This window comes from Nicotiana tabacum, chromosome 1 (genome assembly GCF_000715075.1).
Source record: "Nicotiana tabacum cultivar K326 chromosome 1, ASM71507v2, whole genome shotgun sequence".
Lineage (NCBI taxonomy): Eukaryota > Viridiplantae > Streptophyta > Magnoliopsida > Solanales > Solanaceae > Nicotiana > Nicotiana tabacum.
The window spans coordinates 30,966,082-31,038,170 of record NC_134080.1 but is presented as its reverse complement, the minus strand read 5'-3'; the positions used below and the strand labels follow the sequence as shown (position 1 = coordinate 31,038,170).

General features: G+C 38.1%; 2 protein-coding genes and 1 long non-coding RNA gene across 4 annotated transcripts; 1 reads left to right on the top strand and 2 right to left on the bottom strand.

The window, feature by feature from the left end:
- The first annotated feature begins 18,287 nt into the window (after positions 1 to 18,287).
- On the top strand, positions 18,288 to 26,866 carry LOC142179440 (uncharacterized). Its single transcript, XR_012707561.1, has 3 exons — positions 18,288 to 18,425; positions 19,830 to 19,961; positions 26,609 to 26,866. It is a non-coding gene; the product is annotated as an uncharacterized LOC142179440 (long non-coding RNA).
- Positions 26,867 to 29,460: 2,594 nt separating this feature from the next.
- LOC107826404 (putative methyltransferase PMT14) lies at positions 29,461 to 36,002 on the bottom strand. The gene is made up of 7 exons (XM_016653380.2): positions 35,676 to 36,002; positions 33,385 to 34,064; positions 32,377 to 32,587; positions 31,130 to 31,415; positions 30,590 to 30,976; positions 30,192 to 30,269; positions 29,461 to 30,025 (listed from the first exon to the last, which is right to left on the bottom strand). Exons 2-7 carry the CDS (start codon positions 34,033 to 34,035, stop codon positions 29,785 to 29,787), a joined length of 1,854 nt encoding a protein of 617 aa, XP_016508866.1. The 5' UTR covers positions 34,036 to 34,064; positions 35,676 to 36,002; the 3' UTR covers positions 29,461 to 29,784.
- A 1,745-nt stretch (positions 36,003 to 37,747) lies between these two features.
- Positions 37,748 to 45,824, bottom strand: LOC107826403 (uncharacterized). 2 transcript variants are annotated; one of them, XM_075249434.1, is made up of 9 exons: positions 45,459 to 45,824; positions 41,535 to 41,662; positions 41,363 to 41,434; positions 40,168 to 40,313; positions 39,954 to 40,068; positions 39,795 to 39,875; positions 39,559 to 39,696; positions 39,295 to 39,382; positions 37,748 to 38,127 (listed from the first exon to the last, which is right to left on the bottom strand). In XM_075249434.1, exons 1-9 carry the CDS (start codon positions 45,754 to 45,756, stop codon positions 37,994 to 37,996), a joined length of 1,200 nt encoding a protein of 399 aa, XP_075105535.1. In that variant the 5' UTR covers positions 45,757 to 45,824; the 3' UTR covers positions 37,748 to 37,993. The 2 variants fall into 2 exon arrangements, with proteins under 2 accessions (XP_075105535.1, XP_075105543.1); XM_075249442.1 differs by lacking the exon at positions 45,459 to 45,824 and adding an exon at positions 41,769 to 44,945.
- Between the last annotated feature and the right edge of the window lie 26,265 nt (positions 45,825 to 72,089).

Genomic DNA, 72,089 nt, shown 5'->3' with positions numbered 1-72,089 from the left:
GCTGAGTCATCTGACGCAGTTATCACAGGTATGGTTTCAGTTTGCAGTAGATATGCCTCAGTTTTATTTTATCTGGGTTCTACTTATTCATATGTGTCATCCTATTTTGCTTCATATTTGGTTGTGCCTCGTGATTTTTGAGTGTTCCTATGTATGTGTCCACACCCGTGGGTGATGCTATTGTCGTAGATCATGTTTATCATTCGTGTGTGGTTACCATTGGGAGTCTTGAGACTCTTATAGATCTCCTACTTCTCGATATGGTCGACTTTGATGTCATTTTGGGTATGGATTGGCTGTAACTTTATCATGCTATATTTGATTATCATGCCAAGACGGTGACCTTAGCCTTGATGGGGTTGCCTCGATTAGAGTGGAGAGGGACTCCTGGATATTCTACCAGCAGGGTTATCTCTTATGTGAAGGCTCCACATATGGTCGAGAAAGGGTGTCTAACTTATTTGGCTTACGTCCGTGATTCTAGTGCAGAGGTTCCTTCTATGGATTCTGTGCCCATTGTTTGTGAGTTTCCTAAGGTGTTTCCTGTAGATCTGTCAGGGATGCCATCCCACATATATATTGACTTGTGTATCGATTTGGCTCTAGGCACTCAGACCATTTCTGTTCTGTCATACCATATGACCCTGACAGAGTTGAAAGAATTGAAGGAGCAGTTGTAAGATTTGCTTGATAAGGGCTTTATTAGACCAAGTGTGTCACCCTAGGGTACACCAGTGTTTTTGTGAAGAAGAAGGATGAATCAATAAGGATGTGCATATATTATTGGCAATTGAACAAGGTCACCATCAAGAACTAATTTCCATAGCCAAGGATTGATGACTTATTTGATCAACTTCGGGGTGCCAAGGTGTTTTCAAAGATTGATTTGAGGTCTGGCTACCATCAGTTAGGGATTAGGGTATCTGATGTCCCTAAGATGGCTTTTTGGACTCGGTATGGGCATTATGAGTTTCTAGTGATGTCATTTGGGCTGAAAAATGCCTCAGCAGCATTTATGGATTTGATGAACCGAGTGTTCAAACCCTACTTAGATTCTTTTATGATTGTGTTTACTGATGATATCTTGATCTACTCCCATAGTCGAGAGGAACATGAGCAGCATCTTCGGATCGTTCTTCAGACTCTGAGAGACAGCTAGTTATATGCTAAGTTTTCAAAATGTGAGTTTTGGTTGAGTCTCAGTCGCTTTCTTGGGGCACGTTGTGTCGACAAAGGGTATTCAGATGGATCCTAAGAATATTGAAGCAGTCAAGAACTAGCCTAGACCCATATCAGTTATAGAGATCCAGAGTTTCTTGGGATTGGCAAAATATTACCGTCAGTTTGTGGATGGGTTTTCATCTATAGCAGCCCCGTTGACCAGTTTAACCCAGAAGGGTGCCCCCGTTCAGATGGTCAGACGAGTGTGAGGCGAGCTTTCAGAAGCTCAAGATTGCTTTGACTATGACGCCGGTATTGGTGTTTCCCATAGTTTCAGGGCCCGATATAGTATATTGTGATGCATCTCATATTGGACTTGGTGCGGTATTGATGCAGGGTGGCAAGGTAATTGCATATGCTTCACGGCAGCTGAAGATCCACGAGAAGAATTACCTTGTTCATGATCTAGAGTTGGCAGCCATTGTTCATGCGCTGAAGATATGGAGGCACTATCTTTATAGAATATAGTGTGAGGTATTCACAGATCATCAGAGTTTGTAGTATTTGTTCAAGCAAAAGGAGCTCAATTTGAGGCAGAGGAGGTGGTTAGAGCTATTGAAAGACTATAATATCACCATCTTGTATCATCCTAGGAAGGCCAATGTGGTGGCCGATGCTTTGAGTAGGAAGTCAATTAGTATGGGCAGCCTACATTCTAGTCGGTGAGAGACTACTTTCCTTAGATGTTCAGGCCTTGGTCAATCAGTTCGTAAGGTTGGATATTTCTGAGCCCAGTCATGTTCTAGCTTGTACGGTGGCTCGGTCTTCATTGTTTGAGCGCATTAGGGAGCGACAATATGATGACCCTTATTTACTTGTCCTTAGGGATACAATGCGGCACGATGATGCCATGCAGGTTATGGTTAGAGATGATGGAGTTTTGAGGATGCAAGGTCGTGTTTGTGTGCCTAATGTGGATTAACTTTGTGAGTTGATTCTAGAGGAGGCCCACAGTTCCCGGTGCTCTATTCATCCGGGAGTCGCCAAGATGTATCAGGACTTGTGGCAGCATCATTGGTGGAGGAGAATGAAGAAAGATATGGTGGCACAGGTAACTCGGTGTCTAAATTGTCAGCAAGTAATTTACAAGCATCAGAAACCTAGTGGTTTGCTTCAGAAGTTAGAGATTCCTAAGTGGAAGTAGGAGCGTATCACCATGGATTTCATTGTTGGACTCCCACGGACTCAGAGGAAGTTCGATGTAGTTTGGATCATTATAGATAGACTGACCAAGTCATCGCATTTCATTCCTATGGCAATTACCTATTCTTCAGAGCGGTTGGCATAGATTTATATCTACGAGATCATTCGTCTTCACGGTGTGCCCGTGTCTATCATTTCTGATCAAGGTACACAGTTTACCTCGCATTTCTGGAGGGCAGTTTTACGTGAGTTCGGAGGGCGGGTTGAGCTGAGCATAGCATTTCATCCTCAGACGGATCAGTTCTTGCCACTAGCGTAGTTTGCCTACAACAACAACTATCAGGCGAGCATCCAGATGGCCCCCTATAAGGCATTATATGGTAGACGGTGTCGATCGCCGAATGGATGGTTTGAGCCGGGGAGACTTAATTATTGGGTACAGATTTGGTACATGATGCCTTGGATAAGGCTAAGCTCATTCAGGAGAGACTTCGCACAGCTCAGTCTAGGCAGAAGAGTTATGCCTACCGTAAGGTCCGTGATGGTGCATTCATGTTCGGAGAGAGAGTATTGCTTTGCGTGTCACCCATTAAGGGTGTAATGAGGTTTGGAAAGAAGGGAAAGTTGAGCCCTAGGTACATCAGGCCTTTTCAGATTCTTGATCGAGTGGGAGAGATGGCTTACAGACTTGTTTTGCCACCTAGTTTATCAGCGGTACATCCAGTGTTTCATGTGTCCATGCTTCAGAAGTATCACGACGATCCGTCGCATATGTTAGATTTCAGCTCTATCCAGTTGGACCAAGATTTGACCTATGAGGAGAGCAGGTGGCTATTCTAGACCGGCAGGTTCGTCAGTTGATATCGAAGAGTTATCCTTCAGTACGAGTGTGGTGGAGGTGTCAGCCTGTTGAGGCAGCTACCTGGGAGTCCCAGTCCAATATATGGAGTAGATATCCCCACCTTTTCACCAGTCTAGGTACTTTTCTATGTCCGTTCGAGGACGAACGGTTGTTTTAGAGGTGGAGAATGTGATGACCCGATAGGCCATCTTATAAATTAAAACCAAATTCTATGTTCTGAGGCCTTAAAACCTTATTTTATAACTCCTCGATTTGCGTGCATAGTTCGGACATGTTTCCAGAAGGCTTTTATGTTGAAAGTTGATAAAAATAAGGAATTTTGCTTAAAACCCTCATTTGAGTTGACTTCGGTTAATATTTTTGGTAAACAGATTCGGACTCGTATTTTGACAGTTCCAGTGGGTCCATATCAAAATATGGGACCTGGGCGTATGCCCGAAATCAAATTAGGAGGTCCCTAGCCTGAGTTATGAATTTTTGTTAAAAATTGAAAGTCTAAAAATTTATTTGTTTTTAAGAAATTATTGATGTTTGATATCGTTGGTATCAAGTCCGTATTTTGGTTTTGGAGCCCAGTATAGGTCCAATATAATATATTTGACTTATCTGTGAAATTTGATGGGAAACAGAGTCGGTTTGACGTGATTCAGACGACCGGTGGTAAAAATAGAGATTTTAAAGTTTTTTTGAAAATTTCATTTGAGTTGGTGTTCAATTCGTAGTTCTAGGTGTTATTTTGGCAATTTGATCGCGCGAGCAAGTTCGTATACTATTTTTAGACTGGTGTGCACTTTTGGTTTGGATTCCCGAGGGGCTTAGGTATATTTTTGGATCTTTGGTTAAGAGACTAGTAAAGTTAAGAAATTTGGGAGTTTGACCATGGTCAATATCGGGTTAAGATGACCTCTTTTTAGTATTTTTAGTGTGCGAGCAGGTCCATAGTGTGTTTTATGATTGAAATTATATATGTTTTGTATCCGAGAGGTTCCGGATGAGTTTCAGGGTAGTTTCGGATCATTTTGGAGAAGTATGGGCTTTGCTGGTTTCTGGTGCGACACAATTCATTCGCAATTGCGAACCTTTTATGGCAATTGCGAAAACATTGTTCATTCGCAATTGCGAACCATTTATGGTAATTTCAAAAACACTGTTCATTTGCAAATGTGAAGTTTTGTTCGCAAATGTTATACCTGCAACTGAACAAAAGATGACTTAGATGGGATTTTTGATTCATTTTCCAAATTTTCAAAACCTAAACCACAAGAGGCGATTTTCCAAAGAACTTTTCTTCCCTAAATCATTGGTAAGTGATCTTAAACTAATTTCTTTCAATGTTTCACTACTTTTTCATAAGATTCAACCAAAAATCTAAGTTTTTCATGGTGAAATTGGGGGGTTTTGGGTAGAAACTAGGGATTTCGAAATTTTGGGATTTAGACCTCAAATTGAGGTCGGATTCCAAAATCAATTATGTATCCGAGTTCGAGGGTGAATGGGCAATCGGGTTTTGGTCCGAGTTTTGGGTTTGGACCAAGCGGGCACGGGTGTTGACTTTTTCAAAAATGGCATAAATTTAATTTTTGCAATCGAGGGTAGATCCTAAGGCTTTATTTGAATCGTTTGGTTGGTAAATTGCTAGATTCCATTGGCCCAGAGGCTTGTGTGAAAGGAAAAGCTGTGATTGAGCTTGAGTTTGGTCGTTGGAGCAAGGTAAGTGTTGTGGTTAACTTTGGCTTGAGGGATTAGGTATTATTTGCCTATTTGCTACGTGTTTGGATGTTGAGTACAACGTATAGGTGAGGTGACGAGCACCTATGCATTGTTGTCGAGTCATCGTATGCGAGTGAGTCTTATTCTTGTAACTGTTGTGTTCTTTGATCATATTGTTCATGCTTAGCCTAGCTATTCGTTATGTTGAGAAACTCTTATCATGTTTTACAAAATTTGGTATTGATTGAGTATTGACTCAAAGTTGAGATTGGTATTATGGAACTAAATGTTGAAGTAAGACTGGTTCTTGATATTTCTATCTCTTTGTTGTTATTGTTCATTGTTTTGGTGAGGAAGAGTGTTAAAGCACAAAGGGTGATGTCGTGCAATGTTTTGTGAGTGAGAGTTAATGTATGAAGGGTGATGCCGTGCCATGATATATGAGTGTTAATGCCCGAAGGGTGATGCCGTTCCGTTTCTTTTGTTTATGGTGAGGAAAAGAGTTAATGCAACTAAAGGTGATGTCGTGCCATTTCTGTTAATTATTATGGTGAGGTTGAGAGTAAAAGCATGAAAGGTGATGTCGTGCACTTGTGTTTACTATGTTTAATACTTTCATTGGTGCAAAGCATATTGTCTATTGTGGTTTCTTTACTGTTACAGTTTTCTTTATTTTCTACTCCCCTCAGCATGTTCCCCTCCCGTTATTATCTGTTTAGCTTCTATTAGTTGTTATTGTGCTCGTATATTGTTTAACTGTACATGTTTATGAATGTGTCTTGTCTTAGCCTCGTCACTACTTCGCTGAGGTTAGACTCGACACTTACTAGTACATGGCGTCGGTTGTACTTATACTGCACTCTGCACTTTCTGTGTAAATTTTGGTACCAGACCGAGTTGACCTTGAGTCTAGCCGCTGGCTTGATCTGTTTGGAGACCCAAGGTAGTCATGTTGGTGTCTGCAGGCCCTGGCGTCCCTTTCTATGCATTTCCTTTACTATTTCATTTGTATCGAAAACAGATATATTTCCTTCAGACACCTTACTTGTAGCTAAATCTTAGTAGTTCGTGGATTGTGACACCAGATTCGGGGTAGCTGTGTATAAGTATTAAAGTTGTTATGGATTTCAGCGCTTTTCTTTTTACCTTGTTGTGGCTTATTGATGTTTTTCACTGAAAAACTTAAGAATGTGGCTTAACGATCTCTAACGTTGGCTTGCCTAGCAAGTGACATGTTAGGTGTCATCACAATCCTGAGGTGTAAATTCCGGGTCGTAACACCTGCTTCATGCCTTACTTGACTCTTAGATACTAAGAACATAATATTAAATTATTGAAATAAAGGGTTTAGCTTATTATAACTTGATCAAACTTGAAGGAAATTCTGAAGATACATTGATGTGTCTAATTCGATTATCTCTATGCGAAATCATTACCACATTTACTACGGCCGATATGCTTGAGATCCTAGACTATATACTTGTGTTGTGGATCATTTGTGAGATTCTTGGAAGTATTTGAATAATACGGTTCGTGAGGGTTGTTAAATCATTATTGACTTGGAAAGTTGTAATTGCGATTTATTTGTAATTGATGTCGTGCCATATCATTTGAGAGTAAAAGTACGAAGGGTGATGTCGTGCCATTTCATTTATATTGTTATACTTGTATGTTATCGTGAGTTCATGGCACGAGAGGTGTTTTCGTACAGGCGAGGATGAGGGACATGCATTATGTTTGATATCAGTCTTTTGTGTATACGTTCATGTCTTTACCTTGAACTGCTATTGTCATAATTATAGATCTGATGTAACTTCTTGTTGTTGTTCTGTCATTGATTTCTATCTCAATTGTTGTTGTGTTGCTCATACCTTCTACTTGCTTAACTTGCAAATACAATGCTTATTTCCTGCTTTTATAATTATACTCATGTCGTATCTATTTTGTTGCACTTTAGTATAAGCCTTCCACCATGTTAGTCGTTCATGCCCTTACTTGTTAATTTGTAAAGCTCATGTGTTTCCTTTTTATTATTATATTTGTACTTAGGCCTCCATTATGCTAGTTAAATGAAGTTGATATTCCTTGTTTTCCAATTATTGTTATTACTCACGTGCTTTCCGCTTGGTCTTTTACTATTGCCCACATGTATATCTTTGTCCGTTGTTGCTACTTACGTATTTCCCACTTTGTAATTCCTGCTATTGGTATTTCTGTCATCTGGTTGGTTCTGTTATATGTACATTTGGAAGGATGAGTTGAACGCGCGAAGGGTGTTGTCGTGCTAATTGATTAGACACATAAATTATTTATATATGGTGAGGAAGAGATAGAAGCACGAACGGTGTTACCGTGCCATTTGACATGATATCTTGGATATACTTCTCATACCTGGAAAGATTGTAAATCTTCTACTGTAATTCCTTCTAGTAATTGTTGACTATCTCGCAGAGTTGATATGGTACTCTTATCTGTTATGTTTTGAACTACCTATACTGTTAGTCTAATGTACAGGTTATAACAATAAGCATCTTTTAACTAAAAGCCTCGTTATTACTTCGACGAGGTTAGACAAAATACTTATCAGTACATAGGATCGGTTGTACTGATACTACACTTCTGTACATTGCGTACAGATTTTTTGAGCGGAGCTACTGGTGATGTCGGGTGCTGACTCTGAAGATGTTCGTGCGTTACGGATTTAGCTGCCACTTGTCCTTGGTAGCTTAGATTTTACTATTCTGTTTATGTACCTTTCAAACATAATGTGTATTTAATTGTATCAGTTTTGCAAATTCTAAGTCATAGACGCTCATGAGTTGTACTACCAGTTCTTGGTTAAATTTGTACATGTTCAGATAATTCTTTACTGCTTTTCTTTAATTTGTTTTGGATTGTATTTTCTGTTAATTGGTTTACCTAGCGAATCGAGTTAGATGTCGTGACATTAAGTTTTATGCACATCATTGGCAGAGCATAGATTTCTATAATTACTAGAGTAGTAAATAGTTTATCATAATAAACTTGTTATGGTAACCTTAAACATAAAACATAATATGTTACATAATCAATTCAATTGAATTAATTGTTTAGAAGTTTTTCACATTATTAAAGTTTAAATCCATCTCACTGGTGAAGTGTCAATTCCCTTTTGGAAAGTTGTTAGGATCCAAAAAAACTACTCCTACAAAAGTAGTACTAATAAATGGACAGACAAAGACAAAGACAAAGACAAAGCAATGTATAGCCTTTATTGGTTTTGACATTGTACATTTTCCAGTTGTAGTGATCAGCACCAAGATTGTAGCGTATGGGGTTTTCGGTAGACACTGTTACCAATACATATTTGATGAATCATTGAATCATGAGAGTACACATTTTTGCTCCTATTGGTGTCTAATCAATAATGGAAAGTGTGTACCCAACTTCTCCATTATTGGTAAGAAGAGCACATGATTTCTAAAGTTAGGCTAGACAATTGGAAAGGTTAAAGTTTTTGGACGAAAGGGGGTCTTCTTTTTTTCCTATTTGGGTTATGAAAATGATGTAACATAGTATTGAATAAATTGGATCATTTATAGTATCTATCTACTAGATTAAGAAATTTATAATCAGTTTTTGTTTTTCTTGATGTCATCTTTATCTCTAAACAAGAAGGTACAAGAGAGCTCATAGAGTAAAGGTCATACACTTCTCTACAAGCTGCACTAAAGCATTTCATTATAAGTTTCAAATACTCGAAATTAAGGGCGAAATCAAATCAAATACAAGACGTTCAAGATCGAAGTTACTTGTTTCTGGCACCGTTAAGGCATTCGTTAAGATAGTCAAATTCATATTCAAGATCAAGCTTTCATACCTTTAAATTTAAATACAAATCCATTGACTCAAGAATAAGCTATCAAACTCCTTTAGCCAACAATTGAAGAGAAGAATCAAATGATACTTTCTCGAGATTTAAAGAAAATCTAGAAATTCAAATATTTATATTATTTGGAAGTAAATATTGTTATTTATTACATTATATCTTGTCTTAGATTCATTTCAAAATAATTCTCTACAGCAATAACATGAGAAATTGTAGCAATAGCCGTTCACGTGCGAGTTTGTTTTATCATGAATTTCATGACAATTATCATCACAATTGCTGTCGATAAAACACCATCCAAATTCCTTATCAATATTTCTATCATCATATTCACAGGAAAGACCATCCACTCCTTTCATATCTGCATCCAAAAACAAAGAAAACTAACAAACTAAAAATAAAAAATAATTTTTTCTTACTTCAGAATTTTAAATATATTTTGCATGATGAATTTAATTATAACCACTACTTATTGGGCAAAGAAATCAATATCATCATAGATTTAAACAGAAGAATCACCTAGTGATGTAATTAAGGCGAAGATCAAACAGCACAAAAGGAAAAAAAGTCGTGATGTAGTCATTAATTATTTCTTCTTCTGGTCCTGTTTGCACTTTACTGTTTCTAAATGTATTTACATATAAGACGTTTTAAGCTTTCTCCCAGAAACCAATACTTGCAAAATTAATTTCTAATTAATTCATCTAATCTTCAGTTTCATTTTATTTAATGCGACTTTACTTTTCATTAATTTTCCAACAATTAAGACATGATGTAATTAAGCTTTACTTTTCATCAATTTTCCAACAATTAAGACATGATATAATTAAGCTTGCAAGTCGCATATGTAAGAATGTAAAAGATTAATACTCCGTCTGTCTCATATTATCAGTCATGGTTAATAAAAATAGTTATCTCAAATTATGTTATTTTAGAAGTTCAGGACAAAATTGATTATTTTTTTCCTTTTTACACTTAGTAATAATTGTTTTTGAAGATGAAGATAACACATAAATAGAATAAATATTCAATGAAGAGAGATTATATCTTAAGACATAAATAAGGTTAAAATAATGCAATTCATTTCCTAATTAATATTTCTTAAGGGGCGTGTGAAAGAGAAACACAACACATAATATGAAAGAGAGGGAGTATTACTACAAGAATGTAGAAGCAGTGCCATTTACATCCGTGAATCCTCATAGTTCATATAGTTGCCTTTGCTAAGAGCAAAAAAAAAAAAAAAAAAAAAATTGGCCAAACACATAGCGCCCCTAAATAAGAATGTAGAAGCAGTACCATTATTATTTACTTACTTACTTTGTCCTGTGCCTATACGAGGAGAGGTATAGGACGGCCCAAGAAGTATTGGGGAGAGGTGATCAGACAGGACATGGCACGACTTAGGATTATTGAGGACATGACCCTTAATAGGGAATTGTGGAGGTCGAGCATTAAAGTTGTAGGTTAGGAGGTAGTTGTGAATATTTCTTTGAAGCATCAGAGTTAGACTTACCAGTTAGGTTCTAATTTTAGAATGTTAGTGGTTTCTACTGATGTCGGTCTTTACCTACTGGTTATTGTGTACTTTCCATCTATTTTGTGTTTTTTTTTATATTGCTGTTATTTTATTATGATTCTATTGATAATACTAATATATCGTCTCTTGTCGTCTTCTTGAGCTGAGGGTCTCCTGGAAACAGCCTCTCTAGCCCTCAGGGTAGAGGTAAGGTCTGCGTACATACTACCCTCCCCAGACCCCACTAGTGGGATTACACTGGGTCGTTGTTGTTGTTGTTGTTGTTGTTGTTGTTGTTGTTGTTGTTGTTTACTTTGTGCTACTCTTGAATCAATTCAAAGTATAAATATTCTCACAATATTTTTACCCTTTCTTTTTATATTTTTTTTCTACCATGACATTTATATATAAAAAATTCCCATTTAATATTTTATTTATAATCAAAATAGTGTAATATTATTTAATACTAAATTGTAATTTAATTTGAATTCGTCAAATTATAAATAGAGTATTTCTTTTATTATTTTGTTATAAAATATGCCGATATTTTTAGTAATTGTTATTTTTGTACTATATGCAATAACAAATTATATTTTCTTCTCTTTTGTATGATATGCAATAAGCAAAATATTTTGTTACTCATTCCGTCCCAATTTATGTGATACTCTTTCTTTTTCAGTCATCCCTAAAAAGAATGATACATTTTTCATATTTAGTAACAATTCAACTTTAAATTTTTTTTTACACTTAATAATATTATTTCTAGTCACACAAATCTCTATGGTATGTTTTAGACTAAAGTTTTAAAAGTCTTCCTTTATTTTTAATTTCATGATCGATCAGTCAAACACTTTCACATAAATTGAGATGGAAGGAGTATAAAATATGCCAATATTTTAGTTTTCTATTCTTTGAATATTGATAATAATGTCTAAGTGTTGATTGAAAGTGCGCTTTGAAGTTAAAGGTTGAGATAGCTAAGAAATATGACTTGCGTTTAAAAGTGTGGGAAGTTATGTTTCAATTTTAGTAGAAAATATTTTTTTTCATTAAAAAATATTTTTTTGATAATCAAACACTATCAAATCTCCCTCTCTTTTTTTTCCAAAAAAATCATTTGTAGATAATTTCCTTTGTACCAAACACATATAATCAGAGATAGAGCCGGAATTTTAAGCTTGTGGGTTCGAAATTCTAATCGTTTTAAGTTACTGGATTCTAAATTAATAATTTATATGTATTCAATAGATTTTTAAAGATAAATATTGGGTTCGGACCAAAGTTACTGGGTTCGGCCGAACCTGCTACCGCCTACCGGCATTGTAGCTCCGCCCATGCATATAACCCCCAAAAAATTGAACATAGTATTAATTGCGACACAGAAATGAAACATAAGCTACCCTAATTGAATGTAACCACTCGAGACTGGTAGAGCTAGACTTAAAAAGGATTTCAATAAAACCATCGTGATAGCACACAGGAAAATAGAAAACGAAGCAAATAATAGGTACAATCTAATTATAAGTGGAAAGAAATCCATAGACATGAAAACTGATGGTCTAACTTTCAATATCCTTACTATCACCCAGACTAACCATTATCTTGTCGTACTGAGATATTAGCATTTCTATTTTTATAGTTTTCTCTTTCCAACTTGTCTAGGTGGTTAATTGTCTCTGATGTTGAAAATACAAATGAAAATAATTTATGGTAGGATATGAACCCTTCATCTAACAATGCCGAGTGAAAATTACAATTATTAAACTATACCAAAATCACGTCATTGTGCTTTGGGCGTGATTCGGGCTAGGGGTGCGCATAATACCGACCGAACCGAAAAAATCGGCCGAACCGAAAATTTCGGTTTGTTCGGTTTCGGTTTTTCAGTTTATTCGGTCGGCTTGCGGTTTATAGTTTAAAAAAGTTCGGTATTCGGTGTTAATGGTTCGGTTTTCGGTTAAACCGAATTATTGCTGCACTACGTATTACTACTGGAGCAACTTGGTTTTGGTTTGTTTATTTTTTTGTCGTCAACATATATAGCTTCTGTCACTTGGTATAATCTTGGAAAATGATTCTGAAATGATGTTGCATTCCGAAATGCCCACATTAAGAGACAGTGATGCTGAAATAGGCAACATATTTATCCCATATGATTCTTCTATACAAGAGAAGGTGCATGCTCTTTCCAAAAGAGAGTCTGCATATACTGCATATTCAAGCATTCTAACGAGGTTGCATTTAGACAATCAAACAACACTAGCCTAGATAAACAAACAATAAACCAAAGGAAATTGATAAACATATCACTCAAACTAACTAGGGCAAAACGGTTCCCCCAAAGTTTTATCTCAAACAACTAGGTTACGATTCTCCAGTTACATATCAACATATTTCAGAGTAAGGAGATATGGTGATGAAAGGACAAGAAAAAAATAGGCTAACGAAGGAGGGGAGATATTGACAGGCGCATACAAAATATTTGCTCCTCTCCTCCTGAAATTTATTCCTCGATAGAAACTGCCATTGGCTTGAAACCGAAAAACCGAACCAATTATATCGAACCGAACATGCATAAACCGAACCGAACCGAAATTATTATGATTCGATTTTGGTTATTAAAATCACAAACCGAAAACCGAATAAACCAAACCGAACCGATCGATGCCCACTCTTAATTCGGGCGCTCATCGCACGCTAGACGTCTTATACTACGGGCGTGCGCCGAGTCACATCAGCAGAGGTGGACTTATGCTATAGATAGAGGGGTCACCGATATACGAAAAGTTGTTAGAAAAATCTATATATATATATATATATATATATATATATATATATATATATATATATATATACTTTAAAAAATAGTGATATATTACTAGTGGCACACTATATTCAAAGCAGATTTTTGTTGCATGCAAAAGTGCTCATGACCTTCAAACCGTAGGTCCACTTCTACACAGGAGAGTACATATATAAACAAGTTTAGGGTTACCTCACCAATGGGCTATAAGCAAACTTTTTATCACATGGGCTATAAGCAAACTTTTTATCACATGGGCTATAAGGCTATGGTAACTAGTGAATTGAAGTTATTCTTTTTTCAAATGATAGCACGAGCTGAAAAAAAAAGGTAAATGTCCTAATAAAGATTTAGGTGGGGAAAGTTATCTTGTTGTCTACCACTTACATTTAGAGTAGAAAGGATGAATCCATTTTGCTGGCCAACATATGAGCATTAATTCTTAGCATAAGGTACAACATTTAGGTCTTTCAAAAGGTATCCTTTTAATTGATGATCTACTGATTTCTGTTACAGCTTTTGGTGGAGTTTGTTGGGTAGTTACATGTACATAGATTTTAATAGCACATAGTTTTGAACTGTGATAATTGACGTACTAGCTGAATTTACTCCACAAATTCTTACACAAAAAAGTCACCAATTCTTCAACGGAAAAGATTTTCTTTCCGATTTTATCATCAGGTATTTAATGTTTACTGACTCGATTAATCTGGTTTCGTATTGAGTAGGCCACTAAAGGAAGTAAAAGTTCCCCTTGCCAAAACGTTCTCTATTTCCGTCTCGAACTCGAAAATTATAGTTGAGAGTGAAGGAAGTTCAATGACATGATCACAATTAAAGAACTTGCATCTCAAGGAGAAAGTTAAATTCATTTTCTTTTCATTTTAACTGAGCTTGCAACCAGCTTTAATTAGATTATCTTATTAAGTCAATTTGGACAACAATAGTACTCTCCGCCTCCAAAAATGATTTTATTTTTTGTTCTAATTTTATTTTGCTTATAATTTTATATTTATTTTTTCAAAGTTAACTCTTTTTCTACTTTTTTTTCCGATACCTATTTACTTTTACAAAAACCATTTTTACGCTATGGAAATTTTAATATTGTAATGGTTCTAGTTCTGCGTGTCAAATCAATTTCGAGTTAAGTGTATAGGCTCTCTTCTCTTCTCGTTCATATATTGGCAAACCAGACCAGAATTTCCGCTAATATTTTTCCTTTCACTACAGAGGTTAGTCGAATCCGGAACCAAAAGGATGGCTTTTTGGACTCAAAGCACAACACTCCCTCCGTTTCATATTATATGAGGCAGTTTGACTCGGCACGGAGTTTAAGAAAAAAGAAGAAGACTTTTGAAACTTGTGGTCTTAAAAGCTTAAGGAGTAAAATGTTTGTGGGGCCATGGCATTTGTGTGGCTATAAAAGCTTCTCATTAAGGGTAAATGGGTAAAATGAAAGAGTTTAAAGTTGAATTATTTTCAAATTTAGAAATGTGTCATTTGTTTTGGAACAGACTAAAAAGGAAAGTACCCCATTTAATATAAAACGGAGGGAGTAATTGACAGCCTTTTTATATATAGCGTATGAAATTCATGCGCTATACATTAACATCACGTTTGTCCGTTAAGGTATAGCGCACGAATTACATGCGCTATATATGTTAATTTTCTGACCTACAATAATTGGTGGGTATAGCGCACGTACAGTGCATTTAATACATGCGCCAACCAATTATTGTACTCCTCGCACTGAATATTTGCTTACTTAAGGACCAGGATTCCTTCTTTAAAAATTCATTCCGAAAAATTCATTCTTCAACATCCTTTGTATTTTATTTACTCATTCCGAAATATTTGCTTCCTCAATTTTTTCTGCATTTTGTCATAATGTCTGAAGAGCGAAAAATTAGGGTTGCATTATATTGGGGGGTGAGGTTGTCGTGGAGAATAACTCAGTACACTATAGTTGTTCTTCATAGTCTATCGTTAAGTTATCACTCATATTGGATTGATATATTGGTATCTTTGATTTGTAAATTAAGAATGAGTGAGTAAATGTTCGGTTAATATTAAGGAAACCTAAAGATATTCATATTCGCTTACTCCGTAAGGGGTTGCTTGTTATGCTGAATTTAACATCGAAGACGATGAAACTCTAAAGATTTTTTGAGGACTCCGGATGAACACCGGGAACTTCTTGTGATAAAAAAGCTTAAAATGTATGTCAAGTCTGAAGACGTCCGCATTATTGAGGTTTCACAAAATAGGAATAACCCTCAAGCATCTAGTAGTGTTTTTGGAGCAGTTCTATCCGAACAAGTTCCGTTTGAAAGAGTCTGGCCAGATTTAAACTCATCTTCACGGACGAATGAGGAGCGAGGACATAATTTCTCCCCAAATTTACATAATTCACATATCGAGTAGTAAATTTCAATTTTTCTTGTAGTATGATTATTTTTATGTATCATATTTGTACTAGTACTTATATTTTTCAAAGGGGGCACCGGCCAAATATGAATTTTACAAGTTATGAACCAACCAACAGTTGGAATATACCCAATTTTGGTGGTTTGGATCATGTTGGTCCATCCACGAGTGATCAACCCGATAATGTGCATCATGGGCTATCAACAGATTAAGAATTGTAAGTTAAGAGATAAATTTAATATATTATGTTGGGATGACTTTGAGAAACTCATTATTGTATTGGTTGTGCAGTGAAAACGAGCAACATGATGGTCATGTCTTTACTCAGTTGCCCGAAGACGATATATTTAATCAGGATTTGGCAGATGCATAGAGTCAGGAAGATGATAGTGATTATGACAATAATGCTGATAAGCCTAAAGATCATACACCCTTTCTTGATGAGGGCGACGATAATGAGGAAACGAGCTTTGCTGATGAAAATGAGAATGAGCAACCTGATTTGACGAGGGAGCATAATGCCACTAATGAGCATGCTCCATATATGCAGACTCCACCTATCATTAGACGCAGAGTGTGCGAGTCTCATGTGCCCTTTCATTCACAGGATATTCCCTACCTTGATCAGTTGCTTAGTATGCCGGATGTGGATGCCCTCACAAGGGATCTTGTTGATAAAGAGCGCCTAAGCAGGACGGTGCGAATTTATAGCATAAAACACTATCGTGAGATCAAGGTTCATGAGTCATCTATGCAAGTATATGAGGTTATTTGTCGTAGATGGTTTCAAGGTTGTAAGTTAATGCTGTGTGCAAGAAAGTTGAAAACAAATATGTGGATGACGGGGAAATACATTGGCACCCACACTTGTGATATGGACACATTCAATGGAAATTATTTTAACTTGAATAATGTTGACTTGATTTACCTTGTCTTGATTCCACACATTGAATCGTCCATAAAGTGCAAGATTAAAGAGTGTATAACATCTATTGTGCAGGTACATGACTATACCATTCCCAAAAAAAGGCATTTTCGGGGTCAACTATGAAGTCCCTGGTGACAGCTGAAGGCTGAATGACGGCATATAGTGACGAGCATCGTGTGGCTCAGGGTAGTAACTGGGCTGATCATCTCCAATATCCTCCACAGGTACCTCAACGCCCCCTTGCTGGGGACCCCGTCCTCGCCGACCACCACGACCACGTGGGCAACCCCTTCCTCTCTAGGCACACCTGCCACGTCTACCACGTGTTAGGGCCATTGGTGGCCCATGATGGTAATCCTCAGGCGGCATGTACGCAGCCTCATAACCTAACCGGGCATCCTTTCGGGCAGCTCTCAATGTGTAAGCAGCAAGATCAGCAACCCGACGACCAAACCCGTGCACAACTGACTCTCCGTCGCTAGCATACTGTAGCATCTCCAGTCCCATCTGGTATAAATAGGGTAAGCCAATAGCCTACATAGCATATAACATATTAATTAAGGAAGGATGTTAAAGTAATGTAATATGATAAGTAATTATATCAAATAACATACTAGTGCCTCATGCCTCCCAGCGTATGGAACGTAGCGACCACCATCGCGATAAACGAGATTCCCGATCAGAAGGCAAGTAACACGGCAATACCAACCCATATACTTATGCTCCCCGTCAACACGATTATGTGAAAGGTATGGAGGAATCAGGCCATATCTCTGATCCCAATCCTCTATCTGGGCCTCTAGCCAGGCCAAGTATGTCTGGTCGACCTTAAACGATTATCCCGCACGTAATGTGTGGAATGCCAACTGGGAGGAATAGGTATAAGTTGGCATCGACCAAACTGTTGCAAGACTCGTCCAGTGGCATGATGATTGACTATATCGAGACATATAAGTGGGACTGAAGACATCCACATAACGCAATCGTGGGAGCAATAATCTAGCAATCCAGCGATGAGCTCGTCGATGTATGGCCTCTATATGAACTATTTATTAAACGCAAGAATCATGAGTAAATGCAAGACAAATCAAGCATTATCAAACAAACTTAGTCATATATTTACCTGAGCGTCTTCAAGTAAATCCAAAAGATCCATGTAATAAGGGATCTACCCACCTCCTAGCAAGTGGTATAAACGGTGGAGGTGGTGCATCTGGAGCTATCGGTGGGAGAGGGGGCTGGATCTGCAAGAACCGCTCCCAAGCCCAAACCTAATATTGAATGTGGACGAAAATTTGAGTAATTTTGTAGTATCCATGTTATAATCATAAAAAGAATTGATAATGTTATCACCTAAAGTGGCAGAATAAAATCGGTAATGTCTCTCACGGTGCCCATAGATGCCTTGCACAACTGCCTAAAAAGGTAGGCTAGAACAGCTCAACCCTAGTTGTACGTAGGTAACTTATTGTAACACTCCTCAAATTTATAAAAGTTTCAAGATACGCTAATTATAGAACTAAATTATTATTATTACTATTATTTTTATCTTGCCTATAGTGAAATATATATATATATATATATATATATATATATATATATATATATATATATATATATATACACACACACACACACACACACAATTGGATATATAATCAGGAAAATATTAATAATTTTAATATTATTAATTATTAAAAGTGAATATCATTAATTACTAATTAAGTCAAAACAAAAAAAAAAACAAAAAAAGAAGAAAGTAAAAGAAAAAGGGCGTGCAAGCCAAGCCCATAAAGGGCTCTTGGCAGGAAAAAGGCATAAGCCTTAGGAACGAAAAGGAACAGAACTTCACGTTCTGCTTGCCAAGAAACAGCAGCGGCTTTACAGCAAAAAACTCACGGAAGATTCTAGGTTTCATTAGGAATCATTAATTCTTGAACTCAGGTATATAAAATTCCTTATTGTGCAATACCCTACAATAGTATTAGGTAAGAATTGAGTAGTTAATTCCCTTTTTTTCTATATCAACAGTAAAGTTCTGTGTTTAGGTGCGAAAATTTGAAATTAATTAAAATACACTTGTTATTGTTGAATCGATTGTTTGACTGGTGTCAATTAGACTGGGGTTACGTATTGCCTTGAGAAGTTTTGAGGTGAGTTGATATAACCCTTTACCAAAGTGGTTTAACTCACTAGAGCATGCATACAAGGTGTTTGATGAATTGCATGAAAGAGTTACTATGTACTTAATTGAAGCGAGTATAGTTGCTCGTTTCTCTCTTCAATGCTTCTAACAAAAAGATAGTTAAATACTTTAGTAACAAACATTACTGGACAAGTTACCTCTTGATTTGGCTAGCAATTGAATTATAATATAAATAATCTTAACGAGCAAATTTTGCTACTGTCATTAGATAGGACTAGCTCCAGTTACTTTACAAAGCATAATCTAATAGTTCGTTCAATGTTATTAAGAAGTTTCGTGGTTAAGATCCAAACTGTCATTGACACTCATAATAGTCTTAAAAAGTTAGTTATCTCTATTTTTGACCTTACCATTTAAGTACAAATAATTTTTAAGCTCCTGTCATAATCCATGTGCACTTGAGATTTGAAAATATATTAACTTAGAAGTCTAGCTAAAGTTTAGATGATTTATTATGATATATGTGCATAAATTTTCAGATTTTGTGTTATTCTTATATGCCATTTTCATGTTAAAAAATTATGAAGAAGCAAGAATCTCCAGAAATACTTTTGAATATTTATTTCATTCTTACGCCATGTTTTATATTTAAGGATAACGATAGAGTATGTATTGGATGTTCCAGAAAAGATTTAGACCTGAAAAGTCACAAGAAGAAGTTTTAGAAAGAAAAAAATTTCGGGAGTATCCTTTATTCTGAGAAGGGGTCATCGTCCAGGCCGAGGGTCCTAACCAAGACGTTGACTTCCTGAAACTACTTGTGCCAAAGTAGGGAGCACACGAGCCGAGAGTCTTGTTGCTGAGAATTTACTTAGCTAAGCTAAGGTATGATACATGAGCGCTGAGAACCATGAAGCGAGTGGCATCTCGTGGATTGGGCCTATTCGATCAGGTTGGGATCGAACCCGTGCTGATCACACGGTGACTGAGACAGAATTAAGTTAGGATAGTTGGAACTCCCAAAGTATAAAGTGAAGTATTTTTTTATAAGAAAGAAAAAGAAAAAAATTTCTTTTAGAATATTCATAAACTGCTATTATGCAATTATTTTAGAATTATTCTTATAAGCTTTATGTTTTACATGCATTTAGAACATTTGCTCGTAATGTATATGTTATTAAAGTTTTCCCCCTGTTGTTGAGACTCACTGAGTACAATGGATGGTACTGACGTTCTCTTTTGGGAACCTACGGTGGTCTGCGGTACAACATACGAACCGGTTTTGCAGGCGAGCAGGCTACTGGTTAGGACTTCTTTATCTTCTAGTGCTATAGGTGAGCTCCGCTTTTGTTTGTGAGTATTCCTTAGAGTTATCTTTATTTAGTTATTTCTTTGTTTACTTAGATAACTGGCCAGGAAATCTCATATCCTGAGCAGTGCGTCAGTTTATTAGTAGAGGCTTCATAGACATAGTCGTTGGGTTAAGATTCGGATGTTTTTTATAATAACTTAACCGTAATTCAGTACTTACTAGAATAAAGTTTTGGAGTTGATTTGGTTAAATATTTAAATTAATCAAAAGTATTTGGTTAGAGTATTGCATTGTTGCATAAAAGTTTGGAGTTATAATAAATTTGATAAGCAGAGATGGTTCTCTCGGTCATGTTTAGTGATCGAGTGTTGGTCTCGGCTTGTTCAGAAAATGGGTCGTGTCAAACTTGGTATTAGAGCCACTCTTGTGTCAGCCTTGCCGATGGTGGGTCAGAGTTCAACTGAGTTTAGGCAAATCCTGGTTAGGCGGGGCAAACCTCAATGCTGAGTCTAGGCAAATCCTATGCGGTGGGGCAAACCTCAGCGAGGACGCTGTGTCCATAAGAGGGGGTGTATGTAACACCCCAGACTATAGACAAAATCCCACATCGGCAAACATAAGAGGGATGCTGGGTATATAAGTTAACAAGCCTTAGACCTTAGTGACGCATTTTAAACCCGTGAGGGCCTAGGCCTAGAGCAGACAATATCACTAGCGGGCTGGGCTATTAAAGATGGTATCAAAGCCACTCTTGTGTCATCCTTGCCGATGGTGGGTCAGAGTTTAACTGAGTTTAGGTAAATCCCGGTTAGGCGGGGCAAACCTCAGTGTTGAGTGTAGGCAAATCCCATGCGGTGGGGCAAACCTCAGCGAGGATGCTGAGTCCATAAGAGTTCATATGTGACTCCATACTTTGCAATTAACCTCAGACTAGAACCTGAACAACATAGTGAGCCATTCCTAGTATCTACTCCAGTTGGCGAGTCAGTGAAATTCACCAGAGTCTATAGAGGTTATATAGTTTTAGTCCAAGGTCGCAACACCAAAGTCGATCTCATAGAGTTAGAAATGGTGGATTTTGATATGATCATAGGTATGGACTAGTTGTCTTCCTGCTATGCCATGTTAGATTGTCATGCCAAGATATTTAGGTTCCAATTTCCAAATAAAGAATTCTTAGAGTGGAAGGGTAGTTCAGTATCGCTTGTAGGTAAGTTTATTTCTTATCTTAAGGCACAGCGAATGATCGGTAAGGGGTGTCTCGTCTATTGGCTCACATTATTAATCCAGAATCAGAACCACCAGCTCTTCAGTCAGTGCCAGTTATTCGAGAATTTCCAGAAGTTTTCCCAGATAACCTTCCCGGACTTCCTCCCCACAGAATCATAGACTTCGGCATTGATCTCATGCCAGGCACTCAGCCCATATCTATACCTCCTTATAGGATGGCTTCAGCAGAACTTAATGAATTGAGAGAACAGTTGAAAGACCTTCTTGACAAGGGTTTCATCAGACCGAATGTTTCACCGTAGGGTGACCCGGTCCTGTTTGTCAAGACGAAAGATGGGTCTCTCAGAATGTGTGTCGACTATCGGCAGTTGAATAAAGTTACCATTAAGAACAAGTACCCACTGCCAAGAATTGATGATTTATTTGATCAACTCCAGGGTGCAAAGTACTTTTCAAAAATAGACTTGAGGTTGGGGTACCATCAGTTGAGAATCAGAAAAGAGGATATATCTAAAACAACCTTTAGAACTTGCTACATGCACTATGAATTTCTAGTAATGTCCTTCGGGTTGAAAAATGCTCCAGCTGCATTCATGGACCTCATGAATAGAGTTTTCAATCCATTCCTAGATACCTTTATTATTGTGTTTATAGACGATATTTTGGTGTACTCTAAGAGCAAGGAAGATCATGCAGAACACCTCAGAATGGCCTTGCAGACCTTGAAGGTAAATGAGCTTTATGCCAAGTTTTCAAAATATGAGTTTTGGTTGCAGTCAGTGGCATTCTTAGGCTACGTAGTATCTAGTGAAGGAATAAAAGTAGACCCTCAAAAGACAAAAGCAGTCAAGAACTGGCCTAGGCCGACAATGCCAACTGAAATCAGGAGTTTCTTGGGGTTAGCTGGCTATTATAGAAGGTTTGTAGAGGGGTTTTCCTCACTTGCAGCTCCATTAACTAAGTTGACTCAAGAAGCAGTTAAGTTCCAATGGTCAGATGCTTGTGAGCAGAGTTTTCAAGAGTTAAAAAAGAGGTTGACCACTGCACCTGTGTTAACCTTGCCGACAGGTTCGGGTGGGTTCACAGTGTATTGTGATGCCTCCAGAGTGGGCCTTGGTTGTGTTCTTATGCAAAATGGAAAAGTTATTGCTTATGCTTCCAGGCAGTTAAAGAATCATGAAAAGAACTACCCACACACGACTTGGAGCTTGCAGCAATGGTGTTTGCATTAAAAATATGGCGAGCATTCTAAAGTGTTTACGGATCACAAAAGCCTCTAGTACATTTTCAAGCAAAAAAAATTAAATTTGAGACAGAGAAGGTGGCTCGAGCTATTGAAAGATTATGACATCAATATCCTTTATCACCCGGGCAAAGCTAATGTGGTAGCAGATGCACTTAGTAGGAAGTCAATGAGTGTCTTGGCCCATCTTGCAGTACAAAGGCGATCTTTGGGTCGAGAAATTCAAAAACTAGCAAATGATGGAATTAGATTGGATGAGACAGAAGAAGGAGATATAAATACTTATGCCTTAGCGCAATTCTCCCTTGTTGCGCATGTTAAGGCTAAACAAGACGAAGATCCGTACTTAGTGAAATTAAAAGAAGGAGTCAGAAACAAAGAAATCACTGCTTTCACTCTGGAAAGTGACGGAGTTTTGAAGTTGAATGATCGGTTATGTGTGCCTGATGTAGATGGTCTTAGGAAGGCCATAATGGAGGAAGCTCACAGTTCAAGGTACTCTATCCACCCAGGTGCTACCAAAATGTATCTAGATTTGAAAGAGTTGTATTGGTGGAAAGGCATGAAGAAACAAGTAGCAGATCATGTGGCTAAATGTTTAAATTGCCAGCAAGTCAAAGCCGAGCATCAGAGGCCTGGTGGCCTAGCTCAAGATATAAAAATACCATAGTGGAAGTGGGAGATGATTAATATGGAGTTCGTAGTAGGTCTACCTCGCATATACCGTAAACATGATTCAATTTGGGTTATTGTAGACCGACTAACAAAGTCCACGCATTTCCTACTAGTAAAGATGACAGATTCCGCAGAGCAGTATACGCAGTTATACATAAAAGAAATAGTCTGATTGCATGGTACTCCAGTTTCAATCATATTTGACAGAGGCCCTCAGTTCACGGCGCATTTTTGGCAGGCATTTCAGAAAAGATTAGGTACCAAGATCAATTTAAGCACCGCTTTTCATCCACAGACCGATGGCCAGGCAGAGAAGACCATTCAAACTCTCGAAGATATGTTGCGTGCGTGTGTTATAGATTTTGGAGGTAATTGGGATGATCACTTGCCACTTATAGAATTTGCTTACAATAACAATTATCAGGCCACCATTGGTATGGCTCCGTATGAAGTGTTGTATGGACGGAGATGTAGGTCTCCAGCGGGTTGGTTTGAACCAGTAGAGGTGTCGTTGATTGGTCCAGAGTTTGTTTGTGAGGCCTTGGAGAAAGTTCAGCTAATTAGAGAAAGACTTAAAGCGGCTCAGAGTCGTCAAAAGTCTTATTCTGACAAGAGGCATCGTGAGTTAGAGTTCATGGTTGGTGATAAGATGTTTTTGAAAGTTTCACCAATGAAAGGAGTTATGAGGTTTGGTAAGAAAGGGAAACTTAGCCCTAGATTTATCGGACCTTATGAAATTCTAGAAAAGAAAGGAATCGTGGCTTATAAGCTAGCGCTACCCGTTGAGTTATCCTCTGTTCATCCTGTCTTTCATGTGTCCATGCTTAGAAAGTACGTTCATGATGAGTCGCATATAATACCTGCCAATACCATAAAAATTAAAGAAGGTTTGACTTATGAAGAGGTACCTATAGAAATTCTCGATAGACAAGTAAGAAAGTTGAGAACAAAAGATATAGCATCGGTAAAAGTTTTGTGGAGTAATCATGATTCAAAAGAAGCTACGTGGGAGGTCGAGGAAGATATGAGGAAGAAGTATCCTTATTTATTTGAGTAACAAGGTATGTGAACCTAGGTTTGGCTTGACATTTATATTTCATTTATTAAATACAAGTTAGCAAGTGTTTATGTCCTTCCTAGATTATATTTAGTTATTGTAGTGATTTAGTTTATGCCAGAGTATATTTAGTTCATTAAAGTGATTTACTTTTGCTAAAGTGTTGTGCTTTAGATTCTTGTTAGTTATTGTGGTACCTCCTTGCCGGAGTGTGAGTAATTAATTTATGAGCTGTGTGTGGTGCCTATATATGGCATGTTATGGTATATTTGGTTATTGTTGGTGTAGTTATGGTATTTGTGATAGGGATACTTTTTGGATAGTCCAATTTACAAGGGAAACTCTACCGAAATTTTTGAAAATTTAGGGAGTTAGCCAAAATTTTGAGTCTCTTGGAAAAGTGAGTAGTGCTAAGAAACTTAAGATGTTCAAGGACCTAAGGAATGATTGTTAGCTTAAGAATAAGGCCCTAGCAACATTCGAGGACGAATGTTTTTAAGGAGGGAAGATTGTAACACTCCTCAAATTTATAAAAGTTTCAAGATACGCTAATTATAGAACTAAATTATTATTATTATTACTATTATTTTTATCTTGCCTATAGTGAAATATATATATATATATATATATATATATATATATATATATATACGTAAATAATTGGATATATAATCAGGAAAATATTAATATACGTAAATAATTGGATATATAATCAGGAAAATATTAATAATTTTAATAAAATTAATTATTAAAAGTGGATATCATTAATTACTAATTAAGTCAAAACAAAAACAAAAAAAGTAAAAGAAAAAGAGCGTGCAAGCCAAGCCCATAAAGGGCTCTTGGCAGGAAAAAGGCATAAGCCTTAGGAACGAAAAGGAACAGAACTTCACGTTCTGCTTGCCAAGAAACAGCAGCGGCTTTACAACAAAAAACTCACGGAAGATTCTAGGTTTCATTACGAATCATTAATTCTTGAACTCATGTATATAAAATCCCTTATTGTGCAATACCCTACAATAGTATTAGGTAAAAATTGAGTAGTTAATTCCCTTTTTTTCTATATCAACAGTAAAGTTCCGTGTTTAGGTGCGAAAATTTGAAATTAATTAAAATGCACTTGTTATTATAGAATCGATTGTTTGACTGGTGTCAATTGAACTGGGGCTACGTATTGCCTTGAGAAGTTTTGAGGTGAGTTGATATAACCCTTTACCCAAGTGGTTTAACTCACTAGAGCATGCATACAAGGTGTTTGATGAATTGCCCGAAAGAGTTAATATGTACTTAATTGGAGCGAGTACAGTTGCTCGTTTCTCTCTTCAATGCTTCTAACAAAAAGATAGTTAAATACTTTAGTAACAAACATTACTGGACAAGTTACCTCTTGATTTGGATAGCAATTGAATTATAATATAAATAAGCTAAACGAGCAAATTTTGTTACTGTCAGTAGATAGGACTAGCTCCAGTTACTTCACAAAGCATAATCTAATAGTTCATTCAATGCTATTAAGAAGTTTCGTGGTTAAGATCCAAATTGCCGTTGACACTCATATAGTCTTAAAAAGTTAGTTATCTCTATTTTTGACCTTACCATTTAAGTACAAATAATTTTTAAGCTCCTGTCATAATCCCTGTGCACTTGAGATTTGAAAATATATTAATTTAGAAGTGTTCTAGCTAAAGTTTAGATGATTTATTATGATATATGTGCATAAATTTTCAGATTTTTGTGTTAGTCTTATATGTCGTTTTCATGTTAAAAACTTATGAAGAAGCAAGAATCTCCAGAAATACTTTTGAATACTTTTTTCATTCGTACGCCATGTTTTATATTTAAGGATAACGATATGAGTATGTATTGGATGTTCCAGAAAAGATGTAGACTTGAAAAGTCACAAGAAGCCGTTTTAGAAAGAAAAGATTTTTGGGAGTATCCTTTATTCTGAGAAGGGGTCATCGTCCAGGCCGAGGGTCCTGACCAAGACGTTAACTTCTTGAAACTACTTGTGCCAAAGTAGGGAGCACACGAGCCGAGGGTCTCGTTGCTGAGAATTTACTTAGCTAAGCTAAGGTATGATACATGAGTGCTGAGAACCATGAAGCGAGCGGCACCTCGTGGATTGGGCCTATTCGATCAGGTTGGGATCGAACTCGTGCCGATCACACGGTGACTGAGACAGAATTAAGACAGGATAGTTGGAATTTCCAAAGTATAAAGTGAAGTATTTTTTATAAGAAAGAAAAAGAAAAGAATTTCTTTTAGAATATTCATAAACTGCTATTATGCAATTATTTTAGAGTTATTCTTATAAGCTTTATGTTTTACATGCATTTAGAACCTTTGCTCGTAATGTATATGTTATTAAAGTTTCGCCCTTTGTTGTTGAGACTCACTGAGTACAATGGATGGTACTGACATTCTCTTTTGGGAACCTACGTTGGTCTGCGGTACAACGTAGGAACCGGTTTTGCAGGCGAGCATGCTACTGGTTGGGACTTCTTTATCTTCCAGTGCTATTGGTGAGCTCCGATTTTGTTCGTGGAGTATTCCTTAGAGTTATCTTTATTTAGTTATTTCTTTGTTTACTTAGAGAACTGGCCGGGAAATCTCATGTCCTGAGCAGTGCGTCAGTTTATCAGTAGAGGCTTCATAGACATAGTCGTTGGGTTAAGATTTGAATGTTTTTAATAATAACTTAGCCGTAATTCAGTACTTACTACGAATAAAGTTTTGGAGTTGATTTGGTTAAATATTTAAATTAATCAAAAGTATTTGGTTAGAGTATTGCCTTGTTGCATATAAAGTTTGGAATTATAATAAATTTGATAAGCAAAGATGGTTCGCTCGGTCATGTTTAGTGATCGAGTGCCGGTCCCGGCTTGTTCAGAAAATGGGTCGTGACACTTATCTGGCTGCTCTAGACGATGCAAAAATTGTAGGCTAACATGGTTTTCCAAAGTGTTCGAGAAAAGAATACCACCAAATATCATCAATAGCAACAGCCTCGGCTGCCGCTCAATAACCTCTAATGGTGAGTCATATGTGATCTCCGTGTGCAGCGCCTCCAGATGTTGCCTAGCGGCCGACAATTGCAATCGACTAGCATCACTCACACCAGTTGGCTCCGCAGGCTAAAATTCGGTGAGCCTCTGCAACATATGCAGATAGTCGACTCTCGTATAATCCCTAAGAGCCTGTGAGTAGCTAATAACTATACCATCAACGGGTAACCCGAGTAGAACCTCCACGTCCAATAGCGTGATGGTAGTCTCGCCGATAGGTAGATGAAATGTGTGAGTCTCCGGTCTCCACCGCTCGATCATAGCCGTAATTAGGGGCCAGTCGAACTACAACCGGCCAATCTCTATAATCTGGTAAAACCTCATCCGCTGAAGGTATGTAACTGTACGGGGATGAAGTCGGTGGTCCCTAATGAACTGCCAAAGATCGTCTATACGTCTGGGATAGAAGATTTGAGACAGCAACTGTCGATCCCAGATGTGAAAACCTATGGCCACCCTAGAGCAACAGTAGCTCTGGAACAACATATCCAGGATGCATAGACAGAGGATCTATGACGATGTCTGTAAATTGAATAATATTAATTAAAGTATTTTTTTCTTTAATCGTTTAACATCTCTAAATATATTGCGATATTTTTTATATTAATATTTAATCGATAAATTTTCTATATTATTATTTAGGTTGATAAATAAAATATTTATTTATAGGTTAGTTTTTTAGATTTTTCGACTAAAATTCAACAGGGTTTTGTTTGAACTGTCAACTTTTTTTCATATTTATTAATCGTTATAAGAAAATTAAATATTTAATTCGTTTAACTAATCTTGATATTTTTAATAATTATTTATTTAAAAGATACTATTAATTTTTTTTTGCATTCATAACGATTTATTTAATACTTTTAAATAAAAAAAACAGCACAATATCTTTTACGTACTGTCAATTTTTTAACAATCTTTATTCTTGATTAAAATAATACTAAATACTTAATTTTTTTAACTATTTGATATTATTTTTAAAAATTTACTATTAAGTATTTATTTCATTCATAACGATTTGTATGTTAATTTGTTATATTTTACACAAAAATCTCTTTTATACTGCCAATTAATTATTTATGATTCATATCTAATTTTTTATTCATATCTAATTTTTGATTCTTATCTAATAATACATTTACTATACACTTAATGATTGATTAAAATTTGATCCATAATTGAGTACTCTAATCGGATTAGTTAATGAGGATACATAGATTTTATCCTACATTAAAGAATACTAAAGAGTACTAAAGGCACACTACTCTAAATGGCCATAAATAACATCAACTTACATAAATTAAAATTTATTATCAGTCTACTAGGAGGCACTACATAACACTAAAGGGCACTAAATAATACTAAAGTCACATATTATTGTTGTACAGCTATAATTGTATGTCAACGATAAAAACAGTAAACATATAACACTAATTATTCAACAAAGGAATAATATACAATTTTCATAATTTTTTGCACAAAAATAAACTAATCAGGATAAAAAACAAAAACAAAATAATGACAAAACGGATATAATATAGTAATAACAACTAATTACTCAATTATATACATGACTTATATTAAAAAAGTGATTCGGAATATCTATTTTTCGATTTTTTTGAATGGAGAAACAATGAAGATTTGACAACTGAATCGGGCAAACGTCTTGGATCGAGTGTTAGATCGATAAAATAATTATGGGACAAGATTTCGGGGAAAGGGTGGGCTCCAATGGAGTTTTTAGCTTTTAAAAATGGAGAGGGGGTAGGGAGTGGAGACCGTTTTGGAGTGGGTTCAGTCGTGAAGGAGGCTGACCTTTTTAAATAGGTATAGCGCATGCATTAGATGCGCTATACCTGACTGTCTTTTTACATTCAGGTATAACGCATTTATATATTTCATGTGCTATATATAAAAAGGTTACCAACTATTTTTTACCTATTTTGGTGCTTTGAGTCCAAAAGGCAACATTTTGGTTCCGGTCCCCCCTTTTAGTTGACCAAGGCAATAACTTACCTGAGGTAAGAGGAAGAGTATAGCTTCTTTTATAAAGGGCTAAAAAGGAGACCAGTAGGGGTGAATGGGACTAGATTTGACAAGAACACTATTATATTGTATCTGATTTTATTATTTTTTTGGGGTTAAATCTGGAAACAAGCATTGTCGGTTTTATGTGGCTTGCAGAAGATTTTCTTATAAAATATAGTACTAGAAATGCCCACAAGGAATGTCTGCATCTTGATGGTCCTTTGATTAACAGTTTAAATAAATTAAATTGCCAAGATAAAAATAAGGTTACAAATGTTGCAATATTCAATTTTGTAGCTAGTGGAAACAGCTAAACAAAGATGCTCTAAAACAAAGATATCACTACTGATATCTTGCTTTGCTTCATTATTTGGAAAAAGGGATCTTTGCTTTTCACCACATCTCCAAAATCACACATCAAAGGAACTTGCACTATTGCTGTATGCCATCTTTGAGAAAAAAAACCTTCATGTCTCTGTCTGGAAATCTTACCTTCCACTTTAAAATTGATAGGTTTAACCATATACTCAAATATTGGCGCGATTCATTCATCGTTTTGTGTGTTCTGGTCGTCATCACCTTCAACGTGATATTGTTTGACAGCAACAAATATTTTCTCAGGTACCAAGGGTCCATCTTCATGATCTACTAATTTAGTTTCCCATCTCAGGCCGGCAGCAATTTTCCTAACCTTGTTCAGTACTTCAACTCCATCTCGAAGAATGACCGACCCTTCAGGACGCAAAACACGGTCCATTTCTAGAAGAATATCTTCAAATTCACACCTGTTTACAATAATATAGCTTTGAGAATCAGCATATCGCTTTGAGAATCAGCATCTCTTCTACGTAATATATATCCGATTTTCATAGATAGCTATAGATCCCTCTCAATTATATAAAAATCAGAGCATAGATCCATTTCTTTAAAGAAGAGTTTAAGAACGCTTACTTATCCTCGTACAAAGTGAACAAGCGATTAGCATGAAGGAGATCATATGTCCTCGGGTAGGTAGAGAAGCCTTCACACCTGAAAGTAGAATAAAATCGAAATTAATCCCAGTTTCAGAAGCAATATTCTCAACTATTCCCAGTGTCAAACAGTAACAGAAGAATGACACTTGACCAAGGATATCCTTTCAAACATGCAAGTAACAGTAGATTGTGAATGTTTCATTTGAATCCTAGATGCGATAGGTTTTCAGTAAATAAAAGGGAAGGTCTTTCCAAGTTCTTGATAATTGGGGTAGGTGGATAGGCTGAATGCCCATTAAAGTAAACCAGCAAAATTCTTTACCATTTGCCAAAAAAAAAAAGTTTAGTTGATAAGAAACCATTAGCGGTACGTACCAGTCATGGTATATGCCAATCAAGCCCCTCTCGTATACGACACCAAGAGTGTTTTCAGCAATAGTTGGGACAACATTCATTACCCACAGTTTAGGAGAGTCTAGTGCTGCAGCAAATCCTCCAAGTCCGGCATTCATGTCCATTATGTTGTGGTATCTTGTGGTGCCAAGTAGGCTAATGATCCTCTTGTAAGAAGCGACGTGTTTCTTCCAAAGCTTATTATCCTCTTGATAAGACTCAATTGTCACCCCAGGAACCATTTCATTGGCTACACGTGGCGGAACTGCAAAAAGCCTAGCTGGAAACTTCTTCAATTCCCCTCCAGCTACTTCATCAGAACTCTGGACGTCAGGGTAGGGGGTTATGCATGCGTCCATTTTTTTATACCTGAATCACCATTTTATACAAAGTAGAAATATAAACACAAATTAGTACTTACATAATGGGACCAATCTAGCATTCAATATTTATGGTGACAAGTGAAGAGGGTCTCTGGAGTATAAATAAAAGTAATTTGACAAGAGGGCTATATTAACTCACCAGACATTATCAGTATCCTTTGTTTGACATATGCTGGCAGATTTCCTTCTGCTGCATGATTTTCCATTTATTTTTTTCCTCCATATAGCTACATCACCTTTTTCATATTTCTTTTCCCAGCAAAGAAGCTCAGCAAAATCTTCAATCCTCTTTTGCTCAGCTTTCACATCAGCAATTGTCCTGTTCCAAACTTTGTGATAGGTCTTCCAATTAAGTGGAGGACCAGAGAGTATCCAGTATCCACCAGGTCTCAAAACTCGATCGACTTCCATCATGTACATACCCTCTGCACATACAAGCCAATTATTAGCAAGCCAGAAAATTCACCATTGAAAGTTAAAGTCATCGCTGGCAATTTTAATTTTCTCAGGATAAGCTAAAGTCACAATCACTACTTAGAATTATTAACATACAGCACCTATTTTTATTCATTACATGATTCCAACAAGGATCTTTCCTCTTACACAGAGGATTTTACAGTTTGGACGGTGTCGGTCACACTATAGGCTCATTTCAAAATCCAAATCTCTGTCACTAACTCTTTTACGATAGTTGTCAATGGCAATCCTCGTAAATGGTTAATTCCACCTTTACATTTATCATTTATGTAGCAAAGCAGGTTCAGGTCTTAGATTGAATCTTGCAAGTACCTGTCAGTGTAACATTTATGTGTTTATTCCTCTCTAAACACTTACAAATTGGAACTAATAGTCCAATAATTCATGCATTCTAAGTTATAACATTTCCACATTTTATCTATAGCATATAGGAACCACAAATTTATGAATGCTAGTTACGAACATAAAATGTCCTCCAATTTAAGTGTGACTCACATCCAAAGACTTTGACATCATTTGTGTAAAGAATGAAATATCTAACACCAAATAATACAGTCCAAAACTTCGCAGCAACATCAAAACTTCTCTTTTTAAAAGCTTAGAAGGCTAATGCTTTTCATTTTAATAAAAAAACAGTTACATCAATATACACAAAGATGATGATACTTTAGAGTTAGTGGACAAAGGCTTATCTGCCCTATGGCAATCAACGCATATTTTCAGAGTCATCAGAACCTATATACCTTGTTTCCAATTTTTTCCTTTTTTTGATAAATACTGTTTCCAATTTTATGTTTCCAAAAGGTTCCACAGATCTTAAGTCCATCTAATAAGAGATAAAGAAGACAAAAAGAAGGTCTATATCAGAAAATTTGGTAAGCTTGTTAAACTATATCTTGCGCAAATTACCGTTTGATGCCCAGGGAATGAGACAGCGAGAACAATGAGACATGTCAAATGCTCTTGATGGGTATGGAAGGTGTATGGAACCAAACACCCCAATAACAGCAGGTACACCTCGCTCCAATGCAAATTGCACTTGTGCTTCATGATTGTCCTTAGGTGCAAATGACATCGCCAGAATATTTCTCTTCAGCAAGTAAGCACCCCAGCTTGCAACCTTATCACATGATATGTGAATGTAATAAGTTGTCTATTATCGATACTTCAAAAAAGCATGATATTTGATGAATAATAACAAGCATTAATGCAGAGTACTTCAAAAAAGCATGATATTTGATGAATAATAACAAGCATTAATGCAGAGAGAAACCCTTTTTCTTGTAGAATGTGATTACTTAAAAACAGGAAAAGACTCAACAACAGCACGAGAAGAACTTGCAGATATTCTGGCAAGTGAGATTGACTATTTATTAGTTTTGAGTTTTTAAACCTGAAAACAAGATTTTACAAGGTATATCAAAGATGGTGAAGGACAGACTACTTTTTATGACCCGTATGCTATATTAGACTCCAGAATTTTCAAATATTCGCTGTAGTAAATCAACTGGGATAGTATCCTTTCCAGCAACTTTCAAGGAAAGAGGGTATTCTCACAGGTAAATGGAAAGTATTTAGATAGTCACTTCAATGACCGCAGCGATTAAATATCCCATTTAAGCTTTCAATGGCATAACCACTATAAATAGCACTGTCACAAGTAAATGAGAACTAGTCAAGTATCACTATGTTAACAGAGGTTTTAAAATATGTGTTACCGTTAAGAACACAGTGGTCTTAGTAATGCAGTTTTGCTCATCGACAAGAACTTGTTTAACATGAATCAGGTAAATTCTCCTCTTTCATTATAGTCCAAAATAACCACCAAAGATAATCAGCATCATGGACATAGCTTTCTTAATGGAATTACTAGTAAAATTTTAAGGGAAAGGAGGAAAAAAGGAAGAGAAAACATACCCCACAACCAGTGTCAAGAGCAGTTCTTATCATGCCACTTTTAATTGGAATCACAGATGCAAGTTCATCAATATATGCATCTGCTCCTTTAGGAAACATTGTACCCCCTCCTGGAAATTTGAAAACGTTTCCCTGAAACTGTACCCAGTTCTGGACTGCCTTCTCAACTGTCAAGTGTTTGTAAGGAACATTAGCATAGTAGGCATAATCACGGCTTTTCGGCCATGGAAATGGAGTTGTGTATCCTTTGGGTGCTAGAATCAAACAACGAAGCTTTTCATCGTCTGGAGGGCAATGCCTTTCTCTATATATCATATTTTCCCGTGGGAACGTCATAGCTCGGTCTTGTTCTTGGCAGGGAGTATAGTCAGTGTATTTAGCATCACATGACTTGTATACTTTAGTTTTTGGTTCTGAAGATTCAATCATTTCCACATAATTATGGTGTGATTCAAAATCCAGAGTGGATGGTGGAAAGATATTGCAGTCAGCAGTTTGCTCGGTCACTGCTAGTGCTAATTTATCTCCCTTTCCGGACCCACTCTTCTGCCAAACTCCTATTAGATAAAAGAAACAGCAAAGGCCAATTACAATCAATATAGAGATTGGCCGTCGTGTTCTGTTGCTTGGTGCATGATACTTGGACGCCATTATCTGCTTGCGGCAGCACCAGAAGTTCCCTGTGGCATAAAGAAGTTAGAATTTCGAGCAATTTCCAGGATACGAAAGATACTTTTCTTCTAAAAGTAAGTTTCATATAATCATCTCAAGCCAAGAGAACAGTAGCTTCATATCCACTAAGTCTCATGATACAGGCAACTCACTGGTTCTTGACAGCCGAACAGTAACAGCTCGACTGAAATTCTCAAAGGACACAAACTCAAAGAGACCTAATATAATCTAATTGCATAAATGGATGAATTCTTAATAGTTTTATTTATAGATAGTCAAGATTTAACCTTTATATCAGAACATAAATGTTTCTTTAACTTCCTCACTTTATTTCGTGGATAGTACAACAGCCAAGTGGAATGACTACTCACACTGAAGAGTCAAGATTTCATCAAAGAACTCAGAAAATAATACATCACCATAAGACTTCTGATTGAAAAACAAAAGGGGAGGGGGGGGGGGGAATTTAACAAAAAGATCTTTGTACTACAACTTAGGAGAGTAAGTGCATCAATTGACTAACATACAACAACAACAACAACAACCCAGTATAATCCCACAAGTGAGGTCTGGGGAGGGTAGGATGTACACAGCCTTACCCCTACCCTGAAAGGGCAGAGAGACTGTTTCCGATAGACCCTCGGCTAAATAAAATACGAAAGAAGCACTGATAGCAGGTAATAGCAAGACAATATATTTAGAAAACTAAAACCAAGATAGCAATAGGGACTATGAAAGAAGTATTGATAGCAAGTAACAACAATACAAGGTATGTAGTGGGAGCAAACTAAGGGAGTAGTTGTGGCAAGTAATAACAGTACAAGATGCGACAATAGCAAGCTAAGGATAAAGGGGTGCCATACTAACACTAATACTGTTGAACTAATAAAGACAAAGAGAAACGCTCGGCCACCCATTAACCTTCTACCCTAATCCTCAACCTCCACATCAATTAACTAACATATTCAAATAATTAACTGAATTCTCCAAATAAGCAATCACCAGACACAGATCTCGCAAAACTGAAAGTTAACCTTTTCAAGGAAAATGATATCCATTGATCTACAAAGTTAAAGAAAACAAAAGGGTACACAAAAAAAAAGGATGAAAACTTGATCAAATAACAAGAACTCAGTGTCTTCGTACTAGGACACAAATCAGTTTTAACTATTTCACTTTACTTCATATAACACATCCCTTGGGACAAATATTCACAATGAAGTTACTGTATTATCAAAGAACTCAATAAAGACTAAATCACCATAATTCTGACTTCTGCTTGAAAAGCATTAAGAAAAGGGGTAAAAAGAGCAAATCTAACAACATAGAGCAGAAAGTGCATCAAGCAATTAACACACTTTAGTAATGAACTGAATTCTCTGAAACAAGAAATCACAAAATACAGATCTCGGAATGTTCAAAAGAAAATCATACTCATTGATCCACAAACTTAAAGAAAAAAAAAGGGTACACACAAAAAAAAAATGAAAACTTCATCATCAAATAGCTAGAAGCTGAAACAATAAAGTTTGGATCACTACTACACAGAAAACCAAAACCATTGCAGCAAAGTACAAAAACAGTAAAATTATAAAAAGATCAAGACTTTAGTTCATTACCAAGAAAGCAGAGGAGCTCCCCTCAGTCCTCAGTAGACAAGTGAGAGATCTGAAGCTAAGGTTTTCTAATGATTATAGAAGGGAACAGAAAGCAGCAGCCTACACATACTCTGCTATAAATGCACTGTATTTTGAAAGAAAGATAGATTTTTTAAAGAGGATGAATCAATGGAGTAGATTAGAAGTAGAAGTAATTAGTTAAAGATCAGAATTGAGAAGTTCCCCATTCAACTTTTTGAGCAGTAAAAATGAGGAGATTCAGTACAGTCCAGCCGGGGGTGGATAATAATAATAATAATAATGGGTACAGTGTGAAAAGGTGGAGAGACCGCGTTAGGACTCTTGTTCTTTTTTTATTTTTTATTTTTCTTTTTTTTTTTTATAAGCATGTAAGTAGGGATCATATTTTCAGCCAAGTGGATAATTAAAAAGGGACCAAGTTCATATTTCCTTTTTCAATATTTTTTTTACTTTGAAAAAAGGGAGATATGCAAAATTTTAATGAATTATCTGTAAATTTTTCGTTAGATAAAATTTTAAGGTCGATATATTTTATCACCACTTCTAGACAGAGGAATTAACTTTACTAATAAGTCGATTGTTTGAACGCCATAAGCGCATATCCGAGAATTGCAACTTTCTCTTTACCTTTTAAACTTGATTTGGTAGCAGACATATTTTACATATTTAGTTTTATTTCAAGTAATTTGTGAAAAAATAACACAAGCATGCAACAGTATCTCAAATTTATTTTTCCATATAAAAAAAAAAGGTCTTGATTCATCTGTCTACATCATAACCCAGCTGGTTTTCCAAAAGATCCAGAATACCATTTTATACTGGGGAGGACAATTATTATGACAATTTTGTGTATGACATGAATAGATTCACAGATGAAGATGGCTTAATTATTTAATGTGACCGACAACAATTTTTTGTTTATTTCTAAAAATGGACTGTTGGATTTTCCGCAGCTAACTGTAATAATAATATTCTGATACTTATATATATCTTAGATCTGGATGCTTAGATGGACCCAAGAGACCCAAGTTTATGCTTTAAAAAAATGAAATGGTAATATGATTAATAAAACTAAAACTATGAGCTAAAAAAAGCAAACCTTTTTCCCACTTGAAATAAAAGTTATGCAACAAAAAGGTACATCTTAAAAAGAATTTAAGGTAGATCTGCATAATGCAGCATGTTACTTTGGAGGAATAAAGAATTTAGTAGGAAGGTTACTTTAGATTCCCTTCTCCATTTATAGTTAACTAATCTATATTTTCAATACACTAATCTTAAGCAAACCTCAAGATATATTAAGGTCAGTTTATTAATTACATCCAAATGTGTTGAAATAAAATCACATGAAGGGTACGCGTAAAAGACATTATTTATTGACTTAGGTGGAGGGAGAATTTAAATGGAAAAATAGAAAGGAAATACTGATTATGGACCGTTGGGGGACAGATCTGAAGATGACATACTATCAAGTGCCATTGCATTAGTAAGTCTCACACTCTACCGACACTATTTGGTCCCATAAAGTCATTATTTTTAGTATATTTTGACTTGTATTTAGCTCTCGGGTTAGTAGATAGGCGGGAATATCTTATTTTCATGTCGGTAACATCAGTATTAATCTCTTATTTCATACTTTTTTATCCGTAGATTTCTTTTACTATATCACCTTTCGCTTCAACTATTCTATTACCATATCTTGTTGATGTTACTATGTGTTGTGTCTACTTCTTTTACTTACCTTCACAAAAAAGGAGCAAGGACTGCATACACTCTACTTCCCCCTCCCCAAGATCCCACTTTGTGAAATTACATTGGATTTGTTATTGTTATAGTAGTATTTGGCTCTTATTGTTATAGTAGTATTTGGCTCTCAGGCTTTTCCAATTTCATTGCGAATATAGCTCTTATGACTTGACAATGCCATTTTCTTTCCCAATATTCACCTTTATAATCCTAAAAGAATCTTGACGGCAGTATCACAAGTCGAGCTGGCTCACAAAATAGTCCATCAAATTCAAGGTTCATTTTGGGACAATTAGACAGAAATGTGACGTAAAGAAAGTACAATTAGAGAGGGGCTATGAAGCTCCCACATGAATTCCATCAGAGCCAAAATTGTTGCGTCTCTGTTGCACACTAACATGGTTAAGGCCAGACTAAATAATCAGATTACAAGGCTATTCTGAAACGTGTATCATGGACCTAAGTGTACAACACTGGGAACTGCATTTTGCCAATAAAAAGTACTACTATACAACAACTTAAAACACGCGAACAAGAGCGTAGGATAGAGCTCAGCAATTCACAGGCTCCTCAGACTTTAATAGCCAGCTCCTTTGCTGAGGGGAGAGATTTGCGCGTTCACCTCTCTCTAGCCTGCTTTCCTGTGCCTTCTTCCTCTTACCCGAAGAGCTTAAAGAACCCTCAACTAGAAAAACAGAAAGACTAAAGTCAAATTCAAGAAATAAGGAAAGACAGAGAGAGGGACAAATAATAAAGACTTTTATGCTATTGTTGTCTTATATTCTTTCTTTTCCCCTAAAATGTGGTAAAAGCGCTTTACGCCTTTACCTTAGCAAGGCAGGGGATATACCTCGTTCAAAGTGGCTGATGTTTGTCTTTAAATTTCAGCGTCTTAAATTGTCATATAGGGATATTATTGAGAACAGAAAAGTTTAGAAAGGAAGCACTCGATTGAGGTAACCATTATAAGAGTCTCGCACAAAGTCAAATAGTAGGAAGTGAAGCTATGGGAAGGACTATACTTTGTGAACAAAATACAATTCACACTTGCCTTGAGGCAGCATCACACCTCCATAATATTGCTTCATGATGTAGTTAGTTAACTATTTAAGAGAGTCCAAAAGGAGTCTCAAACTTACTTTGTAAGTAGTTGCTATCGAAAATCTCTTAATCTATTACTCTCTTTTTCTTGTAAGGACTCAATCTATTACACTCATTAATGCACTGGCTTGAAACTTTCTTCCCAAATTCCCAACTGATCTTTTGTAACACAGGTAACATTTACAGCCTCTGATGATAAGTCGCCTCTAATGCATTGTAAAATGCTACCTAGAATTTGGGCTCTCAAGGTCTCAAAAGTGATAGACATTTTACCACTTACCATACTGCTATGGCAGGAGGAAGAGATGCAACTAAATATTTTACAAAAACTTTAGGAAGGAGAAAAAGTCAAAAAAGAAAAACAACAAAAGTAAAAAGAAAACTCAGAAACCAATTAACAACTTTACCACATCATCAGTGGGGTGTTCACCATTCAGCGCGAAAAAACCTGTTTTCTTAATAGTAAATTCCAACTGCTCGACAGGAAAAGAAGTGTTTCTAAAAGACATCCATAGGAGCAAAAATTCCTATTATGTGTTTCTATTAAAATGGACATTTTCAACGTGAAATTGTGTGAACTTTGCTCCATGGATCAAGTTTTAACTGCAAATGTCGTTGCAGTTAACTAATTGACTTTTAACTGGAAAAAGAACCAGTAACTGCTTAGAAAGAACATGTTAGCCAAAAGGTGAATTGATCAACAACAACAAGTGTTTAACTCAAAATTAAGGCAGTAAAGTGACTACCATACCTTGCCATTCCCATACCACTTTACTTTCACCTTTGACCATCTTAGGGTATCTCTCTAGACGAGAATCTTCTTGAACCAACTGCTCAACCTACAAAACATGGATATAGAAAAGATTGAACCTTCTACTGTCTTGTTTTTTCAAATCAAGAACCATATACTATTTTGTTACACTCTGAAAGCATTTGAACTAGGCATCGGAAAAGTAGGAAGCATAGTATCATCCCTGAACCAAAAAATGTTAAAAAGAAGGGAGGACATTAGCACCTTTTTCCATAACATTGGATCCTTCCTTTCCTTCGGTGAAAGAAGATGATCCCGTAACAGTGATGCCACCACCCAAGGTTCATGCTTGCCCGTCATACTTCTTGCATTCACTGCCTTCTCTTCAAGTACATCACAAGCCTATCATATTCAATTAGTATAGCCTGTCACAAGTTGACACTGAGAGCAAACAATGTCACAGGATAGATTCTCCAAGGAAAGAAAACGATGTTAAATACCTCATTATATATCTGTTCAGCTCTAACTGACAAGTAGTACCTCCGACGGAGTTTTAACAGCATGAAAATGCATCCCAGCAGCTGTAAATTCCAATATTGTCAACAAGGTTTAGATGGTTATAATATAAGCTTCCAAAGGCTGCTCTTACTGTGGAGTACCAATGCACAAGCTGGAACCAATAGCAAAGCATGCTCAAAAAGCCACTGCTGGATGCGACAGAAAATTGGTGTATAATGTTGGACCAGCAAAGCTGGACATTTCAACTCTTCAATTCTAGACAAAACATGAAGAAACATTAATGAAAAAGAATATGATATATTTTCATCTGCTTGTTACAAAATAATGGTTAATATAACAGAAATCAGAGCATACCCTTGATCATTCAGTCTTCTCTCCAAAACCTTGCCAAGAGCCTCCATGGCTCGTTGCATGGCATGAGCATAAACAGCCTTGTTCAAGCCATACTCATCCATTATTTTAGATTCATTCACTTTTTCCCACAATTGGTTACTTTGAACCTAAGGCAAGCGTCAAATTATGGAGAATGTTAACTCGGTAGCTTAATAATACAACAGAGAGGGATGGAACGTCTGGTGGTAGAACTTGAATCAACAATACAGGAAGTTTGGAGTCAACAGGGATGGAATCTTAACTTCAGAAGAGCACTAAATGATTAGGAGATTGTAAGAGTGACTGAATTTTTCAATGCTCTGGAGGTTTTCAAAGCAACATCTGAAGCAGAGGACTCTATCATCTGGAAAGGGAACAATACCAAGTGTTTCTCAGTCAAGGGGGCTTACAAGCTTCTATGCAATCCTGGACAACAATGCTTCTGGCCTTGGAAACTTATCTGGAAAGTAAAAGTTCCTTTTAATGTATCCTGTTTTACATGGCTAGTAGCCAAGAAGGCCCGTCTTACCCATGAGAATCTGCAAAGAAGACGACTACTATTGAGCTCTAGATGTTTCCTATGCTAAGCGGAGCAAGAAGACAACAGCCACCTTTTTTTACGTTGTGTTATTACATCTCAGTTGTGGCAGTTATTCCTTGCACTGGTGAATACAACTTGGGCTGTGCCCACTTGCCCAGGACTACTTGTGATCTTTTGAGGTGCTGGAACAATGTAGGTGGCCGGGGAAGGAAGAAGAGATGGTGGAGGGCTATACCAGCATGCATTTGGTGGAATGTCCGGAAGGAAAGAAATGATAGGTGTTTTGAAGACAGGAGTTCTTTACAGAAAATTAAGCTCAACTGTATTTTGTCCTTTTATTTTTGGTGAAAAGAATTTTGTGTAGATGAAACTGAAACTTTATTAGAGTTGTTAGAGTCCTTGTAAGAAGAATCTTGGACAGATGTAAATAGGTCTCTTCCTTTTTTCTGTAATTGTGATTTCCAATACAAGCTTTGTGTTGATGAATATACTGTTACCTTTATCAAAAAATAATACAACAGACATCTTGAGGATCTCTCTTTTTGTATGTGCGTGTGTGTGACATGTGTGAGAGAGAGAGAGAGGGGGCGAAGGGGGGGGGGGGGGGGCTATACACAAGATTCAAAAGCAACACACCCAAGTATTGCCAGTGCCTGTGCATGAAAATTGAGCATATTCTTCACAGAGAAGACCTTCTACTGACTTTGACTGCACATACGTAAATTACATAATTGAGTAAGCATTCAAAACCCAAACTTAATCAACATTGCATGTTTATAACTGAATAAGGTAAATAGGTGTCACTCACGAGCTTCTTAGCTGCTTCATTTATATTTGAATCTTCAACACATAAGTTCCCGAGCCTCCGGTAGCCATGCACACACCCTAATTTGCCTTCATGGCATACTCCATTAAGTGGACAAGGCTCACAGAAGTCTAAAGCCAAGAGGAATATAATTAAAACCCAACAACGCTATTGATCTCAAAGAACATTGAAAAAGTTGGAAGTTATTTAAGAAGCTGTCAGCACTGTAGAACATACTGGTTCGCAGCTTCTCTTCTCCAAAATGAGGATCACACGATTTTGGAATGTTGCAAGAATAAGCAAATGCAAAACAGAAATACATAGAAATAACATATAATAAACCGCATATTAGGTTAGGACGTTTTTACCAGTGTTCCACATAAAATTACAAAAGAAGATAACATATCCAGCTGTTTTCCCGATTAGAACCAGAATAATAATTTTAACCTGTGGTATTTACCCTTCTCCGGCTATATGATATGGATACAAGAAACTGAACAGATGCTCTCATTATGTGAGATAGATGTTCTTGATACTCATTAAGATGCAGCGAGATCTTACTAATGTGTTGATTAAGTTTCTGTCTGGTGAAACAACAGCAAACCCAGTGAAATCGCACAAGTGGAGTCGGAAAAGAGTAACGTGTACGCAGACCTTACCCCTACCCTGGGAAGGTAGAGAAACGGTTTCCGAAAGACCCTCGGCTCGAGAGGAAGAATAGAAACAAGCAAATATCAACAACAAAGTCCAGAAAAATGATACCAGCAATGTATGAACCGAAAAATAGATGGAAGAGAGCAATAGCGATAGCAATAGCAACAAGATGTACCAACGACAAGATACTAGAAAACCGAAGCAGAATATAGTAAGAAAACAACCATAATATTAGCAATCTAAGAACAACGACAAGATACTAACAGACTAGCCTTAATAAACTCGGTACGGATCAGAAAAATGTCCGACTACCTACTATTCTTCTACCCTAATTTTCGACCTCCACACCTTCCTATCAAGGGCCATGTCCTCGGTAAGTTGAAGTCGTGCCATGTCCTGCCTGATCAGCTCTCCCCAATACTTCTTAGGCTGCCCTCTACCTCTTCTCATACCTGCCAAGGGCAACCGTTCACACCTCCTTACCTCCTTTACTAGGGCATCTAAGCTTCTTCTTCCCACATGCTCGAACCATCTAAGTCTCGCTTCTCGCATCTTGTCCTCCATGGGGCCACGCTCACCTTTGCCGAATATCCTCATTCCTAATCTTATCCAACCTAGTGTGCCCGCACATCAATCTCAACATCCTCATTTTAGCTACATTCATCTTCTGGATATATGAGTTCTGATCGGGCAGCATTCTGCCACATACAACATAGTCGGTCTAACCATCACTTTGTAGAACTGACCTTTAAGTTTTGGTGGCGCATTCTTGTCACACAGGACGCCTGATGTTAATCTCCATTACATCCACCCCGCTCCTATACGGTGTGTAACATCCTCGTCAATCTTTCAATTCCCTTGGATAACTGACCCAAATAACATCTTAGGATGACTTGTGAGTCAAGCTTCACGAGTCCATGTCCGCTCCCCTCGTCATGTCGCTGAATTTGCACTTCAAGTATTCTGTCTTAGTCCTACTCAACTTGAAACCTCTAGATTCTAGGGTCTGTCTCTAAACCTCTAACTTCTCGTTAATACCGTCTCGCGTCTCATCAATCAATACCATATGATCAGCGTATAACATACACCATGGCATCTCCCCTTAAATATAACGCGTCAGTGGGTCTATCGCCAATGCAAATAAGAACGAGATGAGCGTAGATCCTTGGTGTAAACACATCCCAACTTGAAAATGAACCGAGTCTCCTCCCACTATCCTCACACGAGTCTTAGCTCTATCATACATGTCCTTAATCACCCTAGTGTATGCTATAGGAACACCTTTAGCCTCCAAACATCTCCAAAGAACCTCCCTAGGGACCAGTGTTATCAACGGCGCGCTCAAAGCGTGCTTAAGCCCTAAAGCCAGGCTCAAAACACGTTGAGCGCTTCAACTCGCTTAACGGGCGCTTCAGTGTTGTCATCAAGGCGCTAAGACATGCTTTTCCTTGGCAATAAGCATAATCCTGAAGAGGCGACACTAAACAATTGATATTTCACTTTTATCGTAAATTCTCTTCAATTTTTTTGTCCATATTTGGTATTCATACTTATAGATATTAGTCTTGGACTACATATACATATTTATAGTTTTACTCTATTTGCGCCTTTCTTTCCTAAAGCCCACGCTTTATTTGCGCTTTGCGCTTAAATCCCCAACCGACCTTAGAGCTTTTTTGCGCTTTTCGCCTTTGATAACACTGCTTGGGACCTTGTCGTACGATTTCTCTAGGTTAATAAACACCATATGCAAATCTTTCTTCCTTTCCCTGTACTATTCCACCAACCTCCTAACAAGATGGATGGCTTCGGTAGTTGAACGTCCGAAACCAAATTGATCCTCGGATATAGACACAATCCTCTTTACCCTCACTTCCACCACCCTCTCCGAAGCTTTCATAGTATGACTAAGCAACTTGATACCCCTATAGTTGTTATAATTTTGGATATCACCTTTGTTCTTGATTAAGGTTTTGTCTGGTAATATGCAAGATTGACAACTTCAACAAACAGTTTTCAGAAATCATATAAAAACTTTTTTTCGCTGGAGGAGATCAGAAGTAGTTAAACAGGCAGAGAAATTACGAGGAAGAAGCATTTCTGGTAATCTTCTGCTTCTTTTCTCTGTAAAGAGGAATCTGGCAGAGGAAAACAGATGATCATGTGTTGATCTCCCACTATTAACAAATTATGGCAGTTTTATCTTTCTTTTAACCTCCTTATTAAGAGTGTTTTCCAATAAGTATTAAAAATATACTAGATAATTGGGGACATTCTGCAATCTGCATAATGGTATGTTTGACACAGACATAGTGTATCACAAGATATTGTAATGAATCATTTGAATAACTCTATGATGTGATAAACATTACATTTTCCACATGATATACTAACAAAGCTGAAGTATATCAGAACCACCTAGCATTTTCTTAACCCCTAGACCTCTTATGACAACACTCCAAGCCCATACCTTAGCTTCCCTTGTCGTTAATGTTAAAATTCCAATCCCATCATTCGGAGTAATAAGCTTTTCAAAACAAGAGCAGGTCATGAGCTGCTGTAGTTAAAATATCCAGTCCAGCAACTTGGTTTTTCTTCTAATCAATATTTTATGGATTATGCTCCTCAATTTAAGGTGTAAATATGACTTTCAATCCAAATTATAAAGTTTGGGGATTAAATATAGGAGTACTTGTCTAGCAAAAGCTTGCGGCTTTCTTAGTCTCCAACAGATTGAATTCTTCTGGCATTACAACTTCCTTATTTAGCCATAGCTTAAGAGAACACTAACATATGATATCCAAAACGTTACATTAAAAAGTTCAATTTTGAATAATTTGATGATTTCAAAATGGCTGATAGCAACCCTCAGGGGTTGGCCTGGTGGCAATTGACTTGAGCCTTGGGGTTTGCTCCCTTTCAAGGTCTCAAGTTCGAAACCCACTGGGTGCAAACAATTTCTGAGGGCCATCGGACTGGGTAAAACCTGAATTAACCGCGGTGCACTTGCGGGAAACTCCTTGCCGAGGGCCTGTGCACCCCCGGGAATAGTCGGGGCTCGAAGAGACTCGGACACCCGGTGCAAATCAAAAAAAAAATGGCTGATAGCTGTGAAAGTATACAAAAAGCAGTATGATAAATCGGGACGGAGGAGATAATTGTTATAATCAGGTTGTGATAGCCTAACATGTTGATTATAGAAAAAAACAATAATCTAAATAACATTAGAAAAAATAACAAATTTACTAGAAGAACAAATCAAGATGGGCTAACCGGAGAGAGAGTCATCGAAGTCGGGATTGCTATCGCAAAAAGGTTTCGGCTGACGATTGAGAAATGTGAAGACGTAGTTGCAGGAAAATGCGACGGCGGCTGCAACAAAGACGACGGCGAGGAGCCGTGAGAACTCTGATTTAGAGGAAGGGAAGAAGTTGGACGAAGGTTCTAGAGGAATAGCGATGGATGATGTAGAAGGACGAGAAGAAGAGGGGGATTTGTACCTGGTGGGTTTAGGGTTAGGGCTTAGAGAGGAAGGCGGTCTAGGTGGCCGTGTTCGAGGTGTGGAAGCCATTGATGATCACTTAGCTCATCTCCAACTTTTACCCTATTTTTGTCCCAAAATGCCATTTCCCATTTTTGGACAGCTTACTCCGGTCATTCTTCATTTTTTTTCCCAAATTTTTTTATATTATTCTCTTTTTTTTATATTATATTATTATTTTTCATTTTCTATTTTTCATTAAACAAATTTTATCTTTTATTTTTATTAATTTATAATTTTCATTAAAACAATTCCATAAAATTTTAAATAATATAATTTGTAAGCAAACATTTATTTTAATATATTTTCAATTTTCACTTTTCAATTTTAGCAACATCTAATATTTTATATTTGCACCTTTCAATTTTAGCAACATCTAATATTTTATATTTGCACCATTTATTTTTTTGAGATAATTACATATTTTTGTACAATTATAACTTATAATAAAATTAACTTACAATTTTACATAAAAATAATAAATGCACGAAAATTAATTTATCAAAATTATACACCAAAATTAAGATGTAAAATTAATATTATAAAGGCATTACATAAACATAATTAGGTATATATAAAGAGATAAATTAAAAGATTAAATAATAAAATAATAAAAAAAAGTGATGAATAGTAATGGAGGAGATGAATTGTGTACCCCATATTTGAGGGAACACTATTTATCCCCATTTTGGGGACAAAAATGGAGAGGGTTGGAGCTAAATTACCCCCAAAAATTGCCATCATTATAGGGAAGGGGCACTGACGAGGAGGAGAAGAGAGAGAACAGTCAAAGGTATAAGGTAGCTAGGAAAGAGGCGAAGATGGCAGTGACGGAGGCTAAGACGACAGCTTTTGCTTATCTGTATGAGGAACTAAGGAACAAAGGTGGGGAGAAGAAGTTATTTCAACTCGCTAAGGTGAGAGAGAGGACAACTCGGGATCTGGACCAAGTGAGGTGCATAAAAGATGATGACGGCAAAGTTTTGATGGGAGATGACCAGATTAAGAGGAGGTGGCAGACCTGCTTTCATAAACTTCTAAGCGAAGAAGGGGATCAGGATATTATACTTGGGGAATTGAGGAATGCCGACAGTCACCATGAATTAAGTAATTGTAGGGACATTGAGATCGACGAAGTCATGGAGGCAATGCGTAAGATGAGAGGGGGCAGAGCTACCGGGCCAGACGAAATTCCGGTTGAACTGTGGAGGTGTGTGGGTAGAGCAGGCTTGGAATGGCTTACTGCATTGTTTAGTGTTATATTCTAGACTAATAGGATGCCTGAATAGTGGAGGTGGAGTATAATGGTCCCGTTGTATAAGAACAAAGGTGATGTCCAGAGCTGTAACAACTATAGGGGCATCAAATTACTAAGTCATACCATGAAAGTTTGGGAGAGAGTGGTAGAAATGAGAGTGCGAAGGACGGTGTCTATTTCAGACAACCAGTTCGGGTTCATGCCGGGGCGATCTACCACAGAAGTTATCCACCTTATTAGGAGGATGGTGGAACAGTACAGGGATAGGAAGAAGGATCTCCACATGGTGTTTATTGATCTGGAGAAAGCGTACGATAGGGTTCCTAGGGAGGTCTTATGGAGCTGCTTAGAGGATAAAGGGGTCCCGGTTGACTATATTAGGGTGATTAAAGACATGTATGCTGGAGCTAAGACTCGGGTTAGGACAGTAGGAGGCGACTCTGAACACTTTCCAGTTATTACGGGGTTGCACCAAGGGTCTGCGCTCAGCCCATTCCTATTTGCCCTGGTGATGGATGCACTGACTCATCATATTCAAGGGGAGGTGCCATGGTGCATGCTATTTGCTGATGACATTATTCTAATTGATGAGACACGAGGCGGCGTCAACGAGAGGCTAGAGATTTGGAGACATGCTCTTGAGTCTAAAGGTTTCAAGTTGAGCAGGACGAAGACGGAATACCTCGAGTGTAAATTTGGAGTTGAGCCGACGGAAGCGGGAGTTGAAGTGAGGCTTGACTCTCAAGTCATTCCCAAGAGGGGTAGTTTCAAGTACCTTGGATCGGTTATCCAGGGGACCGGGGAAATTGACGAGGATGTCACACACCGTATAGGGGTGGGGTGGATGAAGTGGAGGTTAGCGTCGAGAGTCTTGTGTGACAAGAAAGTGCCACCGTTACTAAAAGGTAAGTTGTATAGAGCAGTGGTTAGGCCTGCCATGTTATATGGAACTGAATGTTGGCCGATAAAGAACTCACACATCCAGAAGATGAAAGTAGCAGAGATGAGGATGTTGAGGTGGATGTGCGGGCATACAAGGATGGATAAGATTAGGAATGAAGATATTCGAGAGAAGGTGGGCGTGGCCCCCATGGAGGACAAGATGCGGGAAGTAAGACTCAGATGGTTCGGGCACATTCAGAGGAGGAGCACTGATGCACCGGTGAGGAGGTGTGAGCGACTGTCTGTGGTGGGCACGCGGAGAGGTAGAGGGCGACCTAAGAAGTATTGGGGAGAGGTGATCAGACAGGACATGGCGCGACTTAGGATTACTGAGGACATGGCCCTTGACAGGGAATTATGGAGGTCGAGCATTAAGGTTGTAGGTTAGGGGAAAGTTATGAATATTTCTACAGCACAATAGAGTGAGACTAGCCAGTTAGGAGTTAGACTAAGAATGTCATTGGTCGTCTATTGATGTAGGGCTTTACCTGCTAGTTTTACTATACCAGCCATATATTTCGTATTTCGTATTTCGTATTCTGTATTTAATATCTCTTATATTGCTGTTATTTTATTATGCATTTTTATGGTACTAATATATCGGCTCCTGTTGCTTTTTTTGAGCGGAGGGTCTCCTGGAAACAGCCTCTCTACCCTTCGGGGTAGGGGTAAGGTCTGCGTACATATTACCCTCCCCAGACCCCACATGTGGGATTATACTGGATCGTTATTGTTGTTGTTGTTGTATAGGAAAGGGGCAAGGTTGGAGATGGCCTGAGAGGATCTATGGAAATTGGGTGCAAATTCTAGTTCTAGGAAATTAAGAGGGAAAAGTAGCATTGGATGTTTTTTTTATTTTTCTTGTTTTTTTCCACAACTTTAAGCATTTGATTTTTTTATTTATAACTTAAAAGTTTTGAAACTGGTAAATAATGAACTAATCCTTCTAATTTTCTTACTAATATTAGGCTTCTAGTACATATGTGACATGCACTTAATCCTTACATCACATAATGTACTAAGCTCCCGTTTGGCTATAGATTTTAGTTTCATTTTAAAAAAATTAAAAACATTGTTTGTTTATGAAATATTATTATGTTTTGGGACAAAAAAATTCAAAAAATTTCAAGTTCCCAATAACTGATTTAGGGCAGTTTTTTGGTTGAAATTTTTTATTCCACTCACAAAACTTCATTTTTTCTTCAAATAAAATGCATGTCCAAACAAAACTTCAACTTTCAAAAATTATTTTGCCACACAACTTCAAAAACTCTTTTTTCAAATTTTAATCAAATCTATGTCCAAACACTACTTAAATACTCTAAGCTTATTTTTATTAGCTAATCGTAATTCTTGCGGAAAAAAAGGTTCATTAACAAAGAAGAAATATTTGTTGAAGCAACAATTTACCAATCACTTTTTAGTGGTAAATAAGGTTGATTTTTTTGTAAGAAAATGAGTATTGAGTTTGTAATTTTATTATTATACCTTTTAAATTATATGGTACATGTCATATACATAAAATAATATTTAAGAAGATGAATAATGCATAAAATTGTCATACAAAAATTGGGTAACTCCTACTGGTACTGTTTGCATCACAATTTTGCAAAGGCATAAACATTGGACTGTTGGAAGATTTAGCTCATAACCATTTTTTCACGCAAAATGAAAATTAATTATTGCCAGCTTAATATAGGTCAATTCAACACATTGTTATCAACATTCTACTATATAATAAATGAAAGTTTTGATACGACAGAGGGCATTTTTGATACAACATTCTATATTTAACCATCGTTAGTATTTTAATTGTTCATCTGTAGTTGAGATTTTGTAAAAGTTTTTGGGAGAGTTCTTTAGTGTGTGCAATCTATTTGTCTCCTTTTTCTTTGTAATCTGCCTCTGAATGCTGCTTTTTTTATGTTCTCTTTTTCTTTTTTGCATGTTTTTATTAGCCAATGAACTAATAGTATGGTTGCAATGATGACTTGAAAGGTGAAGATTATTGGAAGAACGTTGTGCTTGAAATTTTCTAATCTAGATTATCAACGATTTAATTTTTAGTCAAAATTTTTGTTGCGTTGTTTATTAATGGGTCTAGCTTATTAAAATTAAACATTGATCTTAATGGTGATGATTTTGTGTAACCTTCACATCATGAAGTTGTTTAGGACAAGTATAGTGTGCGCCATAAAATTGAATATCCTATACTTTTCGTGTAGACAGAAATAGAGAAAACGATACTTGATTATGTCATGAAATCATTCGATATTGAGAAGTCAAGCATATCAAGGAACAAATGTTACAATAGAAAACTACTTAGAAGATAAAATTGATCAGGGAGGACAACTTTGTAATTATTTGTTAGATGTTCTTGATATATGTACCAATGTCAAATCTTCTAATTTATATTGAAACTAGATGTGAATAGCCCATGCTAGCACGGGCCCAACAATTTGAACAAGGTCTATTTTCATTCTTACTTTAGTTATGAAAAAAAAACAGCTTGAGATGGATTTTTAAAACATAATTGTGAACACTTAATTTCCTATTTTTGTTATTCGTTATTTTCTCTCAAAAGTTTATTTAAAGCTTCAACATAGTCATTACTAAGAAAGGCACTTTCTCCAAGAATGAACAACATGTCAGTAATTACAAATATTTGCTGGAAGTGTTATAAGCATCTGAGAAAATCAACTGCAGAATTTACTGGACTACATCTTAAGTTCTTGCTCATTGCAATCTTTACCTACACTTGTCTAAAACAAAATATATAACCTATTAACATCACAAACCTGAAAAGGACACAACACTCATGTAGAATAGATCAAAAGGAACAAACTCAACTTATTTGCATGCAGAGTATTTCACAAATTCAAGAAATTACTTTGGTCCACTTTTACAGAAAGTATCAAGTACAATAAATTATCAAATATGGTCCACTTTCATAAAAAGCATCAAAGTACATATTTTAGAGTAGAGAGCTGGTGTTGGCTGTTTCAAGCTCAAACTGATCATCACGAGCCATATAAGCAATCTTCTGATTTACATAACAGATAATTTCACTGTCAGCAATTAAGCGGGTTAACTCTTACTTAGTAGTTTGGCAAAAACTAAGTAATGGGTTTAATGTTTGGCATTATATGAGCTAACCAGAGTTTGTAACTAATAAAACTAATCGAGGCTTAAGATCATCTGCGAGCCTCTAACAGTTCTACTCTTCAGATACATCAGAGGATCAACTTTTATAAGGCAACTTGTCCCGCTTCCCTTCAGATATACAAAGCCAAGCTCAAATTTTATTCCAATCTAGATTTTTAGAGAAATAGTGATACCTACAATGATATTTAGAGCTCCAAGTCACATAAACTTTCTGACTATTTGAGTCCGATATTAAGCAAAAGTTATAAATTAATCCGTATATACTACAGATAAAGTGATCAATAAGCACTACAAACAAAATTGATAACACAAGTGTTAGTACTATAAGTAGAAATAACTAAGAAGAGAAAGATATAGCATTGAACGAAAAAGGGCACATTCACTTAAGTGAGTCAGGTCATCATGTGGGCTCAATCGGAAGGCTGCTCCAAATTTGGTATCCAGTATTTGATGTTACATTGTTTCTTCCATTTGCTAAGGGACCTCAAAAAGCCTTATATAATTTTGTAACGCATAGCTCTTGGATCAAGCATTCAAGCCCCACATTACTTCTACAAAATAAAGCGCGCGCGCACACATATATTGACCACTCCGACTTTCTGCATCACTATTCTAGCTACAAAGAGATTTAATATTTCCTATTTTCACCAAGAAGCTCAGGAATGGTTAAGCTTGTTTGTTTTCCTTTTAGCACTCCTTACTATCACTATGGCCGCAACATTTCTTGCTACAAATGCCTACAACTACCTTGATATTGTAAATCCATCTAATTACATCTTCAAATTCTAAATATTTGGGTTCTCAAATTAGTTCTTTGTTCTAACAAATTGTTTGTTATTCTAGTGATCAAGGCATGACCCACGAAGCTTGAATCTTCATTTAAGTATTCTTCTTTTGTTATGAATTCATTATACATTCTCTTATTACTCACCTTCAGAATGCTTTTCAACCCACTTTAAGAGTGCTCTTCCATGGATCAATTTACTTTGTTAAGACCAGTATTGTAACGACCCTGTTTAACCAAAAATAAAATTTTAGTTAAAGCTAGAATTTAGAAGAATACGAATTACTGATAATCAAAAGAGTGTATAAAAGTAATTTAGGTAGCAAGAGAGTAATCAAGAGAAAAATAAGTAAACCAAAGTTTGTATCAATAGTATTTCATGTCCCCACAATTGATCAGATGTCTGCCTTTTATAGATATCTTGGAGATATACGTTTTGCCCAAATCATAATGAGGCTATTATGAGTAATTAAAGACATTTAATGCTGCGTTACATAATCATTATATTCAATACAAATTCTTTAACGTATTCCACATTTAATGCCTATTAAATGCCGTATCTGCACTCTTTTCTATTGTCAGATTCATTCCTTTTGATTCTTAGACATAAATGACTTAGATAGGTACGGGTGCTGGGTTATTTGTATTCCTGCTCGTGCCTCTTTCTCTGCCATTTGCTAGTATCTGTTGCAACTCGTGCCTCTTGGCTAGTTGTAAGTCTTTTGACCATTTGACCAGTCTACGTGTTTCGACACGTATTCGACACGTATTCGACACGTCACCTTTATATTTAAATACAATTTTTCCAATACAGATAGTGCCCCCACTTTCCATTTATTCATCGGCTGAATATTTGGGAAGTGGATTTCATTAAAAGAGAATTTTTGTCACCATTAATGCTATGACAAAATTGACGCTTCAATTGTCGCTTCCATTTAATGCTCCGTACATGTGTTTTTTTCCCATTGGTTTTGTAGTTTTGCAGTTTTGCAGCCCTTTTCAAGGCTTTTTACGGCTCTACTATTTACGAAGTGCCAGTTATCATTATTATGGTCCTTCCATTACTGCACTTTTACCTTTGACGATGGCGTATTAATATAAATATAACTTCTTTCCTTGTCTTTTACCACATAAAGCTTATTGAACACTTAATTCCTCACATTATTCTTCTTCGCCATGTCTTCACCAAATCCTAACCCTAGGAAAGTTCCCATTGTTAGTACCTTCCCTAATGCCCCCATTAGACATAGAAGGGGAGGTAGACTTCGTAGCTTAGGATCTATTCGCGGTGGTGGTTCGTTTATACCTTCTCCTAGCTCTGGTCCTTCTTCCAGAACCAGAGGTTCCCTTTTTCACAGATCTTCTAGGGATAAAGAACCTTCTGAACCATTACATGAACCTTTAGTAGAGGAGATAGTCCCTATAGAATTATCTTTTTACCATGATAGGGAATCTCTTAGAAACCAAGTTTCCGCCTTAGATCGTGCTGACGCTTACCCCACTCAAATTACAGAAGTTTTGACTCCTGTAGTTCACAAAGACTGTCATTGGAGTAATGATTTTTCCATTATTATCCCTAATCCAAATCAGAGAATTACTTCTTACTTGACTGGGTTCTCTTTTGTTTATACATACCCTTTCACTTTAGGGTTCAAACCAGCTATTGACCCAGTTATTCTTGAATTTTGCCATTTTTTTAATGTCTGTTTGGGTCAAATTGGCCCAATCATATGGAGGGTTGTTGCCTGTTTGAGGCATTTAACCAATTTGGCTGACGTTTCCTTTACTTTCCCTCACCTGATTCATCTTTACTCCCCTAGACTTTTCTGTAATGGCATTTTTACCCTAGTGGCCAGGAGTAAGAGGATTTTAGTGAGCCCTGAAGATGACAAAGACCGTGGCTGGTACGTCCGATTTGTTGCTGCCCCCACTATTGGTTTAGTGGGTGAGAATAACGTTCCCTTCCCTGAGAAGTGGAATTTTGCACGTAAGTCTTTTATCCATCTCGTACCTTTTTCCTTCAAGTTTATCAACTTCTCTAATTTTTGCTTTTTTTAACAACCATGGGAGTGGTGGAAAATATTCCCAATTTTCGTGGTTGGGTAGATAAATTGCTGAAGGCCGCACCAATAGATGGTAGGTCTTGGAAAACACTTTCTAACCGTTACGGTTGGAAAGTAAAGACTCATGGTAAGAGCTTTTATTTCATCTTTCACGCATGTATATATTTTTTTTATGGTTCTAACTTCCATCCTTTTTTTTATCAGGATTTGCTATTCGAGGAGTTACTGCTAGGGGTGTCAATGGTTCGGTTCGGCCGGTTATTTTATAAAATTTGTACCATACCAATTTTTCGGTTATTCTATTATGTATGACCAAAATTAAACTTTTCGAAACCGTCCCAATCATGTCGGTTTCTCTTCGGTATCGGTACGGTTCGGTTAATTTCCGGTATTTTTTTTATATCATGTAAAATTCACCAGTAGAAGTAGAATGCAATAACATACGTTCTTTTATAGGACTTAGCAAAATTCTCTAGACATTTTTACTGTTTAAAGGGAGATGAATTAAAAAAAGAAGAAGAGATGACTAGAGTATAGATCCATCAACTATTCTACAACAGCGTAAAAGAAATCAAACAAAGGCAAAGAAAATATAAATCACACGAGTTGAAAGATATACCAAGTTGGGACTCGAGAATAAAGTCTATAGAAGATTAAATATTCAAAAAGATAAATCCAAATTATATGAAAGGAAACATATTCAATACATTGTAGTTTGCTACTCATAATCGCTAGAATACTTTGGGTCTTGCTAATAAAGATACTTGAAATAACTTAGTTTAAGCAGAAGTAGAATAATAGGTTTTAGGAATTAGTATTTTGAGTTTAATTACTTGTTGGCTTGTAATAGTTTTCATAATTCCAAGGCTTAAAGAAAATTTAATGCATTATTACTTTTAAACTTACTAAATAAATATATTTTCTACATGTAAAATTTATTTGGTACGGTTCGGTATTTTTTCGGTTTATTTTTATAAAATAAAAAACCTACCCTAATTATCGGTGCGGTTATAGATTTATAGAAAAACCTACGGTTTCTTAAAAAGAAACCTAAAAATCGGTTCGGCGCAGTACGGTTCGGTCGGTTTTCGAATATCCATTGACACCCCTAGTTACTGCTGAAGCAGTTGTGGCCTCTCGTGTCTCTTCGGGAACCTGTACTCCTTCGGGAACCCGTATCTCTTTAGAAAGAGCCCAAGAAATAGTCTTGGGTTCTTCTTCTGCAAAAAGGAAAACTGTTGAAGAAGAAGACTCTAAAGAAGAGGAAGATGGGGGTTCCCTGTTGACGAGGCCACGAGCTAGGAGACCTCAGTAATAATTCCTGACGATGACGTTGTCACACCTCCTTTTTGCGCGCCTCGCCCCGAAGGGTAAAAATGCGCGAGGGGAGTTTTTCCAATTTAAGTGACAATATTCGAAATGGGTTTAATTATTTAATTCAGAGTCGCCACTTGGGAAAGGTTTGGCTTTTGGTGTCCCAAGTCACCGGTTTATCTTGAATCCCAAATCGAGGAAATTTTCGACTTTTCCGAATGAAGTCTGCGAACCAGAAATTCTAAGTAAGGAATTCTGTTGACCCGAGGGAAGGTGTTAGGCACCCTCGAATGCCGTGGTTCTAGCACGGTCGCTTAAATTGTTATAATGGCTAAATATCTGATTTAAATACATGTTATGACTTACGTGCTTCTGTTAAGTTTAAACCGCTTTTATTATTGTCATTTATTTTTATAGAATTGTAACGTCGTGAAAATGCATCTCGAACCACGTCACAGTCAATGCACCCGTAGTTGTTAACACATTTCGGCTCCGTTGAGATTGGGATTTGGGTCACATCAATGTGCACCCGAATTTAAGAATGTAATTTAATTAAACCGCGCCTAAAAAGTCTAACGCGTTATTGTCTTTGGAGAAGGCGGAGAAATTCACTGGACAGTCCATCCTAAATTCTAAATATTTATTATGATTAATTATTGAGGGCCCCGCAATGTGTATCTTTATTTGCACGAGGCTCATCTCATTATTTTTTTTAAAAAAAAGGGATATCCTAAAGTGGCTACATTTCTAATGTGTTTGTCTCTAAAAAATATAGAAGAAAAAGATACATGCTAATTCAATTATATACTTTGGCCAAATCCGGATTCTTACTAATTATCTGATTAATTATTACTAAGTGAAGAAATATTATACCTCATGGAACATGCTTTTAATTTGATAAAATTACATACAAGCTGATGGAACACTACACTTACTCCAAACATTTCTCGAGTTGAATTTAAATAAACTCTTTTGGGCTAGATTAAGGGAAATAACTTCTAAACATTGTTACTAATGGGATTCGAACGTGATCCTACATACTGCCTAACGGGACCCAATAAAAGAAACTAAAAATAAAACAGAAATGCGTTGTATAAAGTCAGAAGTATTCTATCCTATGCATATTATAGCAGAAAGGAATCTAGTCAGTCACTATGTCAACTATCCATGCATTCTATGGGTTGTACAATTACATACTTTGTACAAATAACTATAAACCAAAACACAAAAAAAGGACTAAAACTCAGTTAAATATCAATTAACTTTCCTTTCTTGCTTTTGAATTACAAACTAGTCAATTATACAAACCCATCAATATACCATGAGTATTACAACAGATATTTAAACTTCTTCAACATCTTTCATTTCATGCTTTCAAACTGTTTCAGTTACACCAATATGAGACTCGAAATGTGTACCTGGAATGTTGAAAATGCAGAGGAGAAGAGGAAAGAGATGGGGAAAATCAGCAGCAGCGGGGCACAAAGTAACAGCAGCAGACAAAGTAACAGCAGCAAACAGAACAAACAGCAGAACAGGCTTGAGTGCAAGAATGCAACTATAGCCGATAGAAAAAGTAGCCAAATGACAGCAGCACACAATGGAGTAGAATCAAAACTCCAGGCAGACCAAAACCAATAATAAACCAATGAAAACACTCAACCAATAAACTCAATTGGAACTTCAAAGAATCAGAATTGATTGAAAAGGCTGAAAACAAATGAAGCCCAAACAACAAATAGGAAGAAACAGTTTCTGATTTTTCTGTGTGTTTTTCTCTCTTGTGTATGTGTCTATATCTATCTAACAATCAAGTCTCGAAAAATCTGAGTTCAGTCTAAAAATCTGTCTGCCTTTTTCTTTTCAAAATTCCGTCCTCAAAATCAATCTCAGTCCCCCCACTAATGGAAGTTCTTTTTCCTTTTTATAGCCTAACATCAGGCTATCTACAGCCTGTTAAAACACATCAGAAACCTTATCTTTCTTGCTGTTTTTCCATTCAACATTTTAAAATATGAAACATTCCCATGAGATTCCTGACAGCCCTTTTAATTGGCTTATTAAACTAAAAGCAGACTTGGGCAGCAGGAATATAACCTAACAGCACATGCTGTCAAGTTATTCTTCATATTAACAAAGGCCTTTATGCACATGTTGTGCACAAGTGCACATGCCCCCCAATTCAGACTGCAGTTATAGACCAAGACCCTTAAATTTCTGATTCAAGTACAACAACTATAAGTAGTTAAACTCAATTCCTAATTTGATTTAAGTAGGATTTCAACAGAAAACCCAATCAAATTATTATCATTCAAAGCTTTGAACTTATTGACGATGTGTATCGACTCGACTATACTAATTACAACATATACAATCGAAAGCCATGATCAGAACTCTAACAGTATCAACCTACAATTCAAATTGTACTGACTAAGCAAAAGTTGTACTGGTGAAATCAATTAATCAGTCAATTTCAAAGTTCAATTGATTGCACAGCTCATACACATATACACATTATCAGTGAATAGAAGACAGACTCGATCAAACACAGAGGTGGACAACAACAGTTGATAAAATTTAAAAGACACAAATTAAACAAAACATTTGGCCATACGACCAGACCTTTAACAACACATGTACTGAATCGAGGAAAGAAAAACACACCTACTTTAAAGTCCTTGAAAAAAATCAGAAAACCATCTCGTGTTTGAAATGAACCTTCTTGGGGTTGAACGGACTTTAATCGAAGTGTTCTCAACTGAGAACACTTCGATTAAGGTCCATTAGACCCTAATCACTTTAGCTCAAACGGACACAGACCAGGCTTGGGGTTTCTGGGGTTCATAGATGGTAGATTTGGGATTTGGGTTTCCATGGTTAGATTCGGACCAAACCAAGCATGGTTTGGTCACGAGGGAGGTTCGGGGACTGTCTGGTGTGAAGCTGGGGTACATCGGTGTAAGTCGAGGTTCTGCTCGAATCTTCAAATGAAGATTCGAGACGATGGGGGAAGGTTCGAGATCAATGGTTTGCAGATCTATGTTCAGGGTGTCAAGGTAGTCCTAGGGTGTTAAGGTGGGGGTCACCGGCGTCCATGCCGCCGGGTTTTTGGTGAGGGGAAAGGGGGGCGGCTCTAGGGTTCCGGGGTTGGGTCTGTTGGAAGGGATGAGGACGAAGGAGGGGTATTTGGATAGGGGGTGGGGTACGGGTGGAAAGCTTATATATGGGGTGGATGGCCTGATCTCAACCGTTAGATCAATCGAGATCAACGGCCTGGATCTGGAGGTTTAAGTGAAACGATGTCGTTTGCTTTCATACTGGGGTGGATCAGGCTGGGTTTCATTGGGTCGGGTTTGATAATGGGTGAAGGGGATGGAACGAGGGCTGTTAGATCAGCCCGGCTTGAACGACTGAGATTAGACGGCCTTATACGGCGTCGTTTGGGTAAAGGATTGGTCTGATCTAGGCCGTTCCCCTGAATCAATCAACGGCTCAAAAGGATGACGCCCATACGACGTCGTTTGGGGCATCTCGCAGAAAGCCTGGTTGGACTGGGTCATTTGTATGAGTTTGGGCCTGATTTCATTTGAAATTATGGCCCAAATCCAATGTTTTCCTTCTTACAACTTAAAAAAAATAAAATTCCTAATAAAATCATACCAAAATTAATTAATACTCAAAACAACAATTATCACTCACATTGACATTTAATTAAAATAAAATCACTTAATGACAACAAAAAATAGAATAAAAGACGCATATTTTTTACGATTTTCCTTTTAAAACCAATTACGGTTCAACTACACACGATACATTTTTTTTGTATTTTGTTTTAATAAAAATAAAATGGGCAAAAATCATAAATAATTAACAACATACCACGTAAAAATCCAAAAATTGTACAGCAAGACCGATTGCTATTATTTTTGTTTCTTTTGGAGTGATTGTCGCGTAAAACAAAAATCACGTGCTCACAGCTGCCCCTCTTTGTTCGGAAACACGAAGAGTTTTCATGCAAAGATAAAGTGAGCGGATATGAGCGATTTTTGTCTATCGGAAAACTCCGTGTGAAGCACTTTTTTTTTTTGAAAGATTTGACCGAATCTTTGCTTCGAAGTTTTCTTACATATCCTGGGCTAAACAGGAATCAGGTCAATGCAATTCGGGAAATGTTGGCAGCTGGGACTACCATGGGATTGCAATGCTTGCTGTTACTGCTGTTGCTGTTGTCATTGTTGCTTTACTGACCGCCTTATTACAACCAAAGAAAAATTAAAACTGAACTGAATACTTATATGCATGTCAACTGCTGGTTACAAGATTCCTATCTATGATTCTTTTGCAACTTGATCTTAGGTCTTAGCTGATTTTTCTTGGAGACTTCGATCCGAATCTTGATGCTTGCGAGTTGGAGGTGCTTGCTTATCCCTGGGATACTGAGTGAGACGTGATTGGCAGAGTTCGGAACCTTGATCAAGTCTTGGAGCGATCCGCCTTCCATTTTCTCCGGTATCTCGGGACATCTTCTTCTTCTTCCCCCTTTTTATTCTGGGTTGAGACTCATCTCGTGGGTCATCTCGATCCATGCGCCTCGAGGTTAGACCTGCGGGGAAAAACAAATGAACGAAATTTTCTGCCCCAGTTTCACTAGGAAAAATTTCGTGAGTTGGTTGCCGGGAAGTTTACAAAGTTGATGAAGGGATTGGACCACAAAATGCAACTTCGGGATTGGATCCCTAATATTGCCATAAGGTAAAAATGCTCAGTTCAGGGTTGGAGCCCTAATACTGACTAGCTGGGGAGAAGTTCAGTTTAGAGTTGAAACCCTAATACTGACTATTTGGGGAAAAGTTCAGTTTAGGGTTGGGGCCCTAATACTGACTGAATGGAAAAGTTCAGTTTAGGGTTTAAAACCCTAATACTGACTGACTGGAAAAAGTTAAGTTTAGGGTTTAAAACCCTAATGCTGACTAACTAGAAAAGTTCAGTTCAGGGTTTAAAACCCAAATGTTGGCTAAAGGAAAAGTTCAGTTTAGGGTTTAAAACCCTAATACTGACTGGATGGAAAAAGTTCAGTTTAGGGTTTAAAACCCTAATGCTGACTAAATGGAAAAAGTTCAGTTTAGGGTTTAAAACCCTAATGCTGACTAAAGGAAAGAGTTCAGTTTAGGGTTTAAAACCCTAATGCTGACTAAAGGAAAGAGTTCAGTTTAGGGTTTAAAACCCTAATGCTGACTAAAGGAAATAGTTCAGTTTAGGGTTTAAAACCCTAATGCTGACTAAAGGAAAGAGTTCAGTTTAGGGTTTAAAACCCTAATGCTGACTGAATGGAAAAAGTTCAGTTTAGGGTTTAAAACCCTAATGCTGATTAAAGGAAAGAGTTCAGTTTAGGGTTTAAAACCCTAATGCTGACTGAATGGAAAAAGTTCAGTTTAGGGTTTAAAACCCTAATGCTGACTAAATGGAAAAAGTTCAGTTTAGGGTTTAAAACCCTAATGCTGACTAAAGGAAAGAGTTCAGTTTAGGGTTTAAAACCCTAATGCTGACTAAAGGGAAGAGTTCAGTTTAGGGTTTAAAACCCTAATGCTGACTGAATGGAAAAAGTTCAGTTTAGGGTTTAAAACCCTAATGCTGACTAAATGGAAAAAGTTCAGTTTAGGGTTTAAAACCCTAATGCTGACTAAATGGAAAAGTTCAGTTTAGGGTTTAAAACCCTAATGCTGACTGAATGGAAAAAGTTCAGTTTAGGGTTTAAAACCCTAATGCTGACTAAAGGAAAAGTTCAGTTTAGGGTTTAAAACCCTAATACTGACTGGATGGAAAAAGTTCAGTTTAGGGTTTAAAACCCTAATGCTGACTAAATGGAAAAAGTTCAGTTTAGGGTTTAAAACCCTAATGCTGACTAAAGGAAAGAGTTCAGTTTAGGGTTTAAAACCCTAATGCTGACTGAATGGAAAAAGTTCAGTTTAGGGTTTAAAACCCTAATGCTGACTAAAGGAAATAGTTCAGTTTAGGGTTTAAAACCCTAATGCTGACTGAATGGAAAAAAGTTCAGTTTAGGGTTTAAAACCCTAATGCTGACTAAAGGAAAGAGTTCAGTTTAGGGTTTAAAACCCTAATGCTGACTAAAGGGAAAAAGTTCAGTTTAGGGTTTAAAACCCTAATCCTGATTAAAGGGAAAAGTTCAGTTTAGGGTTTAAAACCCTAATGCTGACTAAAGGAAAGAGTTCAGTTTAGGGTTTAAAACCCTAATGCTGACTGAAGGAAAAGATCAGTTTAGGGTTTAAAACCCTAATGCTGACTGGCTGGGGACAAAGTTCGAGGATACTAACTGACCTCTTTTTTTTTTGAATTTTCTTATTTTAGTAGAAGATAAAAGGGAATCTCGTGGAAACTTACCTCTCGAGTGGATTCCTTATTGCCAAACTGTTTCTTGTACTCATGTACCTTCTTCGTTGGGTGACACCTGCTTCTTGCACGGTTGTCTTGGATTATACCTGTTTCAACTTCTCAAACAAAGAACAATTGTTAGTTCGGAAATGGCGGTTGGTTCGGTGACCTTGATTGTTCCCATTGCTTTGTTGCATCCTTATTTCTGTTGAGAAATCCTGTCATTGATTGGATTCAAATGGCGAAACCCTTTTGGACTTCTCAGGCTTGTATTTCTAAATTCCGTGATGATTTTCCTTGTAATGCTCCCCTTTTTGTGTCCCGTTTTGCTTGGGGATTCTCAACGGGGATTTTATTGGGGATACTCTGTGGGAATTTGTACAAAGGGAAGCTCTGTGGGGGAATATTTACAAAGTGGATTCTTTGTGTGGATTTTTGTACAACGGGAACATGCTGGGGATTTGTTTCAAAGCGGACTTTCCAGGATTTGTTGGGGTAAGCTCGCTGGGGAATTTTTACAAAAGGACTCGCTGGGGATTTTCTGGGGAAATCCTTTTTTTTTTTTATTATTATTAACAAAGGGAAGACCTTGTGGAGATCTGTACAAGAGAGAAAATCTGTGTGGATTTCGTTGGGGCAGACTCTTTGGGGAATATTTATGTAGTGGATTCTTTGTGCGGATTTGTACAAAGGGAAACCCTGTGGGGATTTGTACGAGGCGGACTTGCTGGGGAAATTTCTCTCTTTCCTCTTTACTTTGAACGCAGTTAAACATCATGATTCATCAGGTTTGGACAAACGTACCAACGAAACGAGGTGTTTTCCTCCATGAAACGGAATTCCGTGAAACCAAACCTGCCACCTATCCTTTCCGGCATATCTGGAACTTGGGGTTAAACATGAAAGGGATTCAAAGAAAAACAAAGAAAGGAGAAAGCAAATTTCAGAAAAGGAGTGTCCCTTTCGAGACGAGAAAGACTTATCTGAGGAAGACAATGCTGGCTTTAAATGGACATGACATGCTCTTTGGACTGGACGCCTGACCTTCAATGAACTTGCGTTTCCCCGAACCAAAACGGATCTGTGATCCCAAACCGGTGGAACTTTGCCGAGACCTCCTTGGGTGGAGTCATTCTTTCGGCCAATAGCGCCCTTTGCGGGTTTTCGCTGGCTGACCTCTCTCATTTCTCTTCCTGTCATCGCTTGATAGCACTCTTTGCGAGTTTTTACTAAACAAGCTCTCTCATTTTGGTTTCTCTACTCCCGTCGCCTCGCGGTGCCCGAAGGTTTTCACCGACGAGACTCTCTCATTTTATCTCTCTCAATTTAGAGTGTGCCGGCCTCCATTCGTGACGCTTCTTGGCTTCCTGCTATCTTTGGTAATTGATCTGAAGGCTTATGCTTGGTAAAGAGAGGTAGATGATACTAACTTCTAAACCGCTTGACGTGCCCCGGTTTCAATTTCAGGGTAAATGGGATTTTATTGGTGGTGTGACTGAACCTCAGGGAGAGGCTGCCTACGTATCCTTTCGGAATCAAGTCAAACGTAGTTCAGGCTTCGAATCAATGTTTTGTTTTGTTTGTTTTTGTTTGTTTTTTTTTCTTTTTTTTTCTTTTTTTTTGTGACCGGCTCAAAGGCCTGTAGAGAGAGTTGATAGTGGGAACAAAACCTTCAGCATTTCAAATGTGTCAGGACCGCTGGGACGTCACTCAGACATAGTATCTTTTGACCGCGTCTGCATTTACTGCTGTTTCGGGATCATTTCCTTCAATGTCACCTAGGTACAACGCTCCTCTCGACAATATTTTCCTGATGATGTATGGGCCTTTCCAATTTGGAGCAAATTTCCCTTTTGCTTCCTGGTGATGTGGCAGAATACGCCTCAATACCAGCTGACCTACTTCGAAATTCCTGGGTCGGACTTTCTTGTTGTAAGCGCGGGCCATTCTTCGTTGGTACAACTGTCCGTGACAAACTGCGGCCATTCGTTTTTCATCAATCAAAGTCAACTGCTCCAATCGAGTCTTAACCCATTCGCTGTCCTCGATTTCTGCTTCAACAATGGTTCGAAGCGAAGGGATTTCTACTTCTGCTGGTATCACAGCCTCGGTCCCATAAACCAAAAGATAAGGAGTTGCTCCTACTGACGTGCGTATCATAGTGCGATATCCCAACAATGCAAATGGTAACTGCTCATGCCACTGTCGGGAACTTTGGATCGTTTTCCTCAAAATCTTCTTGATGTTTTTGTTCGCCGCTTCTATAGCGCCATTGGCCTTTGGCCGATAAGGAGTAGAATTCCTATGCGTTATTTTGAATTGCTCGCATACATCTCCCATCAAGTGACTGTTCAAGTTTGCTGCGTTATCTGTAATGATAGTCGCAGGAATACCGAAATGACAGATAAGATTTGAGTGTACAAAATCCACTACAACTTTTTTAGTGACCGACTTGAGAGTGACAGCCTCTACCCATTTTGTGAAGTAGTCGATGGCAACCAGTATAAATCTGTGTCCATTTGAAGCCTTTGGCTCGATTGGTCCAATGACGTCCATGCCCCAGGCAATAAATGGCCAAGGTGCAGACATGGGATGCAGTTCCGTGGGAGGTGCATGAATCAAATCACCGTGCACCTAACACTGATGACACTTCCGAACGAAGCTAAAGCAGTCCTTTTCCATGGTCATCCAGTAATAACCTGCTCGAAGGATTTTCTTCGCTAAGACATACCCGTTCATGTGAGGTCCGCACATACCTGCGTGTACTTCGTGCATGATCTTTCTCGCCTCCTCGGCATCGACACATCTTAGTAGGTTGAGGTCCGGGGTCCTCTTGTACAACAATTCACCGCTCAGAAAGAAACCACTTGCATACCGCCTAATGGTTCTCTTTTGATCTCCAGTAGCATGCTCGGGGTATTCTTGCATCTTCAGGAACCTCTTGATGTCATGGTACCAAGGCTGTGTATTTGATCCCGCCTCGATTACATTGCAGTAACCGTGTCTTTCCCTGATTTGGATTTCCAAAGGATCGATGTGGGCGTTGCCCGGGTAGGGTAGCATTGAAGCCAGAGTAGCAAGTGCATCCGCCAGTTCATTGTGACACCTCGGGATATACCTGAACTCTATTGATTTAAAACGCTTGCCGAGGTCCTCCACGTGCTGTCGGTAAGGGATAAGTTTGACATCCCGAGTTTCCCATTCACCTTGGGCTTGCCGGATAATCAGGTCAGAATCTCCCATAATCAGTAAGTCTTCGACATCCTGATCGATCGCCATATGCATGCCCATAATGCAGGCTTCATACTCAGCCGTATTGTTTGTGCAAAAGAAACGCAGTCTAGCTGTGGCGGGATAATGCTGACCAGAAGGCGAAATCAAAATTGCCCCGATCCCTACACCTTTGGCATTCACGGCTCCATCAAAGAACATCTTCCAAACATGAGCGTCCTCCGAGACCACTTCTACGATGTTTACTTCTTCATCTGGAAAGTAGGTACTCAATGGCTGGTATTCCTCATCGACCGGATTTTCGGCCAAGTGATCTGCTAGCGCCTGGGCTTTCATTGCCGTGCGAGTAACATAGACTATGTCGAATTCAGTAAGCAAGATTTGCCACTTAGCCAGTCTTCCAGTAGGCATTGGTTTCTGAAATATATACTTCAAAGGATCCAACCTGCTTATGAGGAAGGTAGTGTGAGCTTGAAGATAATGTCTCAGTTTTTGAGCAACCCATGTCAAAGCGCAACACGTTCTTTCCAACAGAGTATACTTGGCCTCGTAGCCGGTGAATTTCTTGCTCAAGTAGTAGATCGCTTGTTCTTTCTTTCCGGTTATGTCATGTTGCCTGAGGACGCAACCGAAAGAGTTTTCCAAGACTGTCAGATACAAGAACAGCGGTCTCCCTGGCTCTGGAGGGACCAAAACTGGGGGATTCGAAAGATATTCTTTGACTTTATCAAAGGCTTCTTGACACTCAGCCGTCCATTTGATCGCCGCATCTTTCCTTAACAGCTTGAATATGGGCTCACACGTGCTTGTCAGCTGGGCAATAAATCGACTGATATAGTTTAATCTGCCCAACAGACTCATCACGTCTTTCTTCGTTCTTGGGGGAGGTAGATCCCTGATAGATTTTATCTTTGTTGGATCTAATTCGATACCTCTCCTGCTCACTATAAAGCCCAAAAGCTTGCCCGATGGAACTCCGAAAGCACATTTGGCTGGGTTCAGCTTCAAGTCATACTTCCTCAGTCTCTCGAAGAACTTTCTCAAGTCTTAGATGTGATTATCCTGCGTCCTGGACTTGACTATCACGTCGTCCACGTACACCTCTATTTTCTGATGCATCATGTCATGAAAAATGGCAGTCATGGCCCTCATGTAAGTAGCCCCAGCATTCTTCAGACCAAATGGCATGACCCGATAATAGTAGGTGCCCCAAGGCGTGGTGAAGGCAGTTTTTTCAGCGTCTTCTTCATCCATCAATACCTGATGATATCTAGCGTAACAATCTACGAAAGGCTGTATCTCGTGTTTGGCGCAATTATCAACGAGGATGTGGATGTTGGGCAGTGGGAAATTATCTTTGGGACTTGCTCTATTCAAATCTCGGTAATCTACACATACCCGAGTTTTCCCGTCCTTTTTCGGTACTAGAACCACATTTGCCAACCATATTGTATACTGGACTACCCGAATCACTCCCGTTTTCAGTTGTTTGGTGATCTCCTCTTTAATCTTATCACTGACCTCAGTTTTGAACTTTCGTTGCTTTTGTTTAACTGGAGGACAATCAGGATGAATTGGCAATTTATGAACCACTAGATCAACACCTAATCCCGGCATGTCATCGTATGACCAAGCAAACACGTCTTTAAATTCAAAAAGAAGTTGAATTATCGCATCTCGCGTTTTCTTGTCCGTGTGAATGCTTATTTTGGTCTCCCAGATTTCTTCAGGAGTTCCTAAATTAACCGGTTCGGTGTCATTCAGATTTGGCTTAGGTTTATTCTCAAAATGTTCCAACTCTCGGTTTATTTCCCTAAAAGCTTCTTCTTCATCATATTCTGGTTCTGGGTTCATTAATTCACAGTTAAATAGCTCGTTGTGATCTGGGCGTGAAGTCCGCAAGCATGTCATATTTAAAGCCGCATTATTATAACTGAAAGGAAAGATAAAAGGAAAAATAACAAAAATCAGAACAAAAGAAAAAATGGGAAAGCAATGATGATTTTTTTTTATTTTCTTTGGGAAGTTGGAAGACAACAATGTTTACAACTTAGGAATTCAAAACAACAATTGAAAGGAAGAAAACGTTCAAGTTATGTCCTGGAGATAACTTGTGACACAGGAAAGGTGGCGGGACAGGTCTACCCGGACTTCCGTCTAGTCGGGAATGGCGTGGCCTCCCAGTTTCGAAGTTTGGCGTTCGGCCCCACGTACAGCATCTCAACAGTGCTTGTGCCTTCACCTGGTTGAACCATGTGAGTCTCGTAGAGCATTTCTCTCATTTCCCCACATATCTCCTCGATTTCCTCAACCGTGAAGATCTCATCGTCTTCTTCTTCGGTGTACCTTGGCCTGATGAAAGTTTCATATAAATCCGGCAATGGTCGAGGTAATTTCCAACCCTCATTTTTCCTTTTCTTTTCCCACTCTTCATCTCCTGGAGTGGGTTTGAAACCTAGTCCAAAAGGTTTCTTGGTGGTCGGCAAGGTGATGGGTTCTGTTATTCCCTACAGGGTTCGTCCAAGCCCTTTCCCTGGCCTAAATCCGTGCCGGATCATCTCTTTGGCCACCATAACCGAGGCGTTAGACAAGAAAGGCTGGGGGCAAGGTATTCCCTCTTCATGCTGCTCTGCTAGTACAATCGTGAAAGCTTGATAGACCGTGTGTTCGCTCCCTTCTCTTGGTTCAAGATATGGGATGGATGGGTCCCGATAAATAGCATGCTCGTCTTCTCCATGGACCACGATCTCTCGGTCTTCGTACTCAAACTTCACCATCTGGTGAAGAGTGGAAGGCACAGCTCCTGCCGCATGGATCCAAGGTCTGCCGAGGAGAAAATTGTAGGATGTATCCATGTCGAGCACCTGGAAGGTTACTTCAAACTCGACTGGTCCTATGACCAACAACAGGTCTATCTCCCCCATGGTATCTCTCTTGATGCCGTCGAAAGCCCTTACGCAGACATTATTGGGTCGGATTCTTCCGGTCCCAATTTCCATTCTTTGTTGTGTGGAGAGCGGGCAAATGTCAACACCTGAACCTCCATCCAACATCACCCTCTTGACATAGTAGTCCTCACATTTAACTGTTAGATGCAGGGCTTTGTTATGAGCTGCTCCTTCTGGAGGTAAGTCATTCTTGCTGAAAGAGATTTGGTTAACGGCGAAGAACCTTTCTGTCATCCGTTCCAGTTGTTCAACTGAGGTTTCAACTGGCACGTATTCTTCATTCAGGGTTTTCAGTAAGACCTTTTGATGCTCGGCCGACCTCATCAACAATGATAGCATGGACACTTGCTCGGGGCACTTGCGCAGTTGTTCTATCACTTCATAATCCGGCATTTTCATTTGTTGGAAGAACACTTCCGCTTCTTCAACGCTTACAGGATTCTTTGGTGGGAAGCGTCTTCGTGTGGCGTTGTTCAGCTCTTGGGTGTTTGAATACCTTCCAATGACAGTATTTTCGGGAAGTTCCCCCGTGACTTCTTTACCTTTGTACGTTACCAACGTCTTCTGATAGTTCCACGGTACTGTGAACGGGTTTGTCATCGGCTTTTGTGGCACGCGTCCGATAACCACTGGCTCATTTAGCCGAAGTGGTTGAATCGTCCCCCGAACCACATAGGCCCCTTTTGGTACGTACATAGGTTTTGCCTTTTTGACCTCGAAGCTCTGCGGCTTCTCTGCTCGACCTCGTGGGATGTAAAGAACTCCATCCTTTACCGGTATCGCTTTCTTCTCCACCTTCTTTTCGGATTCGCACTTTACAGTACCGGCCTCTTCCCCTTTTCCTGATTCCTGGGCTGTTTCAGGCTTTTTCCCCGAGTCAACAATGGCGATTATAGCTTTCAAAGCAGGGTCAAATTCTTTGTCTTCGCAAATCATTCTGATCAGCGGCCCATTATTATGAGCAGGTAATGGATTGTTAGTCACATTTGGGACCTCCTCGTCTCTTAGCACTATTTTCCCTTGCTCTATTAAATTCTCGACCACTCTTTTCAACGACCAGCAGTCATTTATATCGTGCCCTTCCGCTCCTGAATGATAGACGCACCTAACATCGGCTTTGTAAGAAGGTGATGCCGGGTTGTGCCTTGTTTGAGGGACTGGCTGTAGGAAACCCAACCGGACTAGCTTCGGGAACAAAGTAGAGTATGGTTCACCGATAGGCGTAAAAGTCCGCCTTCTAGGTGGCTCCTAAGGGCGGAAGTTATTTTGCGGAGGTTGTGGGTTATAGTGGTTGCGGTAAGGAGGCTGATTTCTGAGAGGTGGAGCTTGGCCTCGGTTGGCTTGTTGCGGTGGCTGGACATAAGGCTGGGCGTTCATGACCATATAGGGTTGATGAGCATATGCCAGATTTGAGTGGGGGTAGTAGTGTTGTGGGGTTCTTTCCGGAAAACGGGGCCGGGGATTACGATATTCTCTTGCTTCTGAGGCTGCCATGGTCATTTCTTCCTTTTTCTTCCCTCTTGCCATTCCTCCGGACCCGCTTTGGACGGCTTGGGAGGTCGCCCTTATGGCTGCTTGACTCAAAATCCTACCCGTCTTCAGACCATTCTCCACCATCTCTCCAATCTTAATCGCTTCTACGAACGGTTTTCCCATGGCTGACATCATGTTTTGGAAATAGTTAGACTCTTGAGCCTGGAGAAAAGTAGTGAACATTTCCACCTCATCCATGGGAGGCTTCACCCTCGAACCTGCATGTTCTTCAAACTTTGTTCAAGGCTTCTCATTCTTTTGGCCATCTCATTTTGTTCAGCAATTCTGGGGTTCTGATCCTGCCCAGGTGCAAGCTCGCACTGAGGCTGTGGAGGGTTAGTGCTGGTGGCGAACCTAGTTGGTTCCATTGAGAAAGATGGGGCTTGGAATGTAAACGAGGACGAGTCAAAAGTCGGCTTGTATGCAGCAGGTTGTGCCGTGATCGGGCAAGGTGGTGTAGCAAAGATGTTTGCGTTTACATCCGGTGTTGACACTCGGGGATAAGACTCAGAGGGCGATCCAGCAGAGAAGGCCGAAATGGCTGGGTATCCAAACGGGGTAGCAGAATAGCTTATGGGGACATTAGAAGTCCCACTTGTCCTGGAGAATAACTCAGGGAATCCAGGGACGATGCTTGGCGGCTCTTTCTCATTATTCCAGTCATCAAGCATTTCCAGCATGCGGAGCCGCAAGATTCTATTTTCCTCCGCAGTTGCGGATTCGGGCGTGAGGATGGCCGAGATAGAACTTTCCTCGGAAACAGGGATTGTTGGTAACAGAATCTCTGAAGACATTTCTATACTTCCTTTTGACCTTGTGAAGTAAGTGTGAGCACTGCCTCCTGTCTTAACAATAGGTAATTGAACACTCCCTTTCGATCTCGTGAAATATGAGTGCGAGGCCAGACTTTCACCAAACCAACCACCTTTCCAAAAACCTGGAAGGAACTCAACGACAAACGAACGGTTAATTCGAATCAAATAACAGATAGGCAATCTCACGTTAGGGCATGATGCACCTATACAGTTAAATGGATTCCTACATGTTTGCAACAAAAGCATGTGTCATTCCGGCATTCTTTTAGGCTTTCCTTTTATTATTTTCCTCTTCTTTTTTTTTTTTTTTTCAAACCTTTTTTTTCTTTTATTTTTTCAATTTTTCTTTTTGGTTAAACCGCGACCGGATCCGATGAGGATTGCCTACGTATCACTATGCCACGTGAATCAGATCATTACGTAGTTCAAAAACACAAATGAGCGTAAAAGAAGCAACCTTTTTATTGTTGAAACGGTCTATTACAAACTACATTTTGCAAAATAAAGAGCAAACTTTGAAAATAAACCTAGACTCAACATAGACTAAAACAAACTGATGGGAAAAACAGGCAGAAGATGCTAAGATACAGACTCGACTTATGAGTACATTATGGTTTTGAAAATTGGTGCCCGCGGGGCATCATTCGGCCTCGCCGCGGTCCTAGGTGTGAGATCCCTCTCAAGCTGCTCCAGCTTATGCATGGTCTGTTTGACATAACCCATCACTGCCGAGAGGACGGTAATACTGGTCATGTCCTCACATCGTAGACATCGTCTGGTGATGGCATGGGCAATGGCCTTGATCCTATCTCTGGTTTGCTTCTTCTCTATGAGTAGGCATTTTATCTGATCGCTACACATCTTGAATACCTGAGAATCCTGTATATGCTGATTCTTCAATCGCCGTACTTCTAACTTCATTTGGGCTAACAAGTCGTACCAGTATCTGCTCTCAATTTGGAAATCCTTGGCCTGATTAGCTGCTTTGATCTCAAGTATAGCCATTTCTCTCTTCATTTTGGCAACGGTTTTCTCGTGGTCGCATTTCAATTGGTTCAAGTATCGGCGATGCTTCTCTACTCTTATTCCTCACTGTGCCTTGAGCTTTGCCATAATCTTTCCCGATTCTTCTAAACCATCTCGCCATTCCGCGACTTCTCTTTTTAAACCCTTAATCAACTGCTGGTCTGATCGACTTCTGGGCTGTTCATCAAGAGACAATCTCAATTTTTGGATTTGGGCCTTAAGTTCTTCATTCTCTTGGACCAATTTATTCTTTTCGCTTCGATCCGCCGCGATTTGTATGCTGTTATTGAATTTCAGACTGTCAATTTGTAGCTTCAAATCACCGATCTCTGCCCGATACCCCTTTTCTTTTGCTAACCAGTTCCATTGCCCTTGGGACGATTCTACAAAATCTTTGAGATGCGGTCTCTTAGCTGGTCTTTCGCAAGACAGGTCGCCTCTGAACCAAGCGTGATACCCTGGGCAACTTCCCCTTTTGCTATATCCATCACACAAGTGCTTGCTGTCAGATGTTGGCACTCACTCCAGATTTGGCGAACTTCTTCTTCGGGGAAACGACCGTCTGGACTGATTTCAATCACTTGGGTACTCAGATCTTCATCTTTCGGCACCACTTGATATCTCCCAAGTTGCCTCAAAACCCGATATGGTGCGTAGGATTGGATGCTTTTAAGTCCCATCAACAGAAAGTGGGGCCTGGTTGCCGGCATGTATATGATTTCCTCAATAGGCGACCATCCGAGCGTCCACTGGATTTGGCTAGCAGTGAGAGTTCGAAAAAATGAGGTCCATGATGTGACGCCCTCAGGTAGATTGAAACCTTTGATTCTAGTGTAGAATTCCCCAATACAAGTTTTTTCGGGCGAACCGTAACCCAAGAGCGGGGAGCGGTGG

What these genes read in the sequence shown, in the direction of transcription:
- LOC107826403 (XM_075249434.1), bottom strand. Translation starts at nt 45,756, where the DNA reads ATGGCTTCCACACCTCGAACACGGCCACCTAGACCGCCTTCCTCTCTA. An exon ending in CAGGCACTGGCAATACTTGG is followed by an intron (nt 40,314 to 41,362) that starts GTGTGTTGCTTT and finishes CGCTTGCCTTAG; the next exon opens with GTTCAAAGTAACCAATTGTG. An exon ending in AGTGGTATGGGAATGGCAAG is followed by an intron (nt 38,128 to 39,294) that starts GTATGGTAGTCA and finishes CTGTTTTTCTAG; the next exon opens with TTGAGGGTTCTTTAAGCTCT.
- LOC107826404 (XM_016653380.2), bottom strand. Translation starts at nt 34,035, where the DNA reads ATGGCGTCCAAGTATCATGCACCAAGCAACAGAACACGACGGCCAATC. An exon ending in CTCTTGACACTGGTTGTGGG is followed by an intron (nt 32,588 to 33,384) that starts GTATGTTTTCTC and finishes TCATGTGATAAG; the next exon opens with GTTGCAAGCTGGGGTGCTTA. An exon ending in CATTCCCTGGGCATCAAACG is followed by an intron (nt 31,416 to 32,376) that starts GTAATTTGCGCA and finishes TTGTATGTGCAG; the next exon opens with AGGGTATGTACATGATGGAA.